General features: G+C 32.8%; 6 protein-coding genes and 1 long non-coding RNA gene across 11 annotated transcripts; 5 read left to right on the forward strand and 2 right to left on the reverse strand.

Annotated features, from left to right (window-relative positions):
• The first annotated feature begins 15,207 nt into the window (after window positions 1-15,207).
• LOC107960798 (protein unc-13 homolog) lies at window positions 15,208-19,976 on the forward strand. Its single transcript, XM_041112841.1, has 5 exons — window positions 15,208-16,084; window positions 16,489-17,355; window positions 17,633-18,088; window positions 18,273-18,462; window positions 18,576-19,976. Exons 1-5 carry the CDS (start codon window positions 15,587-15,589, stop codon window positions 19,508-19,510), a joined length of 2,946 nt encoding a protein of 981 aa, XP_040968775.1. The 5' UTR covers window positions 15,208-15,586; the 3' UTR covers window positions 19,511-19,976.
• A 2,714-nt stretch (window positions 19,977-22,690) lies between these two features.
• On the forward strand, window positions 22,691-28,883 carry LOC107958708 (cell division cycle protein 27 homolog B). Its single transcript, XM_016894545.2, has 16 exons — window positions 22,691-22,892; window positions 23,466-23,538; window positions 23,669-23,778; window positions 23,869-23,915; window positions 24,280-24,377; window positions 24,546-24,856; window positions 25,018-25,173; window positions 25,644-25,860; window positions 26,135-26,361; window positions 26,447-26,512; window positions 26,838-26,957; window positions 27,118-27,194; window positions 27,431-27,550; window positions 27,647-27,866; window positions 27,960-28,241; window positions 28,453-28,883. The coding sequence occupies exons 1-16, from the start codon at window positions 22,788-22,790 to the stop codon at window positions 28,501-28,503; spliced, it is 2,280 nt and encodes a 759-aa protein (XP_016750034.2). The 5' UTR covers window positions 22,691-22,787; the 3' UTR covers window positions 28,504-28,883.
• A 187-nt stretch (window positions 28,884-29,070) lies between these two features.
• On the reverse strand, window positions 29,071-31,859 carry LOC107958709 (tRNA A64-2'-O-ribosylphosphate transferase). 5 transcript variants are annotated; one of them, XM_016894547.2, is made up of 7 exons: window positions 31,413-31,852; window positions 31,164-31,319; window positions 30,397-31,042; window positions 30,034-30,137; window positions 29,840-29,948; window positions 29,685-29,744; window positions 29,071-29,450 (listed from the first exon to the last, which is right to left on the reverse strand). In XM_016894547.2, exons 1-7 carry the CDS (start codon window positions 31,476-31,478, stop codon window positions 29,287-29,289), a joined length of 1,305 nt encoding a protein of 434 aa, XP_016750036.2. In that variant the 5' UTR covers window positions 31,479-31,852; the 3' UTR covers window positions 29,071-29,286. The 5 variants fall into 5 exon arrangements, with proteins under 5 accessions (XP_016750036.2, XP_040968776.1, XP_040968777.1 ...); XM_041112842.1 differs by having other exon boundaries at window positions 29,071-29,480; XM_041112843.1 differs by having other exon boundaries at window positions 29,071-29,480; window positions 31,164-31,324.
• Window positions 31,860-32,978: 1,119 nt separating this feature from the next.
• On the reverse strand, window positions 32,979-38,984 carry LOC107958711 (uncharacterized). The gene is made up of 14 exons (XM_016894548.2): window positions 38,519-38,984; window positions 37,329-37,384; window positions 37,035-37,209; window positions 36,667-36,768; window positions 36,383-36,454; window positions 36,109-36,225; window positions 35,888-35,965; window positions 35,070-35,132; window positions 34,890-34,986; window positions 34,689-34,767; window positions 34,408-34,619; window positions 33,849-33,994; window positions 33,504-33,626; window positions 32,979-33,420 (listed from the first exon to the last, which is right to left on the reverse strand). The coding sequence occupies exons 1-14, from the start codon at window positions 38,603-38,605 to the stop codon at window positions 33,268-33,270; spliced, it is 1,560 nt and encodes a 519-aa protein (XP_016750037.2). The 5' UTR covers window positions 38,606-38,984; the 3' UTR covers window positions 32,979-33,267.
• A 2,482-nt stretch (window positions 38,985-41,466) lies between these two features.
• On the forward strand, window positions 41,467-45,238 carry LOC107958712 (uncharacterized). Its single transcript, XR_001700711.2, has 2 exons — window positions 41,467-42,423; window positions 45,159-45,238. It is a non-coding gene; the product is annotated as an uncharacterized lncRNA (long non-coding RNA).
• A 1,980-nt stretch (window positions 45,239-47,218) lies between these two features.
• LOC107958713 (receptor-like protein kinase 5) lies at window positions 47,219-50,698 on the forward strand. The gene is made up of 2 exons (XM_016894549.2): window positions 47,219-50,018; window positions 50,109-50,698. Exons 1-2 carry the CDS (start codon window positions 47,420-47,422, stop codon window positions 50,525-50,527), a joined length of 3,018 nt encoding a protein of 1,005 aa, XP_016750038.2. The 5' UTR covers window positions 47,219-47,419; the 3' UTR covers window positions 50,528-50,698.
• Window positions 50,699-55,524: 4,826 nt separating this feature from the next.
• Window positions 55,525-57,598, forward strand: LOC107958714 (protein DETOXIFICATION 52). Its single transcript, XM_016894550.2, has one exon. The coding sequence runs from the start codon at window positions 55,811-55,813 to the stop codon at window positions 57,422-57,424; it is 1,614 nt and encodes a 537-aa protein (XP_016750039.2). The 5' UTR covers window positions 55,525-55,810; the 3' UTR covers window positions 57,425-57,598.
• The last annotated feature ends 14,491 nt before the right edge of the window (window positions 57,599-72,089 follow it).

Below are 72,089 nucleotides of genomic sequence, written 5' to 3' on the forward strand. Positions count from 1 at the left end.
AATGTCTAGATTTTTCAATTACATCATTATTTAACTATTAACTTTTATGCTATTTCCAACTTTGCCCCTTGTTCACATTGTTTTCTTGCTTATTTCATACCCAAACCGTCCAGCCATTAACCTTTGGGTCTAATTGCTCCTTAAATCCATCTTTTTAAATACTTAAGCTATTTACTCACAATTTAACAAATTTTACGCTATTTTCAATTTAGTCCTTTTTAATTAATTAGCCATCCAAACATTAAAATTTTCTAACGAAACTTTAATACTAACTCAATGACACTCCATAAATATTTATAAAAATATTTATAGCTCGATTTTCAACTTTGAGGTCTCGATACCTCATTTTTGACCCGTTTGACCTAATAAATTCTTTTAATTCACTAATTTCACCATTTCACAAATTCTTCTAAATTCTTACTTGACTCATAAATATTAAATTACTATCTTGTTCAATCTTATTTGTCGAATTTAGTGATCTCAAATCACCATTTCCGACACCACTGAAAATTAGGCCGTTACATGTCTCATGTCTCTATATATCAATAACTGTCATTTTCATGAATTCCGAGTTCAATTTCATAATTATTTGTTTCGTGTTCAATTTATTCCATATCGGAATTTTATTTATTAAACCATTTGAATTATCAATACATATGGACAGTACATTCAAGATGAACAATTATATAATCACAAATGAATTCATTTATCAACCAAGTTCTATACTCGTATCTTATCAACTCGTACTTACTTGTATCACATAATTCCATGTAACACTTGCCAAACTTTGTCAAATTAGTGAACGTCTTAGGAATTAAGTACTTCGTTTTCTCGATGCCATAGTTCAACTATGGTCTTACACATCTTCACATAATGATGCTATAGCCCGGCTATGGTCTTACACACATTCATATATCGATGCCATAGCCTAGCTATGGTCTTACACGAATCACATATCTCACTGATGCCATATCCCAGATATGGTCTTATACAGTAGCATATATCACACCGATGCCATATCCCAGATATGGTCTTATACGGAAATCACTTGTCACTTGTAGCCGAAGCTACCACTATTCACTGATCAGGTAGCCAGAGCTACCGTTTTTCACTGATCAGGTAGCCGGAGCTACCACTTTTCACTGATCAGGTAGCCAGAACTACCACTTTTCACTGATCAGGTAGCAGAAGCTACCACTTTTCACTGATTAGGTAGCTGAAGCTACCACTTTTCACTTGTCATTTGTCATTGATCAGATAAGTGTAGCCGAAGCTATCACTTATCACTTGTTGTTATGGTCCAACCATGGTCTTTTCCTTCAATTCATCTTGTCACTGAACTGAAATGCTCAATTTGGTCATTTATTCAATTTTCATGCTTTTACATTATTCACGATTTTATCATCAATACATATGAAATAACACATCATGAAATTCATAAAATTAACAAATAATCACTAAAATTTAGCCATATAAACTCACAAGTTCAATTTTTGTATTATAACGATAATCATAATTTCATAATAAATATACCAAATAAAACATTATATCATTTCTAATCCAACACTTATCGATTGTAATCGGGCATGTGATCAATTTATACACGAGTCATTCATATATTTTTGTATATTTTCCTCCTCCTCCTCTCCATCCACATCCTTAGTATAAACAACACACTTGCAGGTAACATTATCCATAATTTTCACTATCTACTTAAGTGAATATTCAAGCTGTCCATCTGTGTCATAGTCACTAAATTATTTTTATCTTGAGCTAAAGAACTCCAAATTAAGATCCATAAATTTTCCCAGAAACTAGACTCATATGTATTCTTACCATAAAAATTTCATAATTTTTAGTTGAGCCAATTAATACAGTTTATTCATTGAAGTCTCCCCTATTCTGCTGTCTGACAGTTCCGACCCTTCTTCACTAAAAATTAATTATCTTCTCGTACAAGATTCGAATGATGTCCTCGTTTGTTTCTCTTAAAAATACTCATTCAAGATTCTAAACATATAAATTTAAGCCTCTAATTATTTTTGTCCAATTTTTTATGATTTTCTAAATTCAGAACAGGGGAACCCGAAATCATTCTGACCTTGTCTCACAAAAGTTATTGTATCTCATGATTTACAATTCTATCGCTTACATAATTTCTTTTATAAGAAACTAGACTAAGCTTTAATTTCATTTTTTATTCATCCTCTAATTCGATTTCTACAATTTTTGGTGATTTTTCAAAGTTAAACTACTGTTGCTGTGCAAAACAGTTTTAGTGCAAAATGTTGATTTCCATTTTACCCCAAATTTCACAATTCATACAATTAAGTCCTTGCTCAATTAACCCTTCAATTAAGATAATTTTCTCAATTAATACTTTTTATAGACATTATAAGTTATTTCATAACTATTGAAATTCAGAATTTCCACATAAAACTCTAACTTCAAACTCTTTTACAATTAGGTCCCAAACATTCACTTTCTATTCAATTCTTTCAATAAAATCAGAATATAAACAATTTAAAGCTCTAATTCCATGCCAAATCATCATATACTTCCAGCACTCATCCATAACAACTTGAAAAATTAGACATGGAATCAAAAACTAATGAAATAGTAAGTTGGACCCAATTGTAAAAGTCCAAAAACATAAAAATTTCAAGGAAAAAGCAAGAACTAAACTTACATGAAGCTAGAGTATGAAAACCAGCTTGAACCCTCCTCCATGGCTATTTTTCAGCTGATGAGTATGAAGAGAAATGAAGAGAATTCTAGATATTCCAATTTAGTCCCATTTTTATTTAGCCAATTTTGTCAATTTTCTAATTTTGCCCTTATTTCACCCATTTCCTGATTTTTCTCAGCTATTGCCGCCCAAAATATCTCCTTTAGGCTTATTTGCACTTTAGGTCCTTCCTCATTTGATAATTGAGCTATTTAATCCTTTTAGCAACTTTTACACCCTTTTCAATTTAGTCATTTTTATTTAATTAACCACTCAAACGTCAAAATTTTCTGACTAAATTTTATTACTACCTCACCAACACTCCATAAATATTTCTAAAAATATTTATGGCACGATTTATGAAGTCGAGGTCTCGATACCTCATTCTCGATTCAATTTACCTAATTAATTCTTTTAAATCACCAAATTCACTAATTCAAAAATGCTTTTATATTCACATTTGTCTTATAGGTATTAATTTATTAAATTTTCAACTCACCCGTCGGATTTAGTGATCTCAAATCTCTATTCCCGATACCACTGAAAATTAGGCTGTTACATGTTCAGCACGTTTAGGTGTAACTGACATATTTACAATCTATAAGAAAAATAAGGATTAGATTGGATCATACACATCACACTATTACATATTTATATGTCATTTATTTCTAGACACTTTACACATCACTTTCATTCTGAGAATCGACTAAACTGAAGCTCTAGTACCAATAAATGTAATACATCTAACTCGCATCTGTTGCTGGAACAAAGTTACGGAGCATTACTGGAGTTTACAGAACATTTAAACATAATTTATGACAATTACTGTTCATTTTCTGAAATTAATTCTAATGTCTCTTAAATGGACCCTCAAGGCACAAAATACACAATAGAATCAAGTCGGGACTAAATTGGAGACTCAGAGAATTTTTCACAAAATTCTAAAATTTTTCTTATGTACAGGGGTCATACGCCCGTGTGGGTAGGCCGTTTGGCTCACACAGCTAAGTGACATAGGTTACACGGCCATGTCCCTAACCCGTGTAACCGTGTAACTCTCTGACTTGTAAAACATCTGAGACACATACCCGTGTCTCTGCCTGTGTGCTCAATTCTAAGCATTCTGTTTCTCGAATTTAAGATGCAGGGGACACACGGCCAAACCACATGCCCATGTGCCAAGTCGTGTGTCCCACACGGTCAAGACACACGCCGGTGTGGACGAAAATAGGCCATTCCAAGGCCACTTTTCTTACCATTTTCAAAATTTACCTGTAGATAACACTTGTACACACCAATATATCTAAACCAATCAACCAATTCAAGTCAATAATTCATATTTTAAACATATTTTAAGCATAATTTATAACCACATTACTCAAATTGCATAAACATACTATATTAATTCTATCCATCGAATACTAAAATGTAACACCCCTTACCCGTATCCAACACCGGAATAGGGTACGAGGCATTACCAAAACACATACACTTGTAAACGTATTTAACCGAGTTATAAAATTTCATCAAAATTAAAACTTTCAAAAATAATTAACATGTTTCTATAACTTTTCACAATATATCCTCAAAATATTATAATCATAATAATTAGGGCCTGCGAGACCCGATACATACTCATGCAATTTAATGCTTCATTTCCATTTCATTCAATTCGCAATTTCTCATGCTCATAATTTAAATCATATCACTAGAAATTTCCATTTAATTCACGTACAATTCAATGACATCAAATTCAAAATTAATACGTATTTACCATTTAACTCAATGTTTATTGATTATACCATTCAATAACACATTTATGAAATTCTCAATTTAGCAATGAAAATATCACTTTAGTTTGAATAACAACATCGTCCTGATATAAATACACTACCACTTATCCATTTACTTTAATTCTTTTGGGCCCATTTGTCACTTACCATCCTTAATCAAATTAAGGAACGGTCACGGAAAATTGAGTACTTCACTTTCACTTTGCCATAGTATAACTATGGTCTTACGTATGATCACTTATCACTTGTCCCTTGATCAGATAAGTGTAGCCACTTATCACTTTGTTTCTTGATCAGATAAGTGTAGCCACTTATCACTTTGTCTCTTGATCAGATAAGTGTAGCTAAAGCTATCACTTATCACTTTGTCTCTTGATCAGATAAGTATAGCCGAAGCTATCACTTATCACTTTTCACTTGTCACTTGATCAGATAAGTGTAGCCGAAGCTATCACTTATCACTTTCCACTTGTCACTTGATCAGATAAGTGTAGCTGAAGCTATCACTTATCACTTTGTCACTTGATCAGATAAGTATAGCCGAAGCTATAACTTATCACTTTATCACTTGATCAGATAAGTATAGCCGAAGCTATTACTTATCACTTTCCACTTGTCACTTGATCAGATAAGTGTAGCTAAAGCTACCACTTATCACTTTATCACTTGATCAGAAGTACTCAAATCCGGCGTTCCGCTCAATTTGATCATTTATTCATATATCAGGCTTACCAACATGTGTTAATTCATAAACCATTCATGGTATTATTTCATGCCAAATCATATACTGAATATACCATACACACATACTATGAAACTTTATTTTCACACATGAGCTTAAACCATGACCAATAATGCACAAAAATAAGCATCATTCATATTTTATCGTTTATGAGTTATAATCAAACATATGACCATTTATACACGAATCATTCATATATTTCCCAATTTTCCTCCTCCTCCTCTCCATTCCACATCCTTAATGTGTATAACACACTTAAACAACATTAACCATAATTTCAATATTCACTAACATGTATATTCAAAGCTGTTTATCCGAGTCAGAGTCACTAAATTATTTTTATCTAGAGCTACAGAGCTCCAAATTAAGATTCGTTAATTTTTCCTGAAACTAGACTCACATATCTTCATACCATAAAATTTTCATAATTTTTGGTTCAGCCAAATAGTACAGTTTATTCTTTAAAGTTTCCCCTGTTTCGCTGTCTGACAGTTCCGACCACTCTTCACTAAAAATTAATTATCTCATTGTACAGAACTCGGATGATGTTTTAGCTTGTTTCTTATAAAAATAGACTCATTAAGGATTCTAACCATATAAACTATAACTCATAATCATTTCTGTACAATTTTTAATGATTTTCCAAAGTCAGAACAGGGGAACCCGAATTCATTCTGACTTGTCTCACAAAATCTATTATATCTCATGATTTACAATTCCATTGCTCACATCATTTCTTTTATAAGAAACTAGACTCAATAAGCTTTAATTTCATATTTTATTCATCCTCTAATTCAATCTCTACAATTTTTTGTGATTTTTCAAAGTTACACTACTGCTGCTGTCCAAAACTGCTTTAGTGCAAAATGTTGATTTCCATTTTGCCCCAAATTTCACAGTTTATACAATTCGGTCCTTTCTCAATTAACCCCTCAATTAATCTAATTTTCTCAATTAGTACTTTACTAGACATTATAAGTTGTTACACAACTATTGAAATTCAGAATTGCCACATATAACTCTATCTTCAAACTCTTTTACTATTAGGTCCCAAACATTCACTTTCTATTCAATTCTTTCAATAAAATCAGCATATGAACAATTTAAAGCTCTAATTTCATGCTAAATCATCATATACTTCCAGCACATATTCATATCAACTTTCAACTTCTTTCATAAAATCAAAAGCTAATGAATTTAACAAGTGGGCCTAGTTGTAAAAGTCATAAAAATACAAAAATTTCAAGAAATAGTCAAGAATTGAACTTACTTGTAATAAAAATATGAAGAACCAGCTTGAAGAAGCCCTTCCATGGTGTTTTAGCTGATGAGAATTCAGAAAAATGAAGAGAAATCTAGATAATTCCACTTGGGTCCTAACTTTATTAAGCAAATTTTGCAATTTTCCAATTTTGCCCTTAATTCTCCTTACTTTCTTGCTGATTTCATGCCTCTGCCGTCCAGCCCAAATAGACCTTGGGTCTATTTGCTTTTAAGCCCTCTTCCTTTTATCATTTAAGCTATTTAATCATTTCCCAAAATTTTGCATTTGTTATAATTTAGTCCTTTTTGTTCAATTAATTATCGGAACTTTAAAATTTCTTAACGAAACTTTAATACTAACTTTTTAACACTCCATAAATATTTATAAAAATATTTATGGCTCAGTTTAAAATCCCCGAGGTCTTGATACCTCATTTCGATTCTAATTATTTTAATATTTATTTCTAGTGCACTATTCACTATTTCAAAAATTTTCCTAACTTCATATTTAACTTATACTTGCTAAATTAATAATATTTTCTACCCATTTGTCGAATTTAGTGATCTCGAATCACCGTTCCGACACCTCTGAAAATTCAAGCCATTACATTTTTTTTTCGTCGGATTTGTGGTCCCGAAACCACTGTTCCGACTAAGCCTAAAATCGGGCTATTACAACTCTCCCCCCCTTTAGGGATTTTCGTCCCCGAAAATCTTACCAGATGGTAGGTTAATGATTTACTTCCACAGTATATTTCAAATTCGCACATGATTTTGGATTTTCATATCTTTTACAGATAATCACATAGATTCATAAGAAAATCAGGATAGCGATATTTTAGCATCTGAAGCTACACAAAGTATCAAAAAATTACAATCCATATAGAATGATATCCATTTTGATAATCTGAGTAGTTTTCAGAACTATCAAATATTTCTCTCTTTTTATATTGTCCTCATTTTCTAATTCATTCACTTTTCCGACCACATTATTATTCTTCCGTACACGAACTTCTGTAACACTACACTCGTAAGCTTATTCAACCAGAATCTCACAAATTTCATTGTAACATTTTACTAATATGGGGGTGAGTGTAGTAAAGCCTCAAATTTATCTTACACATAAATGCGCATAACACATACCATCACAAATAGCCAATTCATTACTAAGTTCACATTCTCAAAGCATTTAATAAACATTTGCTTTTAATCACTTTTGTTCTCAACACAAAATTCTAACTCAAATCACTAATTCACAATCAAAATTTCTATATAGCATCATAATCCAAATATCATAACTCATATGCTTGTATAATTATAACATTCATCAATAAAAAAAATGTTTTATTCTTTGATCCATACTTTTATGAGTTTCAACTCATAATTAATACATTTTCACTCAAACATTTTAGTATTTATTTCTATACTATTAGAATTAACTCAGTTGAAAAACATATCTGTCTCATCAAGATAATTTTCGTCATAGAACAATACTGATAAGGGGGTGTTGGTGAAGTCATAAATCTTTCAACTTGCTCTCATAGATACATATATATATGATTTTGTATTCATCATCAATGTAATACCATCAAAACCACGTAATTCATTCCAAGCAAATTAACACATCTATTTATTACAAATGTTTTCTGTCACTCACAATTTCACACAACGAATTTACTTACTCAAGCTCAATGTTAATATCTAATTAAATTCCAATACTTGGCTTCTATTTTACTTACCGACATTTGCCAAATTAGAGAACGTCTTACGGAATTGAGTACTTCGTTTTCTCGATGCCATAGTCCAACTATGGTCTTACACGTAATCACAAATCACATACCGATGCCATAGCCCAGCTATGGTCTTACACGGAGTCACATATCACTTACCGATGCCATAGCCCAGCTATGGTCTTACACGGAATCACATATCACTTACCGATGCCATAGCCCAGCTATGGTCTTACACGGAATCACATAATCACATGTTCACATGTTGCCATGGTCAAACCATGATCTTTTCCGTCAATTCATCACATATCACTGAACGAAAGTACTCATTCCTGCGTTCTACTCAATTTGACTTCCAATTCAATTTTTCATACTATTATAATATTCATGGTTTAGACATAAAACAAAATATCTTATTATCTTTAATTTAACAATTAAACATAAGATTCTATCATATGAACATACTAATTTCACTTATTCAAGCAGATGTACATACACACGTTCCATCTATTTAAGTAAATTTGCTTATCATATTCACTTAATCAAATATGTTGAGCACATAGCATTATATAATCACCAACATACTTGGATGAGCTTATCACAACATAAACTTCTTTTTTTTTTTTAACTTATAGTGATCTCTTTTCATACATGAACACATCCATATCACAAATTTTTATACTTACCTTTCCAAATTCCAACATAACGTGAGCATTTTTCATTTATCTCAATATCATTTTTAGCATTATCGAAAATAGCTCGATTGAAAATCATCTCTGTCTTAACAAAGCAATTTCGTTAGAGCCCGGAGATATCACATCATCAAGAGTAATAACGTGGCATGTATAGCTAGGCTCACATATGCTACGTTTGGTCCGAGAACTGACTAAACCGTAGCTCTGATACCACTAAATGTAACACCCCTTACCCGTATCCAACACCGGAATAGGGTACGAGGCATTACCAAAACACATACACTTGTAAACGTATTTAACCGAGTTATAAAATTTCATCAAAATTAAAACTTTCAAAAATAATTAACATGTTTCTATAACTTTTCACAATATATCCTCAAAATATTATAATCATAATAATTAGGGCCTGCGAGACCCGATACATACTCATGCAATTTAATGCTTCATTTCCATTTCATTCAATTCGCAATTTCTCATGCTCATAATTTAAATCATATCACTAGAAATTTCCATTTAATTCACGTACAATTCAATGACATCAAATTCAAAATTAATACGTATTTACCATTTAACTCAATGTTTATTGATTATACCATTCAATAACACATTTATGAAATTCTCAATTTAGCAATGAAAATATCACTTTAGTTTGAATAACAACATCGTCCTGATATAAATACACTACCACTTATCCATTTACTTTAATTCTTTTGGGCCCATTTGTCACTTACCATCCTTAATCAAATTAAGGAACGGTCACGGAAAATTGAGTACTTCACTTTCACTTTGCCATAGTATAACTATGGTCTTACGTATGATCACTTATCACTTGTCCCTTGATCAGATAAGTGTAGCCACTTATCACTTTGTTTCTTGATCAGATAAGTGTAGCCACTTATCACTTTGTCTCTTGATCAGATAAGTGTAGCTAAAGCTATCACTTATCACTTTGTCTCTTGATCAGATAAGTATAGCCGAAGCTATCACTTATCACTTTTCACTTGTCACTTGATCAGATAAGTGTAGCCGAAGCTATCACTTATCACTTTCCACTTGTCACTTGATCAGATAAGTGTAGCTGAAGCTATCACTTATCACTTTGTCACTTGATCAGATAAGTATAGCCGAAGCTATAACTTATCACTTTATCACTTGATCAGATAAGTATAGCCGAAGCTATTACTTATCACTTTCCACTTGTCACTTGATCAGATAAGTGTAGCTAAAGCTACCACTTATCACTTTATCACTTGATCAGAAGTACTCAAATCCGGCGTTCCGCTCAATTTGATCATTTATTCATATATCAGGCTTACCAACATGTGTTAATTCATAAACCATTCATGGTATTATTTCATGCCAAATCATATACTGAATATACCATACACACATACTATGAAACTTTATTTTCACACATGAGCTTAAACCATGACCAATAATGCACAAAAATAAGCATCATTCATATTTTATCGTTTATGAGTTATAATCAAACATATGACCATTTATACACGAATCATTCATATATTTCCCAATTTTCCTCCTCCTCCTCTCCATTCCACATCCTTAATGTGTATAACACACTTAAACAACATTAACCATAATTTCAATATTCACTAACATGTATATTCAAAGCTATTTATCTGAGTCAGAGTCACTAAATTATTTTTATCTAGAGCTACAGAGCTCCAAATTAAGATCCGTTAATTTTCCCTGAAACTAGACTCACATATCTTCATACCATAAAATTTTCATAATTTTTGGTTCAGCCAAATAGTACAGTTTATTCTTTAAAGTTTCCCCTGTTTCGCTGTCTGACAGTTTTGACCACTCTTCACTAAAAATTAATTATCTCATTGTACAGAATTCGGATGATGTTTTAGCTTGTTTCTTCTAAAAATAGACTCATTAAGGATTCTAACCATATAAACTATAACTCATAATCATTTCTGTACAATTTTTAATGATTTTCCAAAGTCAGAACAGGGGAACCCGAATTCATTCTGACCTTGTCTCACAAAATCTATTATATCTCATGATTTACAATTCCATTGCTCACATCATTTCTTTTATAAGAAACTAGACTCAATAAGCTTTAATTTCATATTTTATTCATCCTCTAATTCAATCTCTACAATTTTTTGTGATTTTTCAAAGTTACACTACTGCTGCTGTCCAAAACTGCTTTAGTGCAAAATGTTGATTTCCATTTTGCCCCAAATTTCACAGTTTATACAATTCGGTCCTTTCTCAATTAACCCCTCAATTAATCTAATTTTCTCAATTAGTACTTTACTAGACATTATAAGTTGTTACACAACTATTGAAATTCAGAATTGCCACATATAACTCTATCTTCAAACTCTTTTACTATTAGGTCCCAAACATTCACTTTCTATTCAATTCTTTCAATAAAATCAGCATATGAACAATTTAAAGCTCTAATTTCATGCTAAATCATCATATACTTCCAGCACATATTCATATCAACTTTCAACTTCTTTCATAAAATCAAAAGCTAATGAATTTAACAAGTGGGCCTAGTTGTAAAAGTCATAAAAATACAAAAATTTCAAGAAATAGTCAAGAATTGAACTTACTTGTAATAAAAATATGAAGAACCAGCTTGAAGAAGCCCTTCCATGGTGTTTTAGCTGATGAGAATTCAGAAAAATGAAGAGAAATCTAGATAATTCCACTTGGGTCCTAACTTTATTAAGCAAATTTTGCAATTTTCCAATTTTGCCCTTAATTCTCCTTACTTTCTTGCTGATTTCATGCCTCTGCCGTCCAGCCCAAATAGACCTTGGGTCTATTTGCTTTTAAGCCCTCTTCCTTTTATCATTTAAGCTATTTAATCATTTCCCAAAATTTTGCATTTGTTATAATTTAGTCCTTTTTGTTCAATTAATTATCGGAACTTTAAAATTTCTTAACGAAACTTTAATACTAACTTTTTAACACTCCATAAATATTTATAAAAATATTTATGGCTCAGTTTAAAATCCCCGAGGTCTTGATACCTCATTTCGATTCTAATTATTTTAATATTTATTTCTAGTGCACTATTCACTATTTCAAAAATTTTCCTAACTTCATATTTAACTTATACTTGCTAAATTAATAATATTTTCTACCCATTTGTCGAATTTAGTGATCTCGAATCACCGTTCCGACACCTCTGAAAATTCAAGCCATTACATTTTTTTTTCGTCGGATTTGTGGTCCCGAAACCACTGTTCCGACTAAGCCTAAAATCGGGCTATTACATAAAAACTACTACTAAATATATATGCACATGCACATACACATTTATATATATAAGACTTTCACACTCATATCTCAAATATAACTCTTTTAATCCTATACATGCCATATAAACCGTAAGGTACTTTGCAAAATCTACCAGAGAAAATCTGGATAGTGTGGCCTGATGTGTTGATCCGATCCTCCAATCTCACGTTAATCTACAAAGAACAATATACACACGAGTAAGCTTATAGAAGCTTAGTAAGTTCATAGGCTTAGAAAAATAAATCTTACCGATCATACTTTAATAAATCATTTATCTAACATTTCACTAACATTTTCTGTCACTCACAATGACAAATGATGAATTCGCTAATTGAGCTCATTCTCAATGTCTATTAAAGTTCTATCATATTAATTCATGTAACACTTACCAAACCTTGCCAAATTAGAGAACATCTTACGGATTTGAGTACATCGTTTATTGGATATCACAATCCCACATGGTCTTTCACAATTATTGCCATGGCCTTGCTATGGTCTTGCACTCATGATGCCATAACCCAATTATGGTCTTATACATGTACATTTACTGCCGTGGTCCAACCATGGTCTTACATTCACTGTGTCATAGTTCAGTTATAGAATTTTCACTGAAATGCCATAGCGCAGCTTATGGTCTTACATTTTCGCTTTGTCATGGTTATACCATGATTTTATCTGTCAATTCATCACTTGTCACTACACTTGTCATTGAACAATTGTATTGAATCCAATGTTCTACTCAATTTAAACTTTGGTTTCGATTTTCATTTTATCACAATAATCATAATCTCATAACAGAGATATGAAATAATACATTATATAATCTCTAATTTATACATTAGATCATAAAATTCAACCATATGAACTTACTTGGTTAATTTGCAAAAATTGTAAAAATTCTGAGACTATTCTACTACTCTTTTTTTCCTCGTTTATCTTCGATTTCTTGGTCTATGATATAAAATTATTCATTCATTAACACACATATTTCATTCTCATTTCACTTCACAATTTATTACCTTCAATTTTATAAATTACACATTTACCCCAAATTTTACAAATTTTACAATTTAGTCCCTACTTAGTTTGCCCATCAATTAAGCTAATTTTTCTCAATTAACACTTTATATAATTATTTTAAGCTACTATACAGCCTTTGATACATATAATTTCAACACCAAACCCTAATTCATAACTTTTTTCACAATTAGGTCCTAATAATCATTTTCTATTAAAATCACCTAATAAAATCATCATATAATGAAATTAAGCTTCAAATCCATGATAATTCATCATAAAATTCCAGCACTCATTCATAGTAACTTTCAAAATCACTCATGGAATCAAAAACAAATGAATTCATTAGTTGGAACTAATTGTAAGTGTCACAAAAACATAAAAATTTCAAAGAAAAAGTAAGAATTGAACTCACGTGGTGCAAAAATATGAAAAACCATCTTCAAGGTTCTCCTATGGTGTTTTTCTGATGTTTTGAAGGAGAAATTGTCTAGAATTCTCATGAAATTTCAATTTTTAAGTTTAATTTTACAAAATTTCTAATTTTGCCCCTTGTTCACATTGTTCCTTTGCTAATTTTCTTGTCCGTGCCATCCAACCTATTTAACTTTAGGCCAAATTAATCTTTAAATCCTTCCTATTTATTATTTAAACAATTTAATCATTTAAATGAACTTTGCACATTTTACAATTTAGTCCTTTTTAATTAATTAACTATCAAAACGTTAAAATTTCCTAACAAAACTTTAATACTAACTCCATAACAAATATTTATGGCTCGGTTTATAAATTTGAGGTCTCGATACCTCGTTTGTGACCCATTTGCCCAATAATTTCTTTTAGTTCATAGAATTCACTAATTCAAAAATTTTTCTAATGTCATACTTGTCTCATATATATTATTTTAATAAATCATTGAACTTATTTATCGGATTTAGTGATCTCGAATCACTATTTTCGACACCACTGAAAATTAAGTTGTTACACTATTAGACCCTCTATTTTAATTTGATCAATTTTAGACCTTATAATTTTCAAGTTTTGATATTTTAATTATGACCTAAAGATTACAACTAAATATGTTTGGTTAATTTCTTCTATTAGTCTTGAATTATGCATAAAATTATAGATTTAGTTTTTGTTCTCTAATTATACTGTTTTTACTCATTCTATTTTTCGAATTTTGAAATTCCAATTTAATACAAACAATAGTTGAAAAATCTATTTTTTTTAATAATGCATCGAAATAGCAAGTTGACATAGTACACACGAGATAATATGTTTATCTCATCAATTTTTGAAAATGATAGAACTTAATGAATTTAATGACTATCAATTGATCATGAATAAAATTTTGAAATCTAAAAAAATTCAAGAATTAAAAATAATCAAATTAGAATAAATTAATTAATTCCACCACTTACATATAATACATAAACTAATGTAATGTTTGATGCTTTCTGGTGTTATGATTCCAATCGAATTTAATTTATTGGAATGTGATTTTTAGGGAATTTACTCTACAATGTTTGGTATACATAAAATGATATTAATTAAAATTATCACGTTTAATTTACTAAATACTTTCGAAAAAATATAATGATAATTTACAATTTAACCTTTATTAAATAAAAGATCATATTCATATATTTAATTTTTACAATAAAATTTGATCTTAACAAATATTTAAATTAAATATTTAATAATAAAATTTATTTGATAGTTTTAAATTATTTTTAAATTTATAACTAAATGTGAAAATAAAATTATTTCAAATTTATCTTATACATATAAAAATAAGTAATAAAGAAAATTAAGTGGAAGTAAGGAGGCAATTTTCTTTTACATAATTACATTTATTAATAGATAAATATTTACCAAGAAAAAAGAGAGAGAAGGAAATGCCAGCAATTAATTTATCTCCAATTTAAAAAAATTTAAAACTATAACTGTCTCCCGCACGCTCTCCTGACTCGGCTCGGCTGCCATCAGAGAAATACCACTACCATCTTTTCCTTTTCATTTTTTCTTACCATCAAATTCTGCGCTCTGTAATCTCTAAGGAAACAAAATCCAAATCTTTTCATTGTTCAAAACTCAATCCATTTCCTTTTAAAATTATACATTTTCTCTTTGATGATATATTTCCAGAATTTTTATTTTGTTTACTTTAACATCAAGCAAGAATTTTCACTATCCCAACTTTTCTTTTCCTTCAAAAGGAATCTCATAGTAAAAGTAACCTCCCTGTAAAACCTTCATCTTTAAGCTGGTTTTAATTTATTGTCTTTAATAAATATATCTTTTATTGCCCAGAAATCTTTAACATGTCGAGTAGACTAAGGGATAGAACTTCTTGCCAACCCAAGCTACACAACCATCATTACCAAGTAACCACAAAAACGGCCGTGGCGATGCCTAACTACTTCACTGAGACGCGGACCTGTCCACTCGCTGAGTTGGCAACGAATTTATCAGATTCGGAGCTCCGAGAAACGGCTTACGAGATTCTGGTCGGAGCCTGTCGGAGTTCCGGCGTGAAGCCATTGACTTTCATATCGCATTCCGAGAAAAATTTGGGAAGGGCGCCGGCGTTGACGTCGACGGCGTCGTTACAGAGGTCTTTGTCTTCGACGGCGGCGAGTAATGTGAAAAAGGCTTTAGGATTGAAATCGTCTCGGAAGAGGCATGTGAGTGGTGAGTCGGACTCGGAACGAGTCAAAAAAGCGGTTACTATTGGGGAGATGTTGAGGGTTCAGATGAGAGTTTCAGAGCAAATCGATTCCAGGGTTAGAAGAGCTCTCTTGAGAGTTGCTGCTGCTCAGGTTTGTTCCAAAAAAAGAAAAGAATTGTGTGGTTGCCTTTTTTTTTCTTTTAATTTCATTCACAAAAGCAACGGCCTCTTTTTTTTTGTCGTCTTTTGTCTTTATTTTATTTTTAAAGTTAAATGGAAAGGGAAAAAAACAGAACTGTTTAATGCGACAGAAATATTTTGTGTTAAGTTGAATTAATCAGACGCTTTTACTTTTTTTCAAAGTTCAGTTTGATAATTTGTGCTGTAATTATGAGTAGGGTATACAAATGTGATATATAATTCAATTGGTGATTATTGGAATTTGGAAATGTTTATGGAATATGATTTTTGTATGATTATGTTTGCTAGACAAGTTATATATAGTATTGCAATCATTATTTAACTTTTTGTTTTTGGATATGTATGATATATCAGCTTGGAAAACGGATAGAGTCAATAGTGTTGCCAGTTGAGATGTTGCAGCAACTCAAGCCTTCGGATTTTCCGAATCAATGGGAATATGACGCTTGGCAGAGGAGGAATTTGAAGCTTCTTGAAGCTGGACTCCTTTTACATCCTCTCTTGCCCCTAGATAAAACCGATACTGCTGCACAGCAACTGCGACAGATCATTCGTGGGGCCTTGGAGAAACCTTTGGAGACCGGCAAAAACAACGAATCGATGCAAGCTCTTCGGAGCATTGCTTTGTCTCTTGCTTGTAGAACCTTTGATGGGTCTGTTTCTGAGACCAGCCACTGGGCAGATGGATTCCCGTTGAATCTCAGAATATACCGAATGCTTTTAGAGGCTTGTTTTGATGTTAATGATGAAATCTCTGTTATTGAAGAGGTCGATGAGGTTCTGGAACTTGTGAAGAAGACATGGGTAGTCCTTGGAATGAACCAGATGCTGCATGATCTTTGTTTCTTGTGGATATTGTTTAACCGATATGTGGTAACTGGCCAAGTGGAAAGCGATCTGTTGTTTGCTGCTAATAATCTGTTAATGGAAGTTGAAAAGGATGCAAAGGCAATGACAGATCCTGATTATTCAAAGATAATAAGCTCTACTTTGGGCACAATTCTAGGCTGGGCTGAGAAAAGGCTACTTGCCTACCACAATTATTTTCACAGTGATAACACTGAGACAATGGAATGTGTTGTTTCTATGGCGGTTCTATCAGCAAAGATAATGGTAGAAGATATCTCTCACGAGTATCATAGGAAAAGAAAGGAAGTTGACTTGGCTCGTGAGAGAGTTGATAATTACATAAGATCATCATTGCATGTGGCTTTTGTTCAGGCAAGTTTTCAATATTTTAGCATAAAGTCCCTTCATAGAATGAGCAGTACAAGATAAGAAGGCTCCTATAGTTTTACATCATGAGAATAATTCACCGCTTTCTGTATGATTGATAGGTTTTTGTTATTTGCAACTTTTGCAGGCATCTTAATATGAGTACTTTCCTTCTTGCTAAACCAGGATCTTTGTCTCTTTCTGAAATATTTTGACCTAGTTTTCCTGTTATATTTCTGTCTGAAAGATGATCCAAGGTTGTGTGTTGATTCTATTTAAACAGATAATGGAGAAGGTGAAGTCCAGCAAACATTCTTCTAAGAACCAACAAAACCAGTTTCCTTTCCTTTCCATCCTCGCACAGGGTGTCAGTACACTGGCTTTTAGTGAAAAGGCAATTTTTAGTCCTCTATTAAAGAGATGGCATCCTCTTGCAGCTGGTGTAGCTGTGGCCACTCTTCATTCCTGCTATGGAAATGAGCTGAAGCAGTTTGTTTCTGGCATTGGTGATTTGACACCAGATATACTACAAGTGTTGAGAGCTGCTGACAAATTGGAGAAAGATCTGGTGCAAATTGCAGTTGAAAATTCAGTGGATAGTGAAGATGGTGGAAAGTCGATTATAAGGGAGATGCCTCCTTATGAGGCTGAATCCGTGATTTCCAATCTAGTGAAATCATGGATAACGACTAGATTAGACAGACTGAAGGAATGGGTTGACAGGAATCTGCAACGAGAGGTATAAGGCTTTTATTCCTTTCCTATAATACCTTGATGGTGGTTTGGGTGATATGAAATATTTGTGTTTTGTCATTTAAGTGGAACAGGATATTAATCCTTTTCCGTAAGTAGTTTGGATCTAATCTTTGTTGCTAATATGGACCATTCACTTCTATGCATGTCTATTTCTTGTCTCCTTATAGGTATGGGATCCACGAACAAATAAAGAGAATTTTGCTCCCTCTGCTGTTGAAGTTTTACGAATTGTAGATGAAGCATTAGAAGCATTCTTTTTGTTGCCAATATCTATGCATGCTGTATTGCTTCCCGATTTAACCACTGGTATTGACAGATGTATTCTACATTATATATCAAAGGCAAAGTCTGGCTGTGGTACGTATCATGTAGCCTAGGGAAGCCAATGCATATTGCCCTTTCCATTTCTTCTGAAGTAATCAATTTTTGTGTAAAACTAAAAGGAAAATACACTATCTTATTATCTACAGGGTCCCAAAATACTTTTGTTCCCTCAATGCCTGTTTTGACCAGATGTTCAACACGCTCAAAGTTTGTTGGTGTTTTTAAGAGAAAAGAGAAGTTTCAAATAGCACAGGGTAGGAAATCTCAGGTTGGAACAACAAATAGCAATGGCTCCTTGGGGATATCCCATCTGTGCTGTCGTATTAATACTCTGCAGCATTTTCGAATGGAGTTGGTTGTTTTGGCAAAAAGGGCAATTTCCCATGTTAGAAATTCCGAATCAGCTCATATGGACAATATTGCTGATGGGATGGGGAAAGCATTTGAACTTTCAACTACTGCTTGTGTGGAAGGGATAAAACAATTGTGTGAGATAACTGCATATAAGATTGTTTTCCATGATCTAAGTCATGTCCTTTGGGATGGCTTGTATGTTGGGGAAGTTTCGTCCTCTAGGATTGAACCTTTTCTTCAGGAGCTTGAGCAGTATTTGGAGGTTATCTCATTAACCGTGCATTACAGAGTCAGAACACGAGTTATTACTGAAGTAATGAAAGCTTCTTTTGATGGTCTCTTGCTGGTTTTACTCGCTGGAGGCCCCCCTCGTGCTTTCCATTTGCAAGATTATGAAACAATAGCTGATGATTTCAAGTCCTTGTGTGATTTATTTTGGTCCAATGGCGATGGACTTCCAGCTGATTTAATACAGAAGTTTTCGACCACTGTTAATGCCATCCTCCCACTATTTCATACTGATACTGACAGCCTAATTGAACAATTCCAATATATGACCCTAGAGACTTATGGCAGTTCTGCTAAATCCAAGCTTCCGTTGCCACCAACTACCGGCCAATGGAATCCAACAGAGCCTAACACACTCTTGCGTGTTTTGTGTTATCGAAGTGATGAGACTGCAGCTAAGTTCCTTAAGAAAACTTACAACTTGCCCAAGAAACTCTAACAGCTCTTTTACTGGTGAAAAGAAGAGTGAAATGATGCACTTCTTAGGCATACACTGCTTGAGGTAATTGATATAGCTTTCCAAGTTTGTCAAGCCATAGGCATTACATCTCGAGCAAGTTATATCCCTTAAGAAACTCTGACTTCCGTAGTTCTCTTGCTTGGATTCTATTGGTTTAAGACCTTAACCCAGTGTAGGGAGAACTTGTGAAAAGAATATAATTCTGATGCCTGGTAAGGATGAAGATTCTGGGTTTTCCATCATCATCATCATCTGCTTCACATGGAATTGAGATGAAACATTAGAAGGCATTTAGTGGAAAAACAGTGAGTGTGGGGTTCTTGCAGGATATTTGTATAGAAAGGTTTGGAAAATATTGAAAGCTTTATGTTCTGCATCAGTGAGTTGGTATGGAAAATAGTATTGCTTGTCAAATAAAATGACTTTTGCCCCCAATTTACTCGAAGCTAGATTGAATATTCCCTTGTTAAAGTGAGGCAAATCTTTCTGGTTCTATATATTATGGTAATGGCAAAGACATACAAACAAATGTACCACCTCTAAAATCAGTTTTAAAAATATCTCTGTATCTTCTCATTGTTGTTACTATATAGGCGTGTATAGCAACAATTCAAGCTACTATTAGCATATCTTGAATTTGTGTACGGGTGTCCCGTCTTCTTCAAAATGATCAATCGATTTTCGCTTATTGCACACATCTGTCATCATCAGTATCAATTTCAAACGTTGTTTTTACCAATTTTAAGCTAAAAGTTTAAATATATATCATTATGTAATTATTTTGTTCTAAATCCAAGCGATCGCTGGATATATAATTCGGTTTTGCTTTTTTTTTTCTTCTCTTTTTTATTTCAGTAAAAAGTTTTGACTATTCCTTTTTTCATAGGTAGGTTGAAATCTCTTAGCTTTCGCTTCACTATGGTGATTTTAAAGGATCTTTTACTAGATAAGAAAAATATCACATTGACGTATTATGACCATGCAAATCACTCGTGATTTAAATAAGGTTTAGTTCGTTGGAGGACTAATTTTAAATTTCAAAACGTCGTAATTATATTTTTAAATTATTAACATTATATAATTTTAAAGCACTAAAAGTTTATGTAACATTAAGATTTTTAAAACATCTATTTTATAATACTCATTTTTTTTAAAAGTTTTATTTTAAATTATGTTAGATAAGATTTGAAGTTTCATGTGATAGTTAAATTAATTATTTAAATAATAAAAGATTTAATTTATAGAACTTTAATAATTTAGAGATTTAATTAAAATATTTAAAATTTAAGAAATAATTTAAAATATTTAAATTATGTTATTGTTAAATGCGGAGGTGACTGTTAACAACATTTTATTTATTATTATTATTATTTTGTCTTTCCTTCCCTTTTAGTCTAACTTTTTTTTCTTTTCTATTTTTCCTCCATTTCTCTTTTTCTCAAAGGCCAAAACCTTCCTCAACATCTTCTCTTTGCCAAAATAAAAAAAGTTTGAGCATTAAAATACTTTTAATATGGATAATAGAATGATTAATCTTAAACAGAAAGCCATGTTAACAATGCACTGCACCTTAGTGCATCCATACAAATTAAGCATCGCATTTTCAACAGAAAAACTCTATAATGGAACATGACATGAAGATTATCAATAAAAAATAGCTTGCTTTGTACCATATTGTCAATAGTATCAAGAAGGAAAATTGCTTGAATTAATCATATTGTCAACTCGATTGACATTGAACTTCACCTTTGCTCTATTGTATCTGTGTGCTATACCGAGCTGAGCTTTCTCTCAAGACTACCATGTTTAAGGAGAGACATGAAGAGAAACGGAAGCAAATGAGTAAATTACACACTCATAGTCGTCTTCTTTAACGAGAAAAATAAGCGTAAAAAGCATAAAGAAATATGCAAACCTTTAGGTCTTTGACAAGCTTTTCAAAATGCTTCTTTCCTAATCTATTTTCTTTTATCATCATCATCATCTTTTCTTTAAATTACATGTTCTATAACGTATTTGAATACATCATATATGGGCATTGCCATTGCAATATTCCAAATATTTTATAAGCAATAATTCAACGGCCTAAAGCAACACTGGTTATGTTATGTCTGTGTAAGTAAACATCCAGTTTTTATCTCAACCTTATTCAAATTTGGTCTGCCAAATCACAGTTTGCAAGCTAAAGCAAAGGCCATGCCAGTGCCACCCACCGGAAACCCAGACAGCCAAACTAAATAGAATAATAATCTTACTTATATATATATTATATTAGCTTGGTGTTTAAGAGTTTCCTTTTCCTCCCAACAAAACTATTTTCCTTCCAAAATTTCCCTATTTCCATGGAACCAAAACTCACCTTCATTCTCATCTCTTGTCCATGCTTCAGGTTTTCCTTTGAGGATGGTTCAAAGAGTGGTACCCAACAAGCTTGGAATTTGTATCCAAGCTGATCATATTAAACCATCATCTAGTCAGAACCAAGACGGAAAGAACAAAGCAATTGAGTTGAAGAAAGAAAATGAAAAAAAACCAATGAAACATTATATGAAAATGCAATGCTTTGTACCGATACTCTAAGATGTAGTGTTGCTTCCTGTTAAAGATTAATAACCCTATTATCCATGAAATGTATTTTAGTGCTAACTCTTTTTTTTTTTTTGGCAAAGAGAAGCTTATTGGAAGAGTAGAAGGTCTTGAAGAAGGACTTTTGAGAAAAGAGAAATGGAGGGAGAAGAAGAAGAGATAAAGAAAAGAAAGGGAGGAAAAACAGAAATTCCGAACTTCCAAATTGCTTGGTATTTAATATATTTATTTAGTTTGAATATTAATTTGGTATTTAAGTTTAATTTTAATTTAGTATTTGAGTTTAGTATCTAAACTAAATTGTATCATATCATTTAAGGAACATTTAACACGTGTACACTTGTAAAAAAATATAGGTACTTAATTAAAAAAATAAACAGTAAAACTAAATTGAACATTAAAACCAAAGTAAGGTATCAAATGGTATATTAACCTGAAAATGTTGTTACCAACTTTCGAACCGGAATAAGTATGAAATATGAATGTGTAGCAGCCGATAATTCCCCAAAACAATGTCACGTGAGAGCTGAATTTGAAAGAGAAGGAAACACGTGCCACCCTCAATTTTGAAACCTAAAGCAAATAAGACCCCCAAAAACAAAATCAGTACCCCTCTTTCTTTCTTTCTTTCAATATTTCCTTTTGGTTCTATTATTTTTTGTTACCAGCCATGGAAGCGATACTCACAGAACGTATTCAGAACAGTCTCCGCTATTTCATGTTCAAAAACGCTATCTTCCTTTGTGAACGCCTCTGCGCTGAGTTCCCTTCCGAGGTAACTCACTCACTCACCAAAAAAAGTTGATCCTTTTTCCTTTCTTTCTTTTTTTTTTTCAAAATTTTCCTTCGTTGGTAAAAATAAAATTAAAGAAGAAGAAGCTGGAGGAATCTTTTCTGGTCTTTCTAGTAAGAACTTTAACTCGTCCGGGTTTCTAAAATCGGTTGCAAAAAAGGAAAAAAAAACAGAACTGTTTGTTGGATTTTCCAGATCGACCGTGCGCGTTGATTCTATCACTCGTTATTGATTAATATATTTTTAAATTTCCTTCCTTTTCCCCTTTGAATTATAGTGCTTTTAGTTTTTAGTTCACGGTATTAGCTTTAGTCTCTGATTTGGTTTATTTTTCAAATTCTTATTTGACTTCGGAAACCATTCAAAGATGCATTAATTTTGATTTGGGCTTCAATGCTTCTTCTTTGTTTCGGTTGAGAGTATCGATTTTGGGTAGTGGAACTTGATAAATTAATGACATTAACGTTTTAAATTGCATTGATTTCTTATAATTTCAAGTGGGGGTTCTTTTACTGTATTAGCTAACTAAAATATAATCGTTTGGCTTATCTATAGGTGAACTTGCAGCTGCTAGCTGCTTGCTACTTGCAGAACAATCAAGCCTACTCTGCGTATCATATTCTAAAGGGTATGCATATCACCTTGTTATAGATGTTTGAAGTTGTTTTGGTGTATTTAATCCTAGCCTTTTTTCTACATTATCCTGACTTGCTTGTTATCCTGTTGTTAATCAATAAAGTTTTTTTCGCTATGTGAAGGAACAAAAACTGCTCAATCCCGCTACTTGTTTGCAATATCATGCTTTCACATGGATCTACTTAGTGAAGCTGAAACAGCTTTATGTCATTCTAATGAGCCTGGTGGAGAGGTATTGGATGATAGTACGCCTTAGTTTTGCAGCTTTCACATTATTATTGTGATGGCAATATCTAGTTAATTCCTTCTGCTTTTTTTGTAGATCCCAAATGGTGCAGCTGGTCATTATCTTCTTGGCCTTATTTACAGGTTGGCTGAGTTATTTCATCTTTAACTGTGCTATAGCCGAATTTAGGGAGAAAAAAATTGCAATTGTTCTCTGAAATTTGCCTAGAATTTTATCATAGAATGGCTTGATAAAATGGAAAGGATGTGCATGGTTTTGCGTTGAAGGCCATCTCTTCTTTTTTGTTTTTATATATTGTTGCTTAACTCATTTCTCAGTGGATATATAGATACACAATCTTAATTTGATCGTCTGTTATGAAGGAATCTAATCTTCAATGCTTAGACTTGTCCTTTTTTTAATAACTTAAATGGTGGGGATTATCTTTCAATTTTGTAACAGTTTTGATCTCCGAATTTCTTAAATTTGGCATTGTCTCTTTTTCAGGTACACAGATAGAAAGAAAAGTGCCATTCATCATTTTAGGCTGGCTTTATCTATAGATCCTTTACTTTGGGCTGCATATGAGGAGTTGAGCATATTAGGTTTGTCACTTAAAGGGCTCTGCAGATTGTTTTAGATTGGCTTGATTTTTTATTCACTCAATATTTCTCTTTATCTCTCCATGTGATCCTGTTCTAGCATCATTTAGTACTTGGTCTCATATGTTCATTGATATTTAAGTTATGTTCTTTTGTGTTTGATTATTTTAGGTGCTGCTGAAGAAGCAACTGCAGTTTTTGGTGAAGCAGCTGCTCTTTGTATTCAAAAGCAGTACATGCATCATGGGGCAGCTAGCCCAAATTTGCATATTTCCAGTGAGGATTATAATTTGGTTTCGTCGCGGAATTTTGCTTCTGAAGACGTCTATTCTAGGCAATTCAAACACACACAAGGCAATAACTATAGGGATATTCCTGGTAATTATCATGCAGCAGCTGTGTCTAGTGGAGCTGTTGCTCAGCCCCAAAACGGTGGTCCTTCAAATACGTCATTTTATAATACTCCTCCAATGGCTTCGCAGGTAAGATATGAAATGCGACATATTGAGTCACAATTTTATGTGGAGTTCTATGTTTTGATTACTTTGGTACTTAATTTAAGGTGTATGAATTGAGGGTATTTAGTTTGATCTTTTCCTGTCTGATTATGGGCAACCAACCTGAATTCGTCTGTATCTTGTAGTTGTCAACTGTTGCTCCTCCACCTTTGTGTAGAAATGTGCAGCCTAATGGTTCTAACCTCAACACGGGTAATACTGATGGTTCTCCAAGGTCAGTTGTGAACACTACCATTCAAGCACCTCGAAGGAAGTTTGTTGATGAAGGAAAACTACGAAAGGTAAAACTGGTTGTAAAGTTTGTTGGTGAAATTGTAACTCTGTATGCCTTGGTTTTCATAGTTCTTAATCATCATGTATATTGTTCTACCTGCTTTGAATGTTTTTAACCAGAAAGAAGAACTATTTAGGTTTGAGTTATAGAGCACATTCACGCATGCAGTCCGTTCTATATGTAGATCAACAGTATCATGCTAGTTGGCTGTGAAATATGGTTCTCTTCCGGAAGTGGTTGGGTTGGATGGCATTGTTTGTATTTGATTGATACATGGAACCATTCAAAGATGTGTCAGATGTTCTATCTAATTACTTGTGGTAGTATGATACATCAGTGACCTGTTAGTGCAACTGGTATTTTTGTATTATTATCCTAGTGCTTATGTGCTGTATAGTATGAAGCTCCCCCCCCCCCCTTCCTTAAACCAAAAAAAGAAAACACTTGGAGCTGTTCTTTGATCCTTTTTAATGTCAGATTTCTGGGAGGCTATTCTCTGATTCTGGTCCCCGTCGAAGTACAAGACTCGCTGGAGATTCTGGGGCCAACACAAATGCAAATACCACATCTGTAGCTGGAAATGGGACTAATAGTTCTTCTAAGTACCTCGGAAGTTCTAAGTTGAGTTCTGTTGCTCTTCGTACTGTGACGCTTCGTAAGGGACAATCACGGGCAAATGAAAATATTGAAGAAGGTTATAAATCTTATTATTCATCACTAGTTCTCTGATATGTGCACTTTAACTTTTTTTATAAGTTCTTTCATAAATATTTCTGTTTGCTGTTGTTATTTGTTGATTCATGACTGATGGGCACGATGGAATAAAGTTTGTTTCATGTACCATTTTGGAAGCCTAATTGTGACAGTTATTTGATTGAACTGAGTTGAAAGTTTAGTTTCTCTTCTGATTAAGGATTTGTTTCTAACTGCTTTGATGCTTAGAAACTTTGAATTCTGATGTTATTTAGGGATAAGGAATGAGGCATTTGATGATGCTCGTTCAAATATGGCATCAACAACTTCTAGTTCATTTCCTTCTGGTGATGTGAGATCTCTTGACCAAGATGGGGCAACTGTACTGGTTGGTGGGGTTGTTATCAGTGGCTCTAAAGTCATAAGTGGTACTTCAGAAGTATTAGGCCTTTTAAGAACCCTTGGGGAAGGCTACAGACTTTCTTGCTTGTACAGGTGTCAGGTAATTCTATGATTATCTTAAAGAAAAAGTTGAATTCATATCTTTGTGCTATGTTCAATGCTCTTGATAATTCTTCTGCCTACAGGATGCTTTAGATACCTATCTGAGACTTCCACACAGGCATTATAGTACAAGCTGGGTGCTGTCCCAGGTAATACTTCTGGTGCAATACACTGTTTTCTTCCTCTCTTATGTCCAATTGTCTCATACCAGGTTGAACAAGCAGTCTTACTTTGCATATTTTTAATAATGAGGTCATAAAAAGAGTCCAGCATTCTGTATTTTTTTTCATTTATATTTTTCACGTTTTATTACATTTTGGTTTGAAATAATTTTACCAATTTTGGTTGGTTAACTGAAGGACTTAGGGTGTGCTTGAAAGTTGCATGCATGTGTGCGTGTGCGAGTGAGAAAGAATGAGTACCAACTCATCTCATGGTCTACAATTTTCTTTTTCCAAAAATTTTCTAATGCAGATTGGAAAAGCACATTTCGAATTGGTAGATTATTTAGAAGCTGACCGAGCATTCTGTCTTGCCCGTCGGGTGTCTCCTTACAGTTTGGAAGGAATGGATGTTTATTCCACTGTTCTATATGTGAGTTCCCTTGATCCCTTAAAATTTGTATTGCTTGAAATATTGTTGTTTTAAAACTCAGAATGCCCTCTATCTGACTCCGCTCATGAAGGTTTTAGAGGAAGTAAAGTTTTGTCATTCAAACTTTCTTTGCTGATGGCTGTTTTTATTTTTCTTGCAGCATTTAAAGGAAGATATGAAGTTGAGTTACTTAGCCCAAGAACTGATATCAACTGACCGTTTAGCTCCTCAGTCATGGTAGATTTATAGAACTTTTTGTTAAGTAACTTGTAAATCTTACCAATTTCACTATCCTAAGTTTCTCAAAGCTTGTTATTTGCCTGAGATTAAATACTACCTGCCTGCCTTGTTTAATACCTGCTAGGTGTGTGTTTTTTAGCAATTTTTGAGGGTTTAGAGGTTGCTGTTTTGTGAGTTCTTATAAACAGTTGTTATTGTTCTTCTATTGTTTATATTTGTGAATTAAATTGCAGGTGTGCCATGGGAAACTGCTACAGCTTGCAGAAAGACCACGAAACTGCTCTGAAAAATTTCCAACGAGCTGTGCAACTGAATTCAAAATTTGCATATGCACACACCCTTTGTGGTCACGAGTAAGTTTCCATGGTCCATTTTCTTCCATTGTTAAACTTGCTAGTAACAATTTCATTTGTTTGTTGAAAGTTCTACCATCACATTACTATCTTCAGGTATGTTGCCTTAGAGGATTTTGAGAATGGAATCAAGTGCTACCAGAATGCACTTCGTATTGATTCAAGGCATTATAATGCCTGGTATGGTCTAGGAATGATCTATCTTCGCCAAGAGAAGTTTGAGTTTTCAGAGCATCACTTTGGAATGGCTTTCCAAATAAATCCACGTTCTTCTGTTATAATGTCCTATCTTGGAACTGCTCTTCATGCCTTAAAGGTTAGGCTACTTTCCATACTGTTCTGTTATATCTTGACATGAACAATATCACCTTTAGGAGTTCTTTGAACTGTTTTCACAATCATTTTACAGAAAAGTGAGGATGCTATCAAGATAATGGACAGGGCAATACTGGCAGACAGAAAAAACCCTCTTCCCATGTATCAAAAGGCTAATATACTGATGAGCTTAGAGAGATTTGATGATGCTTTAGAGGTGCTGGAGGAACTTAAAGAGTATGCCCCTCGTGAGAGCAGCGTGTATGCTTTGATGGGTAAAATCTATAAGCGGCGTAACATGCACGAAAAGGCCATGCTTCATTTCGGTATTGCTTTGGATTTGAAACCATCTGCAACTGATGTTGCTACAATTAAGGTATTGACTTTTATTTGGTCTTTTCTTTCCTTTATAATACGCTACCGTTACAAATGAGGAACCATAGTGAAAATTTCCACAGTAACGGTTCGAGTCTCTTAAAGCTGTAAACTTGATAGAACTGTATGCATAGTGAAGGGCTAATGTCGGTTCTATTTGGGATATGCCAATTTGTGATTTAGACCTTACCCTCTTTTGACTACCTAAACAGGCTGCCATTGAGAAGTTACATGTACCGGACGAATTAGATGATAACCTGTAAATCCGCTGAGTTTCAAGGAAATCTCCTGTAAAATTTCTGGCTGAAAACGTGTTTTCCAAGAGAGTTTGGCCCTGCTTGTGCTTTCGATCGGTGCTGAATAAAATGGTAAACAATCTTTAAAAGCCAATTTATTTGGCAATCAGACCTGATAGGGCAGATCTTGTGAAAGTGACCCCATTTTTGTGGGTGATTCACATGCTAACCGAGGGCTTGATTAACAAAACTAGTGAAAGCTGCCACACTTTGTATCCCATGGTTAAGAACAGGGGCTTGTACCATTAGTTTAATAGCTTGTACTTGTTTAAACTGTAATTTGCTTAAACAATACATTGAGGCAACATGGCTCATAACTTCGTTTTAATTACAGTCCCATCACCACATTTTCTGCTTTGTCACCTCACTTGAGCCGGTGGATTCAGATTCATAGACAGCATTGTTATTCGATTTGAAGTGGTATTTCATAACTTATGTTGCGTAAGTTCTTTCATTTTTCATTCATTTTCAAGTATTTATACTAATTATATTCTCAAGCAACATAATGTTTGATATCAAATAGACTCAAAATCATAAGAACATAATCAATGGAATTTTATTGCTAAATCTAAAAAATTGGATAAATTATAAATATACATGGAATTTTAAAAATACAAATTAAAACTAAACAGCAGTTTAAAATTCAGTTTTCACTTAAGATTTTCTCTCCTGAACGCTACATTTCAATAATAATTCCGCCAGTCAGCACCATTTCACTGTTAACATGTAAAGAGAGGTGACTAAAATAATTTAAACTTCGGCAACTTCACTATTAAGAAAACTGAAAACTTGCTTGAGATTTCCGCTGGATGGCCGGGCCTTTATTGCAAATTTACAAACATATACAAGTCGTCGCCGCATCTCACATTTTGTGATACCAGTCTCACTGAAGGATTTGCCATCATCAAGAGATCCTAACAGAGGGGTGCAAGAAACTTGAGAAACTATACAAGGAGTCAGCAAAGGAATGATGCTAACAACAAGCCTTGTTGCACGGAAAGTAATTAGTTTTGGTTTCAGGGAGAAGAGATTTCATCAATTAATTTTATCTATTTTCTTAGGCATCAAGCATAAGCAAGCAAAAAGATTGACTGAATCTAATTTGGTAAACATATGGTCATGTGGAAGCTAGTTATAAGATTGCATACCTTCATCATTAAATAATGATATCAAGATAGCCAGACAAACGCATACACTAATATCTTCCCCTGATAACAGATGCAGATTCAATGCTATTAAAAACCTGAAGATGGTTCAGAAGAAAAACAGTAGTTATATTAGGAAAATGGCATGTGACATTTACCGTCGTGACAACATATAAGAAGTGTTCTCCCTTTTGTAAGATTTGATTTTGCAAAGTTAACCGCAGAAGGAAGGTTATTAAACAAAGAAAACCGGTCCATCTTCGAGCTCTGGTCAGTAAAAAAAGGAGGGAAAAAGTAAGCAGGAAATGTACAAAAAATGATAATTAACAAGCTAATGTTCCGGCATACACACCACAATAGGAAGATGCAAATACGCTTCGGCCTCTTGATGATGGACAGAGATTGGCCATTGATCACAATTCAATACACAGTCAATGTTAGATGAACGTTCAGCCGCTGTATCACATGAGCAAAACAAAGTATAAGGCACATGAAATTATCACACAAAGGGCTTACTGCTGTATTGTCACTGAAATATATACTAATACATTCTAACTTGTGTCACGATCAATTTAGTCCTACAGGTTTGATTATGTGGGATTTTATAGCAGATAACATCCATCAGACATGCTCCGAACCTCCAAGGAAAATTAGCAAAAATTTTATAACTAAATTAAATTAGCAATCACGAGCGTAATTTGCTAATACATCATACCGATTTGAGAGGAGCCAAGAGCAAGATTAGTAGATCCTAGCCAAAATATTCCACATTCTTCATCAGAAGGGCTAATCGTAATGTTTGAAAGATCAGGGTCCAAACAAGGTGATCTCTCAGAGATTGAGGGTTTGACAGTGATCTGAGGGGCATCTTGCCCTCTTCGAGCACGATATACTCTGTCCTTCTCAACTATATCAGCAACCTTCTGGTTACATACATCAGGTCCAGTGCTAATAAGATCATAGGCATGATTCCAAAAGAGATTAGGAGACAAGCCCCTAGCCCAACTTTCTTCATCATCCCCAGCTCCAGGTATATAATTCCAACTAAACTCTGAGGTAGTCCTATGTTGAGTTACTCCGCTTGTGGAAGACGCAGAAACAAGAATTATAGGTGTGAAATCCCAAGAATCATAATCCGGTACTTCATTTATCCAGATGACAGTTTTCTGAGAAATCCATAGAGGACGCAAAGGCTTCTTCAAGCACGATGCAAGGATCACAATATCAGCTCCGCTTGTTTCCAGGTCTTTGGTCCATCCTTCTAATCGGTCCTCAATTGCTGCCTTCTCAGTTTCAGAAACCCAAAGGGGAAGATGCAATGAACAATCCCAATCATGAGAGTTACACCCTGTATTTGAATCCTGCAGAGAATAAAGCAAGTTAGAAGACAAGAACAAGAAATTTCTTCCACCAGAAAACTACCAATCATGAAAATTGGGCAAAATTAAGAAACAATGAACAAAGAACATCAGCATTTCTCACCTGCTTCACCAATGAAGCATCAGCATTAGACAACTTGTTTAAAAAATTAAAAATGGAGCGATTCAAAACACAAGTCCAAATAGGTATAGTTTTCGACATACTATCAGGAAACCGTTTCCCCCTCCGTGTCGAATCAACTATAATACACCCTCCCTTCTGTCCTACCAATAAAAAAACCCAAAAAAAAATCATTTCAAATTCTATTTCAAAAAGGGAACCAGAAAAAAGGGAAAAAGAGAGGAAATTTACCAGCGAGAAGGGCGATGTGGAAGTTAAGACGAGAAGTATTGAAAGACCAATTATTGGTATGACCATCGGTGGATTTAAAGTAACAAGTGGAGTGAAATTTGGGATTATCCCAGAGACCGCAACGGAGGTTAGCAACGAGAGGGAGTTGAGGCCATAACTGGGAGATTTCACCCACAAAGATTGAATCCTCGTAAATTGATCTAAGTGCGTTGTAGAGAGTGTTGTCTTTACGTTTTATCGTCCTTGCTGCTCTGTATATGCGTTTTCCATTGTTATGGAGGTTCTGTTTACTTTAGTTTCTTTTTTTTTCCTCGAATGTTTTTGTGTTTGAGGTTTTGGGGCTCTTTAGGGTTTGGGGTTTTCAGAGTTCAGACAGAACAAGATTTCGTTATTACGTTTACATTACATGTGTTTTATTGTACTTTCGGAGATGCAATGCTAGTGGTGAAGTGATGCCACCTGAAAAACTGAATATAATATGAAACGATTTAGGGTTCGTTACAGCAATGGCGAAGCCAAGCCCAAAGGCAAATTAATTTGGACCGCTTTGATTGGGCCGACTGAGAGCAATCACCAAAACTAGCGATAAATTTATAAATGTTAACATTTATAAATATTTAATATACAAAATTTTAAACATCAAATAAGTAAAACAGAACTAGAAATTTTGTAGTTTCAAAAATATGTATTTAGAATACGCATTTAAAAATAATATATAATAAATAATGAATGTAAGATTTGAAATTGATAATAACAATACATATAATTATCAATATATGCAAAAAATGTTGGTGAAATAAATTGTGTAATAAAATTTAAAATGTATAAAAATATTAAAATTAACCTTTGGTTGAAGTGGTAAAAAAAAGATTTTACAACTAGGAATAGCAACTAGGCGAGATGGAGCAAATTTTTGCATCCTAGCCTAGAACTTTACCAATTCACCCTACCCCCAACACAATTCTTAACAAAATAAAAACTTAATATATTTTTTTAAGCAAATAAATTACAATTTTAATTTGTTTTAGTTTTTATTTTGAAGCAAATGTGATTTTTTTTTAATTTTGACTTAAAACTCAATATATTTATTTATTAAAAGAAAAAATTTAATATATATACATATATTAGGGATATTTTGTAAATATCTTGAGTCGGGGTGAATTTATTTCAAACTCAATTCTAACCGACTATTTTTTTCTAATTTCACTTGACCCACTCCAAATCCAATTTTCAAAAAAAAAAATCTAATCCTAATGGGTTTGGTCAAAGCCGTCAAATTCAGATTTTTTTGTCATTCCTATCCAGAGCTTAACATTTGCAATTCTTTTTTTGTATTTTTTTAAATAAGAAAAATACAAAAACACTCTCATAATAATATTAAGTTATTTAAAATACATAATGATTCGTTAATAGAATTGGTGTCAAGTTGAGTTGTGATTCTGACTCAACTATACTACGAATAAATAATAATTAATTAAAATAATGATTTTTTTTTTCGGGGGTGGAGGGGGTGATGCGGCAAACGACCGCGGTATATGACAGGACTGATAAATTAGAAGAGTTAGAGAATGGCAACTCAACAGAGTGGGGATTAGAAGAGAACTGTGTGAATTACAAACACTAATGTTTCTGACATTTGAATATTAACGGTGTATAAAAAAGATTTATAAAATTACAGGATGAAATGAATTCAAATTACAAGGCCAGCCCAGAGATGGGTTGATAAATTACGAAAAAATCGATTGAATTGGAGAACAAAAAATGGGAGAAAAGAAAATACAATCCTAACCACTAAAAGTCAGTCAAATAAGGGAATAACCGAATAATCAAACCTCTGTTACCTATCATTGGAGTCTTAGACATCATATTTTTTTGGTTGATGCCAGTGAGCCAAACTTCTCCCCAACGAGCCTAGGAGCGAGGCTTTGGGAGTGGCTGCTTTCTTTCCATATAAATGCTTCCCTCCAAGGTCTGTGAACTCTGGACCCTTGTCTTTGTTCCTTTCAATCTACAGAGTAGCCAAATACTGCTAAAGCTTTGAACAAGTAAATGAAAAGCTTGTTATGAATAGCTAAGCCACAACTCTCATACCTTGTGTATCTTTCCATTCTTCAAGTTATATCGAATACCAGACCAATTTATAGTTTGAGAGAAATGCGACCAGAATGCAGAGATCGGGTATAGAAAATTATCAACCAGCATTGCAACAAAAATCTGCACAATCACAAAACAATTTGATTTATATTATCACATGCACGTAAGTATCTCTGATATCCAAGGTCTAGCTTAAATAATGACAAAGCAATGTGTTCAAAGTTTTCTTCATCACTCTGAAAATATATACAGTTCTTTTTTTTTTTTGGGGGGGGGAGAGGGAACGGAAGTCTAACAACTCATTGCCATTACAGATATTAATGAGATGATAGAGGTGTTTACCATGCTCCAGTTGTAATAATCAAGTGAGAGCTTAGGTGCCTCTGGAGATAAAATGTTGCATAGTTGAACTTCAATCCTTGTTAAGTTCCACATAGAAAGTAGCTCCGTGAAGGTACATATAGCTAGCCAAATCGCTAGTAACAATCCTGTGCAAACACAGTTCGGTTAGTACCAGGCTCTAAATTCAACTTTAATACCATAGTATACTTCTCTAGCTTCCATTTTGTTAAACTGGATGCTTTACCAAATAAACTGCAACAAAATTTCTATCACGTTATGAGGTTACTGCTAGCATTTCTAGTTGCAGAAGGCTAAAGAGTTATGCAACCCTGATATACAAGTATGTCTAAATTACTAATAGTCCAATACGTAGATGGCCAAGGGGAACTTGTAAATTATCTGAATAAGTCAGTACCGTCTCAGGCAGACAAAAAGTAAACACTTATTATACAAACACTTCCAAAACTATTATTGCCATCCAGGTAAGGACCTGAAGCATTGGATTCATCTGAACTATTAACGCTACAACCTACCTAAAAAGGAAAAAGAGTGTGCTCACCACCAGAAGTACAGGTTGTCTCGCCATATGAATAACCTTTTATATAGATTTGTAGTGCTGCTGCAACATGAACCATAGCCATGAAGTACGGCGCAACAAATCCCCATGACAGAATGAAGTGGGTTAAAAACAGTGCTCTATTCATTAGCCAATTAACCGTGCTTATATATGATTCCAAAACAAATGTTTGCTTCCTCAAGTAATTCCAGTACCTACTCAAGAGGTCAAAGTCAACATGGATATGAATATAATAGAAAAGCTTAATGGTAACAACCACAAACCTTGAGAAAGTAAGATCACTTGCAATAGGATGAGGGAAAACAGCAACTGGAGGAGATGTAATAAGCCTCTTGTGGGCCCCTGAGAAGACACAATACATGAGCAGTGAGAAGGTTGCAAGTCAATGTACAAAGCTGCTATTCTAATATCAACAGAAATATTGAATTTCTTATTGGTAAAAGATTTAGTAGAGGCTATAGTACCAGCTATAGCAGCTAGAGTCATATCATCAGAGTATCCACCATCTCGAAGTCCCGAGACCACACCATAGTTATCATGTCTAAAATCATCAGCATGCATCTGAAAAACAATCTAGAAGAATCAGAAATAATTTTTTCGAATTGGCACAGGAAGCACTGAGAAGGATAGGAAGAGCTACTTGCCATCATGCACCCTCCCCAAAGAAAAAATGTTTTCCCACCAGTAGCAAATCCCATTGAGCATGGCTGTAGAAGAGACATGCAATGAGTACATGAACTAAAGAATACAATAGTCAACTTATTTGAGAAAGATTAAAATAGCACATGCAATATCAACTGCTAGACCATAGTTACGCATAAAAGCAAAAGTTTTTCCACTTATCATTTGTTTGTTTTTTTGCTGTGTGTTTTTTTGGGGGGGGGGGATTTGGCTTCACATCTTGGCCAAATTCACATGATATAAACAGATGAGGCAACACTGCCCCTATGCACCAACCATCTATATGTATAGTGCTCAAGTCTTGTTTGAACTTTGGGCTATGGAGTAAGTTAAACATGAAGCAGATATTCGCCAACTTGCTGCTGCTTTAGGATTTCAGTAAGTGTTTTCCTGTTGATTTGTGTGTGTTTAATCTTTTAGTAGGGGAACAAGGTTGTTTAGCTAGCATAATGCTTGTCTAGTAATCAAAGGTTGCACCATATAACTGCATGATGGCAGATTGGGCAGTAGGACATGAATAAAACAGGGAGTCATAAACAAATGAGATATTAGAGTGCCTGACTGATGCATTGATCAGAATTTATGTAATAATTCAACCATTAGCAAAGGGCTTATGGCAGAGTCCTAATATCTTTTATTTTGGCAGTACTCTTGTTCTGATAACAGGTTTTCCCCTGCTCTCTTAGATTAAAACAATGCCAGTGATCCAAATAATAATAATAATGCAGTCAGGTGTCTGCAAATATCCCAGGAAGAAGACTAAGTATAGATGGCACCATACCATATGGTATTCGTAGATGCAGTAACTCCCTAAAGTTCCAGATGGTAAATCGAGAGGGTATCCAGTTTGAATAAATATCTGCATATATTGCCAATAAAATGAGAACCTCAGAACAAAATCAGTAGTTTACACTCTATGCACCATAACCATAATAAGCACTCATGTAAAGGTTAAAAATCTTATTATTTTGACTGAAGGTACATGGATGAATACAAACATACCTCAGGATTCTTTTCCATTTCAGTAGTGAGGACACCAATTGATCCTGGGTGGAACCTAACATCATCATCCAAAAATAATACGTACTTGGAATCTTTATGCATATTCTCCACCCCAACCTTCACAAAATATACCAAATATGTATATTGCTAAGCATGTATGGAAAACACTTCTATCAGAGGGAACAAGGACTAATGTTAAATAATATTAATTAAAATGTATGAGGCCCGGTCATTTGCAAAATCAGTTTAACAATCTGGAAAAGTTCTTACATACCAGCTGGTTATGTATTTTCTGACTACAGGTTGTTGATAAACCAGCTACAATGACTCTTGCATCCACATCACCCTGGTTAGAGAAACATGCAGTGAAATCAGGAAAGCAAGTGCTGAAGCCACAGTGAAGGAGCTCAAATGAAGCCCTCAAACACTTGCATGAAACAAAGTGGAAGCATTTTTGGAAGTTTTGGAATAAAGGATTATCAGTAATTAACAATCCTATTGGATTTTATTGTCAGATAATATTATCAGAATGTACAATAAAGTAAATTGGTGGTATACCTTAAATTCTGTTATTAACTGAGATACAGCATGGTAAGCGGGGTCTTCAGTACTTTCAACCACAAAAAGGAACTCAATTGGACCACCATAAAGAGATGTGATCTGCCTCCATCAGTATTAAGTAGAAATTTCAGAAAAATACTTATTGCAAATATTAACATTTTAAAATAATCAACTCTGGTTGAGTAATGTTAAAATATAAAATAGAACAGGTGGGATATGCCTAACACTCATTAAAGGAAATTTAATCAAAATTCTATTTTTCTATTGAGCAAATGTGGGAAAGGAAAAGATAAATGCACACTTCTTTAGAAACCCAGAGAAGACACCACAAGAGTTGGTTAGAATTCCTAACATAAAATACTCACCTGACTCTTCCAATTGTGTAGATTATGCTCTCCAAAACCCTTTAAAGGCATCACAACCGAAACCCGTGGTAGATTGACCTGATTAGAGTGCTCAAGTTCATTAATATCATGGCATAGAAAAGCAAAGCTATTGCCGCCTTTTATGCCATCTTCTATTCGATTGATCTCTCTTTTCCTGTGAAGAGCCAAAAAATGCAGGTATATATAAATATACTGAGAGTTCAAGGTAATGCTGACAGCATGGAACAGTCATGTCATCCTGCTGTTTAAATACTCAGCTTTAAAGCCATGTACCTGACATAGGCAGCAAAAGCCCACCCAATAGCAAGAGTCAAGCAGATTACACATCCCTACATTAAATACAAAACATTAAGATTGTTGACCTTTTTTAATTCTAACAGGCAGAGAGTGAGAGAGAAAGGTGATGATTAGTTAATAAAATAATACATTCATAAATAGATCAGTGAAGTAATTCTAAAGTAGTAAAAGAAGGAAGCCATAAGTCAAAAGCAAAAGAATATCAGCTAGTTGAATGGATAACATGTATTGGTCAAACATTGTATAGTTCATCCAAAAATTGTAATTGGTAATGAATGTAAAAATGTAAGCATGTTTCCATAGTTTTTCTTTTGATAATCCATTAGTTTGGAGCTGACTTCATCTGCTTTCCAATGAGGCAACCTTTGTTCAATTAATTGACATACCAGCCTTCCCTCCAACAACTCAAATAAATCAATAAACTAAACAAAAGCTCCCATTATGGAAAAATGGTATTTAGAGAAGGAGCCTTCTGTTCCATTTTATTTTAATACTATAACAAAGATCAACTCAAAGCTTAATATTAAAACCTTACCACCTCGATACCTTCCAATGGACATGAAGCAAAATTAAGGAATTTACATCTACAAACTTCATAACCATTACAACGAAATTGAAGATACATTGCTCACTATCATAATAACAGTCATCTTTGTGACTACATATCAGAACTTTCATCTCCACTACGTAACAGCAGTATTTTTTTTCTTTCTTCCTTTTTCCTTTTCTTTTTGTGTGTGTGTAATTAAGAAAAGGCCTTTTTTGGCTCTAAACTTAGCTATCTAGACCAAATGATAATGAAAAAACTCCATTTCCGCTTAAAAAAAAAAAGTTATAGCTTCTTTAAAGAATAGGTCTTTAAGGTTGCATGGAGAAATTTTTTTTTTAAAATATAATAATAATAAGCTAACTATAAAGGTGACAAAAAGTTAAGAAGTAGTCCGATATCCATTAATTTCTGAGAAAAGACACAAAATAAAGTTTAGAAAAACTGAAACGAGTTCAAGAAAGCCATTCAGCTTATTTCCATACGTTAAATCTCTCCAAACAACGAAAAAGACGAATACATACATTGTTTGGCTCTATTTACAGATAATTATGAACTCCGCGCGGAAGCGGAACACAATAAAGTAAATGGATCTAAACCAGAAAATATTAAAACACACCTGGATTTGAATAAAAACAGCAAGAGGACTACAAAATGCTCTGCTGAGAGATAAGAGAAACGAATCGGCAGAGTGCAATGCTGACATTCTACCGTCTAATTTATTGTGTTCCTCTTCCCTCTCTGCGATCCTCTTCGACGGAAAGGGTTATCTTACTAGCCAAACAGAAAAATCAATCAATTGATCAACCAAACACACACAAACACGAGAAAAAAGAAAATTAAGCCCTAGAATTTAGCAATGGAAGCTTTCGTCTCTTTCTTCTCTCTCCCTCTCTCTCCCTCTCTCTCTCTCCCCGTGTTTGAATGAAGGGCGTGTCCTGGGTTTCTGAGAGAAAGGAAAAGATCAGAAGAAAAGGAAGACGACGACGACGATGATGATGATGAAGGAGAAGTGGCCTGCGTAATTTTTTTAAAAAGAAACTTTTGGAATTCAATTTTAGCTGGGAAAGAAAGAAAGGCAATTGACCACGCACATCTGTACTTTTCTTCCCTTTTTTTAAGGAAAAATTACAAAACAGACCGACAGATTGGAAAAATAAAAACACAAACAAACAAAATTAAAAATAAAATCTAATGAGAAAAAAGAGGGAGAGACCGTTAGATGTGTTTGTTGTGTATATTGGAAGTTTCTGAAAATATTTGTTTTTATGTTTTAATTAGTTGTATATTAAAATAAAATGAAGTTAGAATTATAGATGATACTATTAGGTTAATTTGGTTGTTTTATTCAATAATAAAGATGTGAACAGTAAAAAAAATTGGTAGGTCAAGCTTGGAACAGTAAAGCAGTAGTTTTCCCATAAGTTGAATCAGTAAAAAAGAAAATTAGTTGTTCAAATATTGATTAGTGTAAACTAATTTTTTGGGTTTTTTAAAAATACATTAAATATTAAAAATAATATATATTTTATGAGTAAATTTATAACATAATCAAAATTTACATTACTCAGTCCAATAATCTAATTCTTAAATACATCAACCGATTTGTCCCAAAGAAAAATACATCAACCGACACTAAACGCGGGAATGAATTCCCATCATTTTTCAAAAGTTATTGTAGTTATAGTATTTGATTATGTTTAAATTTAGTTTTTCTCGATGTTAGGTATTATGGCAAAAAAGGATAAAATTAATGGTGGAGAGTTTGACTATTGTTTTGAGTATGAAACAGTTTTGAAATTTATAGTCTACATCAATCTTTAATAAATTATATATAAATGTTTATAAGTTTATTAAAAAAAAAAGAGTTACGTTTCATAACTGTTCATATTTTTAGGGATTTGTTTTTTATCTTAGCCAACTATATTTTTTAGATTAGTTTCTATGATTTTTTTTCCAACTCCTTTATTGTTTTCTCCTTTGCAATAAATATTTTATTATTTCTTTTAGAATAGTTTCAATCTCATTCATTCTAATATTTTTAATTTTTCTAATTGTTTGTTTGTTTAATTTTAAAATTCAGATATCAAATAATTTTAACAATTTGAAATCAATCTATTTATTGCCTCATTGAGAAATCAATGTTTAGAGTTCCTCAGTTAAATTGAAAAAAAAAACATAACTACCTAATAATTTGAATAATTTTTTTAAATAATTTAATAATTATTTTATAACTATTTAAAATTAAATTAATTTTTCTAATAATTCAAATATTTATTTATATAGTAAAGTATTTTGTGTTTGCTTTCCAAAAAAGTGAGGTTGAACAACGGTGCGCATAACTTTTATCCAACATTGCGATGCCAGCTTTGTTGTTTGAAAGATCCATGGTATTTCAACTTTTCCCTTTTTGTGCGCCACTGCTTTCGTATATTTTAATGCAAAACAATTGTCCATCCCCGATTACCTCAATCATGATCCACATGTTTTTAGATTGCAGAGACTATTTGTACTTACCAATGAGGTGAGTATTTAATTAGATCGAGTTGAGTCGAGTTAAGTCGAATTAAATTAAAAAGTTTTGTGTTAAGTCGAGTCAAGTTAATTAATTTTATTATTTATACTTAACATTATATTTACATTAATCGATTATTTAATTAGTAAACGAAGTATAAAATTATTTAACTACATAAACAATATAATAATTTTACCTTTTAACTTAATGAGTAAACATTTATCAAAACAACGTAGTATTGCCTTTTAACTTAATGGTTTTGACTTTTAATTTTAAAAAAGGTAAACATTTATCAAAATTGCGTAGTTTTGTCTTTTTTTATTCAGATTTTCAGATAACTTGAATTGTGTAATTCATATTCGAGTTAAACTGAAAAATTTAATTTTTTATTCGAGTTTATTCAAATAACTCGAACTATTTAATTCAAAATTTAAAAATTTTATGGAATTTTTCGAATCAAATCGGATTTTATTTACCCCTACCGACTAGTATCAAACAATTTCAAGTGTTAAAAAAATGATATTTTCTTAAATTTATATAATTTATAATTGTGGTTAATTAACTGTTTTTTAACAATTTTATTATAAATTTAAATTTTATCTTTTTTATATAATATTTAAAACTATTTATATATTTTTCCCAATTAATAAATAAAAGGACAATATAATTCAGTGCATTTAAATCTATATCCTTCTACATTAACAATAATGCATATATTTTTATAATTTAAAAGAATTAAAACCTAACCATTGTACAAATTCTGCAAGACACAAACTTTAATTTATATTATCTGTACTAAAATCATACGAAAATTCAAGCAATTCAGCAAATTGAGAAAATGCCTAAAATGGTCCACACACAGTGACCACCGAAATTCCGAGGAAATTCATTTTTCATATTCTGTACTTTATCCTATCATTATTAAAATTAAAAAATATATATTTTTAAATATATTTAAATTTAATAAATTAATAATTCATATTATAAATTTAAAAATATATATGTGTAAATTATTTTCATATAATTACATCCAACCTATCATATCGAGTCTTGTTATAAACAGAACCTTCTTGGGTTGTTAGGCTGTGAATGAAAAGTCCAGATGCGCAAAACTGCCACCGTTACGGCAACTGAGATTTTTTTTCTTTCCTAGGGCAGTTTAAAATTATTAATTCCAAAATAAGGGCGTTTTTACTTTATTTCTCAAAGCAAAATATCCTAATCACTCTTTTCTTTGGAAATTTTTTTGAACTTTTTTTTTTGGTTAAAATTTTAAGCTACTTTTTAATCATAATTTTATTTGAAATAATAAGTGAAATGCAGAAAAAATATTTTAAAATTCAAGTAGAGCAACATAGTATAGTCTCCTCTTTCAATTTTCAATACTCTGTTTGGTATGTCTCGCTTTCGATTGAATTTTAATTTGAATTTTTTCCTTTTTATGAAATAGGGTTCAACAGTTTCACTGTATGTCCTCATCTTTTCACTAATGAAACTCTAATTTAACTAAAAAAGAAGTTCAACAGTTTCAACTTTGCCTGAAATTTCTCCAAAGTGTATGGGGCAAGGGGGTTTCTCTAGGGATTTGGTAGAGACAGACGAAGTTGCCGTCCGCCATTTAGATCCCCTCTTTACCCTTATTGGGAAATTTAATCACATGGGATTCAGTGGGGAAGGCATAGCGTCAGCCATGGTCGGATTAGTAAAAGGAATTATTTAAGCCGACAAAGTAGGGCACAATGTGGCCGGGTTTTTGGATGCGATATCGACGGGGCAGCTGAGCTCAAAATCGTTGGATTTGTAAGGGAACCGGATTTTAATGATGGATTTCGAACCAGGCTTTTCGTCAACCATTTTGTTAAGGATTTGGGGATTTGTTTAAAGGAATGTCAGATCATGGGACTTGCTTTGTAGTTCAACAGCTTTATTTGTTGCTTATGGCTCATTGAGGAAGGAATATGAGAACTCAAGCTCTGATTTTGCCTCTGTACAGGCTCACCTTAGAACCGGTAAACTGCTAAATACTTATATGTTTGATAAATTTCTAGTACTCTATAAAAGTCAATATGCAATTTCATGGTAAATTAAAATATGCAGTCTCATTGTTTGTTGCACTTCATAAAATATTCAGTTTGGTTGACATGATTTTGATGGCCTATTAGTTATTGTCTTCCATAAACTAACTTGCAACCTTGTGTATTTTTCTGCTACCATTAATGAAAGCTATGGTGCACGCAATGCATTTGAATGGCGTTAGAAACTTATATGTGCTCCGTTCATTCATCATAAATGACTTGAATAGTATCTTCTGCTAGGTAGAATGTGAATGATGAATGTTCTTCATGCTATTAGACTCTATTTGTTCTCAACCTGAAATACTTGTATGAATAGCTAAGAACATCCATATTTTGAGTGGAACTAGCATTTATGTTTGCCTCACTAGGCTTCATTTTGTTCCCAAGCAAGAGAAAAAACAATGTTTAGGAGTTGGGGAATAAGAGAGCAAGACTCATACAGGCAGGGCAATGTTATTGAACATGTTACATGATAGAAAACTTTTTTATTCCCCATCAATCTATTAGCATCTAATTAAATATAGTAGAAAGATTAAGTGTGCAGCAGCCTAGCTGTAACAGCCTGAAAATCAGTGGTTTTGGAATTTCATTTTCAATGATCGAGTCGAGGTTAGTATAAAGTTTAGTTAAAGTTTGGTCCATTTATTTTGTCAATTGGATAGTTAATTAAGGTATAAAGACTAAATTGTAAAAGTGATAAAAGTTAACCACTATGGATTTTTAATTAATCGAATAACCAATCGAGCAATTGAACCTTTCTTAAACCACCAAATGGTGGTAGATGACAACTTTCACCCATCAAAATATGTTAATCATCATTAGCCTAAGTTAATTAAGGTTAATTAAGTTAATTATGATTTATTATATATTAATCTAAGTATAAATAAGAAAAGAAAATAAAATAAAGACATTTTTATTCATCTTCTTCTCCAACCTCACGAACTAAGAAAGAAAAATAGGGGTTTCATGCTTTCAACATTAGGCCTTCATATTTGGTAAGATTTCAAATCATTTTCTTGTAATTTTTATGTAATTAGGCCTTGAGAGCTTAATTTAACTAGCCCGTGTACCAATTTGTAAAATTGTTAAAGTTTTTAAAAGTTGTCATTATTAAATCGTGAAGCTTTTGGTATTAAATTGTTAGATTTTAAACTTAGAAATGAAAAAAATTGACTAATTTGTAAATTTTAATGGTTAGTTTTTTAATGTAGGAACTAAGTGTAAATATTTCAAAATTGATATTAATTTTTTGTAAATATAGATAATAGAGGGCTGTAGAAGGCTGAAATTGAGATCAGTTTCGAAATCGAAGCTCAAATTTAAAAGTTATAACAACTTCGATTTTAGGGACTAAATTGAATAAAATGAAAAAGTTTAAGGAACATTTGAAAATTGAATTTAAGGAACATTTGAAAATTGAAATTGAACTGTGATATGCATAAAATAGAACGTTAAAAATATTTGGAATTGATAAATTGAAATGAATTATCATATAAATTGAAAATTGAACCAACCGGAAGATATTTGATGAAAGAGAAAAATTGTAGATTAGTGTCTAACATTTTGTTATTGTTATTTTTTCCAGATAAGTTCATATGATGTGATTATATATAATAATTTAAATATGTTTGAATTATGAATTTGTTTGTGTGCATTGTAATTTTGAATTGATTACGATTTAATACAAAAAGGTGAGACATTGTCTAAATTGTAAAGAAATGATACTACGTGTTATATGTGTCTGAATGGATACAAAATGTTCTATGATGGAAGAATACGTATATGATGGCACTACAGTGATTTGAATGTTACGAATATAGTATTAATGTCCGCGTAAATTTAGTAAACGATTAGGATACGGTTGACATGCCAATATGGTTATTTGTGTGCGTGTACGGGTTTAGCACTTCGGTGTTCTCTGTTCAACACTTAAGTGCTCTCTGATCAGCATTTCAATACTTTCTGCTTAGCATTTTAGTGCTCTATGTTTAGCACTACGGTGCTTTCTGGTGTGATGTAGTTACCCGTGAATTAAATGTTACAAGTTTAATGTTCAAAATGGAAATTTAATGTTTTGATATCGTAAATGGAATTGAATTGTGAATTGTACTAAATTGAATAGCATATTGATGTTGAACTGCTATATGACTCGATTACGTGACGACTCAACTTATCGTTGTGAAATGCTATGTCAAAAAAATTGTAACAAGTTAATTAGATGGTTATGTTTGATTAAAAATCAAAGTATGTTATTCGTTTTAATACCTATAAATTTATTAAGCATTCGAAATGCTTACCTAATTGATTTTCCCTTTTTTGTAAATTGCTGGTTTGCGGAACTCGTCGATCAGATCAACTCGAAGCTTACACTTCACTTTGGCTAGATAGTTGTTTAAACTTGATTAATGCTTGATTTTGGAAAACTAATGTTCATATATGCAATAGTAAAGGTTTTAAAGATCTAAATGTGGCATTTGAAAGCCAATTTTGTTGATGAAGTGGTATGATTAATGATGATATTGAAAGACTATATGGCATGGTTAATTTGATTGAACTTGATCTAGTTGAATTGTTTGTTTTGGTGTCAAATTGTGGATTTGTTGAATTGAATGTATAAATTTGGAAAAATGTCATATATTTGACATGTGATTGAACTTTATTTTATGCAGGTTGAAGGTGCACAAAGGCACCAAATTGTATGAAATGGTTTGGTTGATTGAAATAGGTACCAAAAGGTCTATTTTGTGCTGAAAACAAAGTCCATGTCAAAACGTTAAGTGATGATCGTCGCAATGAAGATTTGGGATTTGGACCACGGCGTGACAAGGAACCCTGTCGTAATAATGAGGCAAACTAGACAGTCACATTGCGACGAGTAACTTCACATCGCGATGTCGTATTGAAATTTTGAAAATGTTGCAGTTTGGTCCTAATACGGTTCTGGGTTAACTTTAGAGCATTTGTAAGCTCAAATAAGACCCTGAGAAAATTTGTATAATGAACTTATGATCTGTAATGATTGTGTTTGCATTTTTTTATATTTTAATGTGAATTTTAATTGTCTGTAGTTGTTCCGGTAACAACTGTAACATCGTGTAATTTGGACTCGACGATTGGATCGGACGAAGAGTGTTACACTAGCAGAGGACTATTCAACTGAAATTGTGGTGATTATTCAATTATTTATTGATTGCATTATCTTGAGTGAAGATTTAAACAAAACACAAGACCATTCCACTAAGAATGGTGGCCTAGAAAGTGTTCAATAAATTAATTAGGAGTGGAATGTTAAATTAAACTTGGTAGCAGCCTACCCTAGCAGGTCCATAGACCATAGAGGCCATGAAAATGTTCTTTGACTGAGCTTTGAAACCAGCTCCAGAGTCTGTTCTCCATTGATATGATGTCAAACTCTGCAATTTAAAAAAAATCCGATCGATCCTACGTTTATGATGTACTGATCTGCTCGGAATGGAGACTACTTTTTTTAATGAAAATAAAGTCTTCTCGTCAAAGTCTTCGGCAATAATTTGTGTTGATCCTCATCCAAAAAGTAATATTCTTTTCTTTTTTTTTTGGGGGGGGGGGTCCTTTCTCTCTTTTCTGTCCACTCCCGTCCCCAAGGCTAGCATCAGTGTTTTCCCTACCTCTTTAAAGAAATATTTAGTCATGACTTTTGACTCTTCCCTTTAACTACCACTATACCATTTTCCAACTGATGTGGCACTTTGAACATTTGCATAAGAAAAGTAAGAACACTAATATAAAAGACTAAAAATGGATAGGATAGGAATGTTTTGGAGATAGAACTATTATGCTACTAGTCATTAACCTACAATAATAATCATATATCTATGTACATTATTACACCATTGATGGGATTTTTCCTTCCAAAATTTTTAATCTACCTTTTAGCTCTCCCCATCTTTATTATGCATATATAGTTATATCAAATATACATACCCTCAAAAGTTTTTTTTTATCTAAAACACGTCATCGGGGTATTCATCCCAAACAAACTTAAAAAAAAGTAACTTGCTCTACCTTTCTTTTGTGAAAAAGAAAATTTTGGATAATTGATAGAAATGGTGGTTGTTTTCGTGGAAACAAACAAACGTATTGGAAGGGTCAGATGGTAATAGAAAAGTGATGCCTTTGTCCGTTTTTCTACATGTTTTTTTCCACGACTTGCACGTGGGGTTGAGGCTAGAATTGCTTATGAGTTAACTTAAGCTTGATATTAACATATTTTATACTTATTTAAGCTTAGTTTGGCTCAAAATGTGAGTCTAAATTTTTCTCAAACTCATCCATATTTGTAAAAGAGTAACCCAAACTCATTTTAGGTTTGCCCATATTATTTTTTAAAAAAATATTTATTTTATATTATTTTAATATTTATATAATCATCTTAACCTTATTTTAATATTTATATTAGAGTAGTATTATATATTTAGTGTAGATTTATTTTATTAATAGGCCGAGCCAAGCTCAGGCCTTAAATGTTCAAGTCTGAACCCAACCTATATTTTAAACAGGCATAAATTTTTTTGCCTTAATCCATTTTTCAGGTCTAATATTTTTATCTAAACTCTCCCAAATTTCGAACAGACCTTTAAGTTTAGTCGAGTAACTCAACCTATGAACAAGTCTAGTTGAGAATTGTATCTTTAACGAAAAACACATTATTTTTATTGAAGTGATATAATTGAGTCTAAGATATCATTTTTCTAAAAGAAAAGTTGGCCATAATGCTTAACCCCTTTGATCACTCCAATGAGTATATAAATATTCATTCCCTGAATATTTGGAAGCATAGACCTTAAAGATTCATTCTTACATGTATCATTATTACTACCCATATTTCACTTAACCTTTGACAACATAGTCCTTACAGTGTGGGTCTCATTCACACTTCCCAAAGTTCCAAATGTCAAAGCCAACAGCCGGTTTCCTCAAAATTCATTTCAATGCCCTCGTCCTTATTCTCCTTTTCTGCCATGCAAGTTCCCAGCTGCATGCTGCTCAAGAACAAGCTATCTTAATCCAACTAAAGCAATATTGGCAAAACCCATCGTCCATCAGCCACTGGACCCTCTCAGCAAACTCCACTAACCATTGCAGCTGGCCTGAAATCACTTGCATTAACAACTCAGTCACTGAGTTAGGCCTTCCCAACAAGACCATCAACGGTGCAATCCCGTCTCTCATTTGTGGCCTTCAGAACCTTGCATCCCTTGATCTCAATTATAACTACATCATAGGTGAATTTCCAAAAACTCTCTACAACTGTTCCAAACTTGAGTATTTGGACCTCTCTCAAAACTATTTCGTTGGCCCCATTCCTCATGACATCAACACACTAGGCCGGCTCCAGTACTTGAATCTTATGGTAAATAATTTTTCAGGCGAAGTTCCTGCCGCCATTGGATCGTTGCAAGAGCTAAGGACCCTTCTGCTTGTTAAGAACCAGTTCAGTGGTCCTCTCCCGCTAGAAATTAGCAACTTATCCAAGCTTGAAATTTTGGAATTAGCAGATAATTCAGAATTCATGCCGTCTAAGTTTCCTTCAAGTTTCACTAACTTGACGATGCTGAAGACTTTATGGATGTCTGGAACAAATTTAATTGGTGAAATCCCTGAGATAATTGGAGATATGAAAGCTCTCGAGGTATTGGATTTATCTAAAAATGCACTAACGGGAGAAATCCCAAAAGCATTGTTCTTGTTGAAGAATTTGAAGGCGGTATACCTTTTCAACAATACGCTATTCGGAGAGATTCCTCAAGTGATTCGAGCTTCCAATCTGACAGTAATTGATCTTTCTCAAAACAGCCTGACTGGAAGAATACCGAGTGATGTCGGGAAGCTAGAAAAGTTATCCATTTTAGTTCTGTTTTACAATCAACTTTCAGGCGAAATTCCTGAAGGCCTCGGCCAAATCTCCACGTTAACAGACGTTAGATTGTTTGGCAATAGATTGTCAGGCACTCTACCTCAAGATCTCGGCCGATACTCGATGCTTGAGAGATTTGAGGTTTGTTCTAACAGGCTGACAGGGCTGTTGCCTAAGCATTTATGCGATGGAGGTAAGTTGCTGGGAGTTGTAGCTTTTGACAACAATCTTACGGGACAATTGCCAACCTCACTCGGTAACTGTGATAGCTTAGTAATGGTTGATGTCCGCCGGAATGGTCTTACTGGGAGCATTCCCAGTGGCCTATGGACATCGTTGAACTTATCAAAGTTAATGATAAGTGACAACATGTTCACTGGTGAGCTTCCCCGAAAAGTGTCGGATAATCTCTCCAGACTCGAGATGAGTAACAACCGGTTTTTTGGAGAAATACCTGTTGATGTGAAGCTGTGGAGGAACCTTTCCGTATTTAATGCCAGTAACAACTTCTTCAGTGGTACAATTCCTGGAGAATTAACTGCCCTTTCATCTGTACAAGTTCTTTTGCTTGACCGAAACCAACTTCATGGTTCCCTTCCATCTGATATAATCTCATGGAACTCACTCGCTACTCTAAACCTTAGCCAAAACCAACTTTCGGGACAAATTCCAGAGGCCATTGGTTTTCTACCGAGCCTAAACTTATTGGATCTGTCTAAAAACCAATTTTCAGGCCAAATTCCTCCTCAACTTGGTCAACTAAAGTCTAGTTTCATTAACCTTTCTTCCAATCATCTCGTGGGGAACATCCCAAAAGAGTTCGAAAATGGTGCGTACTCCAACAGCTTCCTAAACAATCCTGGTCTCTGTGCAGGTACTGCAAATGTAAACCTCCGCATTTGTGGTTCACAAAAAAACCCGAACTTGAGTTATCCTCGAATTCTTATTTGGATTTCGAGTACAGCAGTTCTTGTACTGTGTTTGTCAGTTTCATTCTTCCTCTCTAAATTCTGTTGGAAGAGAAATCGCGTCTTGGATCCGAAATGGGAGCTCACCGCATTCCAAATGGTGACTTTCACGATAAAAAGCATTTTGTCAGGATTGGAAGGCCAAAAAAACAAGATTGGAGATGGGGGATCAGGAGAAGTATACCGTGTTGATATAACTGGCAATGGTGATTTCGTTGCCGTTAAGAAGATTCGGAATAAGATAAAGCTTGAGAGGGAATTGGAGAAGGAATTTCAAGCTGAAGTTATGACACTGAGCAGAATTAAGCATTTGAACATAGTGAAACTGATGTGTTGCATGTCAAGTAAGGACTCGAAACTTCTTGTTTACGAGTACATGGAGAACGGGAGCCTTGACCTATGGTTGAATAAGCACCGAACATCGGGTATCATCTTGGATTGGCCTAAGCGATTCCGAATCGCGATCGGGGCTGCCCAAGGACTCTGCTATATGCACCACGATTGCTCCCCACCCATTATTCATCGAGATGTGAAGTCAAGCAACATCCTGTTAGATTCTGAATTCAATGCCAAAGTTGCTGATTTTGGTCTAGCTAAGATATTGATCAAAGGAAAACCAACAACAATGTCTGCGGTGGCTGGTTCGATTGGCTACATTGCTCCTGGTGAGTTTTAGCCTTCAATATTGCATCCAATTCCACTAGCTTGATTTCTAGTTAAATATACATTATCATTTATTTCGACTTGAACTGTAGAATATGCTCATACACGGAGAATCAACGAGAAGGTCGATGTTTATAGCTTCGGAGTCATCCTTTTGGAGCTGACAACAGGACGAAAACCGGATCACGGGGATGAAAACAGATCACTTGCAGAATGGGCTCAACGTTACTATGAACAAGGCAACTCGATAGTTGATGCATTAGCTGAAGATATCAAAAAAGCTTGTCACTTGAACCAAATGTGCAATGTCTTCAAACTCGGTCTCTGTTGTACAAGAACATTGCCTCCGTTAAGACCTTCCATGAGAGATGTTCTGCAAATTTTAGTCCAAAGCGCTCATCCTCTTGATTATCAAAGTAAGAGCGCTGAAAAGGAGTTTGATAAGGCTGTTTTGCTTCAAAAGTTGAAAGATGGACCGACCTTCTGTCCCAATAATGTTTACTCAGTATGACTTTATCAATTGGCATTATTATTATTGCAACAATCAAGAATTTAAATATACTTAAAGTCATATTTTTTTAAATTTAAAGATTTCTAGAAATATAAATAATAGCAGTAGGAATTGTATAAAACTTGTCTGATTTGTATTAATAGTTATAAGGACTTCAACTATTTTAAATTAACTTGGTCTTGGTATGTGTATAATTGAGTTGAAGAAAATATTTCATCTAAATTTGCTAATAGTTATAGAATATTAACTATTTTAGATGAACACTGGTCCCAATATCAGCCTTAGCCTTAGCCTTAGCCTTAGCCATTTCACTATTTGTTACCAAGAAAAACAGACACCTCGTTTTCCCGACTTGCTCTAGTATGGCAATTAATTGAATAGAACTTTCTTGACCATAAACCAAAGACCCACTTTTTTGGGGCGACAACAACCATACATTAGTCCACTCCGAATAAGAATAAATAACCACACGGACTGTGTCTTTTTTGGACTCTTCCTTTTTCTTTTCCTTTTTATATCACTTCTTTTGGATAGATTAAAATCTGTGAAGTTAAACTTGTAACATTTAACTTATTAAATCACGTACTCATCCTCTAATTTTATAAAAAAATTCATTTTAGTCCTTTATTTTTTTTTAAAATTTTTAAATTTATATTTCTTGTCAAATCACCTCAAAATAGATAGAAAAATTAATATTTTCTAACCGCACTTGAATAACATGCTAACATTTAATTTAATTTTTTATTTTTTAAATATTCAAAAAATAATAATAAATATTTTTAAAAATTAAAAATCATTAAAATATAAGAATTATTTTTTTATATTTTAAAATTTTAAAAAATTAATTAAATGTTGGTATGTCATCCATATGGCAATCCACGTGTATGACATTTTAATAAAGTTAGCAAACATTTACTTTTCTATCCATTTTAGAGTAATTTGATAAAAAATATAAATTCAAATACTAAAAGAGACCAAAAAATAAATAAAAAATTAAAATAACTTTTTTTTGTAAAATATATTTTTATTGACCAATCAAAATTTCTTCCCAAGATCTATAATTGTCTCAAAAGGTCCAATAATGATAAAGTACCAAAAACATCATTATGCGAATATCATATATACAACTTTAAATGATATTTTTACATGAAACTATGTAGTGAAACAGGTCAATATAATATATGGTTTAATAATGCTGAATTCATTGTGCATCTGAAATTTAATTCTTTTTATTTTTAATTTTAAAATTCTAATTTCTCTAATCTTTTGAGGAAGTCCAATTGAATTCTGTTAAATTGATTTGGGTAGCATTCATAAAATAAATAAATAAAAATTACTGATGTGATTAATATTACAGACATTGAAAATTAAATAATTAAATAAAAATATTGAATCTAAATTAAATTTTTTATTCTAAATAAGAGGTTGGAAGGTTAAGCGAAAATCAATTTAGAACTCATGTGATGGCTTGACGAGTCAAAGATGTTCACCGTCTATTGTGTGGTTTAGGTTAGAGTCACGCTGGTCGCGTTGGTTATTCGGGCTTTGCCCTGTTATTTTAACTCACCAAAAAAACATAATCTCTTTTAGTAAAATACTTAAATAGTGAAGATTATTATGCTACACTGAAAAATATATATTACATGGTATAGCGTGTTTAAAAGTAATTATTATTTTTTTCCTCTTAAATTTAGTAAAACGGGAGAAATTACGTCCAATGTCATTAAATTATTAGTAAGTTTATATTTTCATCATTTAACTTTAAAAAGTTACAAAATAACCACTAAACTATTCTAAAGTTTTCATTTAAGTTACTAGGTTGATGAATGTATTTTTTTTTAAATTCAACTAGCGAGCTCCAATCGACAATTCGACAATCAATATAGTAGATTAATAGTCATTGATAAGTAGAAGATCAATACAGTAGATTAATACTCATTGATAAGTAGAAGAACATACCTTAGATCTAAATCAATTTGACGGTCATTGCCGAAAATCAAAAAAGAAATTTGTTTGGATCTTAATTCGTATATTTGTAGCATTCAAAACTATTTCATGAAAAAAAATAAAATGTAGAAGAGAGGGGAAGGAGAATTTTCAATTGGCACAGGTAGTACAAACAAAAAAGGCCATACAATAAATATTTTAATAATCTAGTAACTTGAATAAAAAGATTCTAATAATTTAATGATTATTTTATGATTTTTTTAAAGTTAAGGAACCAAAAAGAAAAAAGTTTAGTGGCCTTAACGGTTAATCCTAAAAAGAATATAACAATCTCCAATCTCATAATATAATAGCCCATTAGCCCTGGAAAGATGCCCTTCCCGGCCCACTTGTTAACAACTGCATGGATAGAAGTTAAATGCCGATCTTGCCTACCTCTCGATGCCCCATCATTACCCTAATCTTCTTCTTTCTTTTTTTCCCAAGGAGCCCTTAATTCAATGATTGCAAAATACTACGTTTCGTGTTAACTGATGATCAATGATTTAGTGTATTTATTATTGAAAGAAATAAAACTGAATCTGCCAAACAAATACATAATTTGTGGATATAAACAGGGTTCAAGTTATTTGTTCCCGTGATTAGAATTCACTATTTCAAAAGTTTCACATGCATATTAGGGGGTCTTTTAAATCTAATTATAAAATATACACTAAAAGTCAATTTGCTTGAATGTTTGATATTTATGGTGGCACCATTTGTTTAATAATATGCTAGTCTCATGGTATACAATGATATAATAGGTGAAAGAAATAAAAATATTAATTTTTTTATATAAAAACATCTTTTTATTTTATTTATAAGTTAAATTAATTTACTTATATAGCCCTTATAATATATGATTTTTTGTGTTAAAATTATATTCATTTGGTAATTTGTTAATTGAAGTTGGTGTCTGGCAACATTGCTTGAATTGGATAGATTGAACCGGATATTAATTCAAAGAAAATTATTAGATTGGTTGATTTGAAAATCGCTATAAATTAGTTGAATTATTTTCTAATAATTTATTTAATTACAACGGACTAATTGATTTTATTGATAAATTAATGTCTTGAAGTCTGATTTTATAAACCTTATTATTCGATTGATTACATATTTAAATAATAGTATTGAGGTAGGAATGGTGTTAGCTTTTAACTCAAGTGGAGAAGATGGTCCAAAAGAAAGAGCATCAAGAGTTGGGAGAAAAAGACTAAAAACGTTAATACGGAGAAGGGGAGCAGGGAGCCCACAAAAACGGCACGGCAACAGCACAACACAGCACATAGACGCTAGCTCCCGTAATAGAAACACAAACAGTGGTGCAGGGGGTCGACAGCGAGTGTCAGATTCAGACTGAGGGTGGAGGCTCCAAAATTTTGTGGGTCATATTCACTACAAAGCTTGGCTGGCTGGCTCCGTTCCCCTGTTTTTCGCTAGACAAAACGACAACAACACTCATTTATAAGCCCAACTCAACATAGACAAAGAAAGAGAGAGAATGTGAAAACACAAATTTAAGGAAGTAAAATTTATTTGTAAAAAAAATTGAAAAATAAAAGATATGTCTCCTTTCTACCATCTGTTTGGTAAAATCCCAACGATGTCGATGATTGCCTCTGTACTTTACCTATCTATCCACCCCATTTGCCTTTTTTTATCTTACATGTGAAATGAAAACCCTGTTATTACCGCCACCCATGATTATAACCCCTATCCCTTACATTAATTAAAAACGTGACTCACAGTAAAGTTTAGGTTAGGTTACCCCCAACTTCCCCCACACATGATAATTACATCTTTTAAATTTCTGGGTCTGCTTTTTGGCAGTAAAAAACCGAGATTAGTTTAGGGATAAGTCTTTAGGTGAGCATAGAAGGGGGAACGGCTTTGATGCATGCATGCATGCACGCGAGCTGGGTCCAAATTTTTGGCAGATAGATTACAGTAGTCCAATAATAATAATAAAAAGGATAAATGAAAATGCCAACTCTAAGCAATTAATTAACAGAGCCTGAGACTGAGACTGAGAGAGCCTTTTCCCACGGCTCTGTTTTAGTTTCAGTTTTCGTCTTGGTCTTCCATTTTGTTCGTCGTCTCTCGTAGCTTAGCCTGCTCAGTCTGTCTCTGTTCCACGGCCCCTTTTAAGGACTCTGCCAGAAACCCAGCATTGCCAAGTCTCTAACTGCACGTGTGTCCTGTCACGTGTCATTACCTTCTCTGTTGTTTTTTGTACTCCTCTTCTTTTTCCCATTGTTTTATTTACTCACCTTCTGTTGTTTTTGTTTTCCTTGCTTTAATTTTTATCTTTTTTAAATTAAATTCAAGTTGTAAATGCAAGCGTACCGCACTGTAAATGACTCTGGGATGCGTTTAAATTCGTGGATCAAAGTAATTAATACTCTAATTAATTTGATTCTAGTTTTCTTCTTGGTAACATATGGATATAAATGCTACATGGGAAATACAAATATTTAGTATAGGTATTTTGACTGTTAACAGGGAGTTGAATTAACATGCAAGGGTAAATACTAAGAAGACGAGAACAGCGTAATTCTAAAAAATTTTACGTACACATTATCTTTACCATGTTACCGGAAGTGAAACAGAGCAGATCGGAGAACTGCCGACGGCTGGAGGATGACGCCATTCATACGAACAACAATAAAACCAGAACAACAAACTCTCGTAAAAACGCCATTTACTTCTTGGAAATTGAGCCAATCTGACAACTTCTGACGTATTTTTTAAAAACTTACCATGAATAAAAATTTAGAACTGTTTAACCATTAAAAATTCAACTAAAAACGTTCTTTATTGGAAATGAGATTAATAAATATATATTTTTAATTATTAGCAACTTATTTATGTACCATAACATTGGAATTTAATCTGTTGGATTATACCATGATTTACAAAGAAAAATAAAAATAAACAAATTTAAAATTGAAGTGATTTATTGTATTTTATTACAAGTGAGTGAGTGAGTGACAACCCTCGAGGACAAAAAAGAGAAAAGAAAATAGAAAGAAAACACGACCTCAGCTCATCTATTAATATACCTAGCTATCTCAGTTGAAAATCAAACCATTCTATTCTATCTTCCTATCTTTGAAGCGAAGCTTAGTATCCATACAAAGTTAAGAGAAAGCGAAAGGAAAAGTAGAGAGAGATAGAGAGCTTCTACGAGAGTGTCTTTAGTGAGTTAAAGCGAAAAACAACAAACAGGAGTTGCTTCATCTTTGATTCCCCTTTCTTCCTCTTCTTGCTTATCTCATTGGCGCCGTCGTCGTCATGTGTAATCAAACCACCACCGCTACCCTCCCAAACGTATCATCTACTTCATCAACCGATAAATCATCTCAAGCCCACCTTTATTTCAATGTTCTACCACTCTCCAACTCCATAAAAGATACTGAAAAGCAACAACTGCAACAACATCAAGGAAATGGATATGTATACCCTTCAGTCTCAGAGATCAGTGCAGAAGTTAAATCACTTTTCAATCTGGCTTTCCCCATAGCTCTAACCGGTCTCATTCTCTATTCTCGCTCCATCATTTCCATGTTCTTCCTTGGCCATCTCGGAGATATCCAACTTGCTGCTGGCTCTTTAGCTATAGCTTTTGCAAACATCACGGGCTACTCGGTTCTTTCTGGACTTGCTTTAGGTATGGAACCACTCTGTTCCCAAGCCTTTGGTTCTCAAAGACCTAAACTTTTATCTTTAACCCTTCACCGCTACGTTACTTTCCTCTTATGCACTTCCATAATAATATCCTTTCTTTGGACAAACATGTTCAACATTTTGGTTTATTTTCACCAAGATCCTGATATCACCCACATCGGCCAGAGATACTTGCTTTTTTCCCTCCCCGACCTTTTCACCAACTCTTTCATTCACCCAATTCGCATTTACCTTCGTGCTCAAGGTATCACTTTCCCCCTTACTTTAGCAACCCTCATCGCCACCGTCTTCCATTTACCCATCAACTTGTTACTCGTTTCCCGCTTCAACTTCGGTGTCGCCGGTGTTGCTGCCTCCGCTTCCATCTCTAACCTGTTCGTTCTCATCTGCTTGGTTGTTTACATTTGGGCTTCGGGCCTCCACGAGCCCACATGGGAGAAGCCGAGTTTGGAGTGTTTAACAGGCTGGAAGCAGCTGCTCAAGCTAGCCGCGCCGAGCTGCGTCTCGGTGTGTTTGGAGTGGTGGTGGTATGAGATTATGATCATTTTGTGTGGGCTTTTGGGGAACCCAAAGGCACCGGTCGCTTCAATGGGGATATTGATCCAAACGACATCGTTGATATACGTTTTCCCATCTTCACTGGGTTTCGCGGTTTCGACCCGTGTTGGTAACGAACTAGGTGCGAACCGTCCTTACAAAGCGAGATTATCAGCTGTGGTGGCGATGCTTGTATCCGCCATGATGGGCCTATCAGCTTCTACATTTGCATCGGGGATGCGGGATAAGTGGGCCCATATGTTCACCTCTGATTCCGAGATCCTACGACTCACATCCATCGCCCTTCCCATCCTAGGGCTATGCGAGCTTGGGAATTGCCCGCAAACGGTAGGATGTGGGGTCCTAAGAGGGAGTGCCCGTCCTTCCACCGCAGCCAATGTGAACCTGGGTGCATTCTATCTGGTGGGTATGCCAGTGGCAATTGGGCTCGGATTCTATCTCGGAGTCGGGTTCCCTGGGCTTTGGTTAGGCCTATTTTCGGCGCAAGTGTGTTGTGCTTTGCTAATGTTGTTTGTGGTGGGATCCACTGACTGGGACCTTCAAGCTAGGAGGGCCCAGATGCTGACGTGTGTAGATACCAGGCTGCCTGATAATTGTGATGATAATAATAAGGGCGACGAACATCAGCCGTTGATATGCATTATGGTGACTTCGGCTGCTTAAATAACCCAAGTTTAATTAGTAATAATATTAGAGTCTAATATGTAACCTTTTCTTCTTCTTTTTTTCCTTTTTCACTTTCTCATTTGTTTATTTTGCGAATTATTTTATATATATTTTTGTGAGGAGGTGGAACAACTTAATTGAGTTAAAAAGTTCTTTTTTCCTAAAAAAAAAAGGATACAGTATTTTGTGTGGCTTACATTTCCCAAGGATTTTCTCCTCTTAATATTTCAAAAATGAAAAATAATTAGAAGCAATACATATTACAAATTATTTTAAAGATAACATATACTAAAAAATTCATTTGTCTATTTTAATATGCTTGCCTTCGTGACGTAAAACCAATGTGAAGCAAAAGGATTGTAAATTTATCATAGGATAAGACAATTAAATCTAAATTTAGGGTAGATGTTGAATTAAGCAAACTAAAGACTACAAAATGAAATTTTTGTTTCGAATGACACGTACTGTAGAGACCAGAAAATGCTTTAGTTGGTGTCTCTTATTTGAGATAGTGTATAGATATTTTGAAAGTGTGGAAGGGTTAAAAACCAAACAACTCGTGAGCTGAATGAATATACATTGTAAATGTCTCAAAGATTGAGACAAAGATAGGGGTTTGGGCTTGGTGAGCCTCATGTAAGAGCAGACGACAGAATCATCCCAACAAACGACACATGGCAAGGTTTTTTTTGTTAGGATGAATGCATGGATTACAACCCCCCAAATAAATAAAGCATGCCAAAACAAAGAAAGGGTTAAAATTCAGTTTGGGTTTTTATTCCAGAAACCCTATGCTAACATCATTTGTTTTGTCCATTATCTTAGCAGCCAATACCATCTGTTTCATCATGCATTTAATTTGGAGGCTTTCCAAACCAAACCACCGTGCTGTGCTGGCTGCCGGTGATGGACCGTCAATGAAAAAAATCGAATTTATTGGTGTTAATGTGCAAATTTATGCACTATCAAATATGATTTCTTTTTGTCAGAGGAATTGAGTATGTGTTGTAGTTTTATATTTGGCCTCGTCAATTTCGATCTTTAACTTTTTGGTGGGCAAGACCGTTGGGTGAAAGAGAAATGGCATTTATTTCAAAAAGGTGAGGTTACTGTATATATAATGTCTCGTCAATGTAATATGTTTGTCATTTGAAAGATACAATCTTTTGACATTTTTAGTTCGATATACTTTTAACCACTTTAATATATTTTAATCACTGAATTTTAAATAATTATGATAGGATTTGTTATATACCTAATCATGGATTCACTAAAGTTGACAATGATAGACATTTATTTGTTTAACTAATTTGAATGATATTGGGTTTAATTTAGTGTTATATAATAATTTTGTTTTGTTTAAGAGCTAAAGCTATTAAAAAGAAAATAAAACAAAAATAATTTAACTATTAAAAGAAAAAGTAAAGAGTTAGCTATACAATTCAATCTAAATTTTTTTTGTTTGAAATAATAATATAATACAACACCTTAATTTATAATTATATTATTAATAACTTAATGCTTAAAATATAATAAAATTTAAATTAAATAAACTTAGAATTTATTCGAAAATATTTAAGTTACTCACCGACATAAAAAGGTAATTTATAATTTAGTAACATATCAAAAACAAATTATTATGATTTAGTAATCATTATCAACAAATCAAGTTCATGTCAAAAGCAGATTTGAGATTAAAGGGTCAACTTGCAATGCAACTTTATTGAATTTTTATTAGAAAAGGGAAAAAGCAAAATTATATTACTATTAAATTTAATATTTGGGGAACAAAGAAATGACTACAACAATTTAGAAAGAGTGTTCCTTTTTCCCTCAGAAAAGAAGCACCAAATTCCAATGAAAAACAAAAGAGAGGGTTGTCTGGTAGTTGGAAGTGGGCTAAAATCAAAGCTGCTGTTTTTAATTTCTGGATGCAGAGATTGCACGAGGGGGTATCAGTTCTTAATATTTCACATCAATCACCCCATTTATTTTGTTTTTGACAAATTTAACTATTAATATTTCTATATTGTTATTAATTTAATTTTTAGTTAAATTTAGAATCTATTTTTAAAATAATTAAATTTAAATTTTTTAATAAAAATTAAACTATTAATTTTGTAATACATATTAATTACAATGTTAAAATTTTAAATATAATAATTCGCATAATAATTTATATGTACTTTATTTACCTTTTTTTTTGTTTTTTATAATTTTTGACGATGTTATATAATATTTTGGCATAACATAAAAATAAGGTCAAGTGGTCAATTGACTAAAAAAAATTTAGAGAACAAATAATTTATAAAAAAGAATAATCTATGTGGTGAATTAACTAAATGACCTCATAATTTAAAATATTCATTAAAATTAAAAAAAAATTAAAATTTTCTTTTAACATTAATTTTTTTCTTTAATTTTCTCTTATTCTCTCGCATACACTTTTCATCATTTTTACAAAATAAGAAATTAACATTTTAATAATTTCATGTGAGCTTCTCTAGTTTGATAATGACCTTTTTCCTTGAGTTTTGTTAATTAATCTTTAAAAATTAAGATTGTAGCTTTAATTGTGATAGGTTAAGATTTTTATACAAAATTACGTTTTTTATTGATAAAATGATTTTGAGATATTAATTTTATATGTGATTATTAATATCTTGTTTGAATAATATTTTTTTAGACAACATTAATTCAAATCCTTAATTGTTTGTCCTCATAATTTTGTATTTCTTGAATATATATACATATATTAAAAATTAATATTTTTATTTCAAATTTATTGTTCCCAATGAAATTATTGTTATCTTGTGTTTTACATATTACATTCTCATAGTACAAAAAACACTTAAATAACTTTTATTTTTGTAAAAAGAATTATATTTTATCCCTTAATCACATTTTTGTTTTCAATTCAATGCATAAAAAATCCAATAATTTTAGATAATGTAAAAGATTATAGTCAAGTTTTGACGGAAAATAAATATACCGATAGCCAAAAGTAATTAAATTAATGGTTTTTCTTTCAATTAAAACATTTAGTTTGTATAAATTGCTATTGATTTAACATTAATTATATGGTTCCCTTTATGCAATTTTTATGTGATTAAACCTTAGGTTTATTTAATTACTATTTTAATAGTTTTGTAATAATATTTGTATATTTCACCATATTATATATTGATTTATCTAAGTATTATGCATTAATTTATATAATTTTTTTTAAAAATTTAACTCCATAATAAAAATTCTTTAACTTTACCCTTATATATAAGATAAAAAAGTTTCATATTAGTGTGAAGTATACGTAAATTATCACATAGGTTGGTACGTCAATATTGTTAAAAGATTTATGGTTTAGTCAGAAGTTTGATTACAAAAACTATTTAACTCTTTTTTAAGTTAAATTTAAAATAAAAAATATAAATATAAATTGAGAAAAAATATAAATATTAAGAACTAAATTTAATATTATACTTTTTATTTCATTCTTTGCTGTTGCCATTAGGATGAGGAGCAGAAAGCTCATCCCCCCCCCCCCCGGGCCCTGTCTTTTCATCTCTTCTACATGTGAAAGCAAAAAGATGTTTTATATGGATATATTTGATATCCATTTGTTTGGATATAATTAACCCCAAAGGAAGGGGCAAGGTTAGGGCAGTACAATGTTTGTGTTTTCTTTGATATGGGGGTCCATCCCCATCAAATCCACTATCATTAATTCAAATTCCTCAGCGCCATGCATGTTTTAATGGGATATTGATTTCCACTACTTAGCTTCCTATTTGTGGTGGAAAATGTATGGGATAAAAGTTGAACCTTAAATTATAGGTAATTTTAAAATTATTTCATAATTTGATTAAGTAAGAGAAACCTTTAAATTTTATCTAATCCAAAATTGTACATTTATTAAAAACAACAATGGACGATAATTCATTTACAATGCTACTAAACATTTTATTAATGAGAATATGTAATGGTTGGTTTAAGTATAGATATATTGTATTTATATTCTAATACGTGTTAGATAAATATATTGAGTACAAGTATGTAAAAGAAATTTTGAAAAGCACAGATAACATACATATGGTATAATGTTTAAAACATGGATGTTGTATAATGTTTATATATATTAAAAAGAATAATAACAAAGACCAAAAAATAGATGTGAAGGACATTTTTGCAGAAAGTTCAAAATGGATCAATTATTGTAACTTTCTCAAAAATAAAACCTCAATTTCTAAGCATGTTCTACTCTTAATCTTTTAAAGTTATTATTTCTTTGACTGTCATTTAAGAAATACAATATCTCCCTTCAAAATCGAATACTACCATTTGTGTACTGGATATGCCATTTTTACTTTGTTCAGTCTATATATAGAGAGAGTGAGGTGAGAGATAGAGTATGCTTAATTAGCTGGCCCAACCAAATATCCTTAACATAAACCACGACCTTCCAGTCCAAATCAACAAGCTAGCTGCTGCCTTTTGCACCAGATATATGACCATAATTCCTGCAGCTGAATATCCTTAAATTTGTTTCAATATAAAATATAATGAACATGAAGAATAGGTTTATTTATGGTCCTATATAGCTCCACAGACTCTAGTTTTATCATCAGGCTTATGCTTTCAAACTTCATTATGGTTTAAGATCTGTAACAAAATTGCTGCTGTAGTCCTAATGACTGATAAGAAATTGGCATTTGAGGAGATCCTGTCTGGGAAAGTGAACTTTTTCAGGGATTAGAATCTTGGTTGGTGCAAAAGCATTTAAAAAAAAGATGATATTATTACATGCCATTTGCCTGCAGGGAGGGAGGGAGTGTTCAACAAGCCGAAATGAAAAGGATGTGTCATCTCCATAAAGTAAAAAAGATTTTTTTTCTCTCAATTTCAGTGTCTCGCCTTTCTCAAAGTCACCCCCCCCCACTGTCTGTTCTCTTTTTTTTTAGCATATGTTAAGAAATATGTACCTTCTACTTCAACTCTTGCTTGTTCTCGTACACCACTCATTTAAGAAGCACTTTCAAAGGACTACTCGGTACAACACGTATTTTATAAGGAAAAAATGTACTACTACTATTTTATAGAACCATTCATAACAGTGACATATTTAGCTTGTATGCAACCATTGGCAAATGAATTAAATCATGTTTTCCTAGTTGAACAAAAGTAGCTAGATATAGATAGCTAAGCTTCTCTTGGTTTTAGATCAACAAGCAACAGTTGGCGTAGGTAGATATTTACATATATAGCAGTCCAGTCAAGTCCCACCATTGATGGCCTATATATCAGTTATATTAAGAGAGAAAAAAAAAGGGGGTGAGGGGGGGGTCATGGTTGCCATTCCTTTTCTAGTAGTAAAATAAAAGATCAAGTGTTCGAAAGAGGGACAACATGATTCTAGACCATCATGCTTCTCACATGGCTACTCTTTTTGGCAACCACTCCATTTTCCATTTTTCCTTCAATATCATACATCTCTCTCTTTGTCCCCTGGCCTTATCTAAATCTCTCTCTCTCTCTCTCTCTCTCTCTCTCTCTCATGCCATACTCTTCCAAGGGCTCCAAAGGCCCCTCCACTATCACCCCCTCCCAACCAAACCCATCATGGCTGTCTCTCCATATGTATGAACCTTTATTTTTGTACCTGCTATATTTAGGACAAACTTGAAACGAGAGCATTGCAGCGCTAAGCTATATTAGGGCAAAAGCGGGTTAGGAGGTTGGCCTTTTGTCCTCCTTGTAAGCAACAACTGGCAACACAACACACAAGAAAAAAAGAAAAAGAACACATATGAATATTCTTCCTCAGCAGCAGCATTTGGCTTTGCATTTAGTAGGGTTTGGTTTTCCATGATTTGTTCAACTATAATGTTATATTTATTCCACAACTTGCCATGAAATGTCCCCTTCACCATCAGTCTAAACCTCCTTCTCACATGATACATTATATGTACTCCAACTTTTCTAGTATTATCACTATTGCTTTCAAGTTTTCTAGAGCATAGTCGGCATGTCAGGCTTCCATTACAAGTTGGGTCCACTTTAAAATGGGATGACTATAAATATATATATATATATATCAGCTGGTATACGTTCATCAAACAGAAGCATGCAAACATGTGCCAATGTTGTGTGTTTATCATGGTATTTATTTTGGGTGCAACTTGGATTTAGAATAAAGAATATATTGTTAAATCAAAAAAGGTGATAAAGCTAGGGGATATGTAGAGCATGTATGATATATGCTCTTTAGTTAGGTCGAATTAATGGAAGGTATGTATTGGAATCTTGTTGCTGATCTTGTGGGCGACACAACAATCAGTGTTTGAGGGATGATATATATATATTAGGGACCAGTTTAGTTTAGGGTGTCCCTGAAAGCAATAGAACTCAGGGTCTTTTGTATAACTTTGGACCTGAGTAATATTATTTTTAAGATATTTAGGACTCATTCTACACTATTGGTATCATCCTAAAAACCATTAAAGAGTCTCACGTTTAGAGACAACAATTTTATTTTACTCTCATCCTTGTCTAATATCTCCTACAATTCAATTTAGCTTTAATGACTGATTAAAATTTTGAAGAAGAAAAGCATTGAAACTTGTAATTAATTGCTTTTCAGAATTTTTTCAAACTGTTAAGCTTCATTTTTTGTGGGTCGGGATTTTATTCTATACTTTTTTGGAAATTAAAATAAAATTTCAGCATTACATTTGCTTATATTTTTACAGTTTTAACTTTTTGAGAGTTAAGCTATAATTTTACCATATATTAATTTATAAATTTATAAAATTTATGAGATTTTTTTTTTTTAATTTAGGAGTGCCAGGGCCCTTGCGTAGCCCTCTCCCTTCACCCGAAGTTTCATTGTTTTATCAAATTACCTGAGAATAAATAGAGCCGTTGAATCTAGTTATCGGAAAACAACCATTAAAAATAAAAAAGAGAAATTAACAACAATACTATTCTGGTCCAAAGTTATAGAAAGACCCAAATTTTTAAAAATCGAAGTTACAAAGACGCAAATACCAAAATTTGCAAAAATGGGTTAAAGTTGATGGCCTTATAGTCGACCAAAATGACCCAACTTGGACTGCAAAGTCTGCTCCCACATCGAGCCATGGACAAACTGTTTAAGCTTGAATTCTAGGCTAAGCCCATTTTCCAGTTTATTTCTCCCAAAAAGATGGCATCTGCCATTGATTGAGCCCATCATTTATTAAAGACAAAATAATCAAATATCACTTTCATCAAGCATTTTATGGATTGTTAAAAGTTCTGAGAACTTATGGATTCTTTTCATTTCTTGCCTAATAACAAAAGAAATTAAAGATTATGCCAGAAGTGTCATACTTTTGCAAATATGTCATAATTTATATTTGAAAGCCACTTTTACTGATAAACTTGTATCTAAGTATTGATTTCGAGATTTATTGGGTTTTAAACTAAAATAATTGAAGTTGAATTTTTTCTCAAATCCCGCAATTTCTAATCTATTTGGTGGTGTCTGAAATCTTTTCACAACATGGACCTGTGAAAATTATTTGATTATAATTACAATTTCATAAAGAGAAATAATATTTATATTTTTATACATTTTCATTAATTTTGAAATGACAGAGAGCAGTGGTTTAAAAAGTACATAAACAGTAGAATGAACTTTATTATACCATCTTTAAGCTACTGGGGTCACAGTCTGGTGCAGACCACTTTGAAAAAGGCTCTGCCACTGCCATTAAACTAAGATTATGGGAAGGGTGATTTAATTTAATAAAAGATATTTTATTTCCATTTTTCTGAATTTACAACCAAAATTTATTTCACCAATTTGTAAATAAAATTAAAAAAGCTGGGTGAAATTTTTATATTTTAAGCTTCAAAAATGGAAATTGTAGAATTCCATTCTGATATGTTTTTTTTCCTGCTTTCGGCAGCAATACGGAGAGAGAGGGAGAGTTGATAATCTCGAAACCCGAAATAAATAAATAAATAAATAAGAAAGGAAAGGATGAGGGAAAGGACAGAAGTGAGGAGATAGTGGAAGTAACAGGGAGAATAAAGAAGTAAATATAGAAAGATGTGCGCTTGATTACATTACATGACCGGTGGGTGAGCGTGAGAGAGAATGAGAGATGTACTTTAAGGGGATACAGTGACATATCATTTGTGGAGTGTTCAGAAAAGGGAAGGGAGGGGAGCTGTACGACCGGCCATAGGCAGGTATAGCTATGGCTATACAGACATATAGATGGTAAGCATTTTTGAGAGGGGTGATTGAGCCACAGCTGGGAAATTCTTCTTCTATACTTTCTTTTTTAAGGGTGAGAGAGATATCATTCTTTTTCAAGCTGCTGAGCTTGACTCAGACCTGAGCCTCGGCCTGATGTTTCCTTTTCTTTCTGAACAACACACCATCGTCATACTGCAATATCAAAAAGAAGCAAAGTAATGTACATTGTGCTGTGACTCTGAGGCTGTGACCAAGAGAAACTCAGAATCGGGATCTAGTAAAACAATACACCTTATAACCACAATGTATGACCCTATCTTCTTCGGTTTATTATATGATCCAAATCTTGATATTTACTTAAAAATAAATAAAACAAATTTATAATAAAGTCTCATTCTTTTCATTTTATCATTTTTTATTTTATTATTTTATTCATTCAAAAAATAGTATAAATAAATAGTAATTCTATTTTGCATTACCAACAAAATTAATGTTACTATATTTCAATAACAATATATATAAAGCTTCCTTTATTCTTTCATTTCATTTAGGAAAGCTCTAACATTTTAAATATTTATCATATATTTACAGCGGGCCCGCAAATATGTTGTAAATCTTAAGATTTACCAATTTAATATAAATATTAAAATTCAATGCAGCCCAAACTTGAGATATTTATATAAATTTAAAACAATAACTATTTTTTATATGATTTTATCGATTTATTGTTATATTTATAGCTGTTTACATTTATTCAAATTTTATTTTATATCTAAAATGACCAGAGATCTCAACAGCGGGTGATTATTTTATTACATATATGTCCTTTTGATCGTTACTGCAATTACTCCTTTTTAAATTTCTGATTAATCTTAATTAAGTAATATTTTTAATAAAAATAATAATATAATACTTTTTTTTTAAGACGCTCTGAATCTTTCAGCGGCATGCTTTTGTCATCTAATGCTGTTTCTCACGAGCCCATCAGTCTTTTTTTTTTTTTATTCCCCTTTAATACCTTATTTTGAATTTGAAACATCAAACACATTTCGTCGTCATTTCAAAGCGGTTAAAATTTAATATTATTTCATTTTATATGTATAAATTGTGAATCTAGTCCTGATATTTTTTTTTTCAAATTTTACTTGTGATCCAATGGATAATTATTAATTCTTTTAAAGTTAAATTTTGGTATTTCCATATAGGTAAATTTGAAGTATATGCCAGTTTTGAAAAAATAATTACGTTTTAGGTCAATTTTTGCGATATTTAGAAAAATAAGTAAATGGTGATTTACATGACAGAAATTTTTTTTAAAAATCATCCGTGTCGTCGGGTCGAATGAGTACAACAACTTAATGGGTGCCAGTTGCGAGGAGGATTTCTTTGTAGTCGGGGCTTCAATTCCTCATCTTCTTTATCTTTACCTCGACCTCCATCTTCATCTTCTCCTCATTTCTTCGTGCTTGATTACCATGCTGTCCTAGGTTGTCATTGTATATCACCCGTTCAAGTAATAAGTGGTTGCAAAGATAACCCACATTCGTAGAACAATGACGTAGAGGTGTTTGTGACACTACCGGTGGATAAGTGTATGGTGTCATATAACCCAATTGCGGATAAAATGTTGGAATTTTTAGATATAGAGGATACACCGATGTTGTTGGTGGCATTGGCACTTCAAATGGTGCTGAGGATGGAGGTGATGCAAAAAATACACCTATAGAAGATGTTGACACATGGTACGGTGGTGTATAATTTGGTGTTTGTGTACAAAAAACGGGGTTAGTGAAAGCACAAAAATAATATAAACCATACTGACCGGAAGGTGGTTCAACCATCGATGCCATGTGTGGAGTTGGAGCTGATGATGGCTCCATAGAGGCACGTACTCCCGACCTAGGACTCATATGAGGTCGTCTTGGCCTCCTATGACAATGTTGTCTAATCGTTTCCTCTTCTGGCAGTAGATATGGCTTACTATGATGTCTAAACCATGTCATGTAATTCAAAAAAGGTCGCCAATTTCAGTGCGAGAATTTGTTTGCGCATAGGTATGAAATCATATATATGCTCCCAAATGTAGATATATTTGTTGTGGCATTTCACTCAATCTTCTTCAGTTCTATCCCAAAAAGTCAACCTTATGAAATTCTTCGATATCCTGGGTAACGACAGAATACTTTGCCTAAATCTGAACTGGTGCATCACTCAATCGAATTCATAAATCTCCACCATCACGAAAACTATCAATGGCACCTTGATATGCCAAATATTGCGATTGGTCAAAAATTTGGTTAGGATGTATTCTTAAATTCTCGGATTAGTGTATGATATCCATTCAATCTATAGTACAAAATTATAAATTTTATTATCATTATATAATTAAAAATTCAAAAACTAACATCGACTTCCGATCTTTGATCTAATAGTAGTCAAATATCTTCGAGCTCGTCCACTATACCCACATGACTCACATCATTATTCCACCTATTTAAATAACATGTTATTTCAAAAATAAAATAATGAAAAAAATATTATGATAGCTATATTATCAAATGAATTTTACTTTATTACGAGTGGGAAATAATAAGGGGCGTTTACTCGAGGATGTAAAAATGGTAGTCGGTACCATGCCCATGATTGCAAAAGGAGTATGCAACCACCAATTTTAATTTTGTGGTTGCATCACTTGGCACATCTCTCGACACAATGTGGTCAACACAGCTAATCCTCAACTAAGTCGCCCCGCTTCTTTCAAGTCAACAAGTTGTAACAGCCGCCTTAAATGTACAAGATTTCAAGATTTATCGAGCATTAGAAGATTCTCGGTTAACCTCAGGACGACTACTAGGACATATTATTCTCTTTCAACGGCACTCGCGGAATTGTCGATTTAATTGAAATTGTCTTCTTACTATTTCATCTCTATCCAGGTTCCAAAAAACTTGTCTGGTACATTGCCTAATAGTTGCTCGCAAATTGCACTCCAATTGCCAACGACCACGATCCCCATAACGATTGGCCCATCCACTAATAAACCGAGTTGTAAAACTATGCCCTCAAGTGCTATTGTACAATCACCGCACGAAATATAGAATGTCTGTGTCTCGAGTCTCCATCTTTCTACCAAAGCACTGATAAGTGTGAGATCCAATTTAGTCTCCTGAGCACACGAGACATGTGTAAGAATCCAGCCTCTTGCATTTGTTGTTCAATAACATGTGGTGCCCTTGTAGTTAAATTGTGTATGTACATTTTTAAAACCCGATCTTCAGCCTGATTATATAAAACATTAAAAAAATATAAAATTAATAATGTTAACAAATTAATAATGAATCTAATTAAAATTTAAAAAATTAATAATATTTTTCTTACCATTTACAGTTGGACAGAATGTGTTTGTCATCGAAACGAATAAGCGAAATTATCATTATAAAAATCAATTAAAAATGAAGAAATTACAAAATATAAAATTAAAACAATAGGATTTTGAGAGAAATTGAAAACTAGAAAGTCGAGAGAATTTAGAGAATGAATGAATTGAGAGAATTAGGATAATGAGATTTGAATGCAAAAGGAGGAAACTGGTTTGGGTTTATATAGCAAATAAATTAGCCATTGGAAAACTTTTTGCTGTTAGACTTTTTTACCATTGGAAAAAGTTACCCTTAAACGAAAGCTCTTCCAGCAGTATGTGTAACACCCCCTAACCCCAAACCGTTACCGGAACGAGGTTATGAGGCATTACCGGACATATCAGACAACTTACGAATAATTTACAATTAATATAACTTTCATAGTATAATATAATAATTAAGTCCCTATCTTGAACTCTCGAAGTTCAAACACGTATTAAAAGTAGAACGAGACTTGTTCGAGTATTCCAAATTTTTTATAAAAATTTCGGCAGCATTTCTGCTTATTTTTACCTAAACCTCCTGCAAATTCAAACCAAAACAACCAACACAAATATTTCACATTCATATACTAATATTTATATTATTAACAAAATTTTAATTTAATAACTATTATAGCATCATTCAAAATTGATTAAAAACTTCATTCATTTAACAACTTGATGTTCATATATCAAAATATCATGTACTTTCCTTACCATATCATTTAACCATCTAAATTTTATAATTCATCCTTCACTGCCCAAAGTAATATACATATTCAAGTGACTAAATAACACCTATGTACATGCCATCTTTACCCAAAAGAAAAATATACATCACCAAGTTTGTGTTGGAGTCGGGATTGTTCTGGATGCTGAGCCGGGACACTTGACTTCTACTAACCTGCGCACGGAAATAACCGTACGCTGAGTATGGATATATTCAGTGGTATTACAATAATCCAAGACTATTTAACATTAATAAATTACAAACATCAATTATTTACCCTATTAACAAATAATCTCATTTTCAAAATTTCATTTCAATTATTTACCCTATTAACAAATAATCTCATTTTCAAATTTTCATTTCAATTATTTACCCTATTAACAAAGCTCGGACTATGACAGATACGCGGATTTCCACCCAAACACACCAGAATATCCAACCCAAACACACCCGGAATATTGTAAATCCTCCATAACACACCGGTATAATATATCCTCCCAAACACACCAATAAAGCATTAAATGCTTATTCGGATAAACCGAAGTATATAATAATAGAAACATCTTCTCGGCCGAACTACAATCTCTTCATCACATCACAAATCCAATGGCATGCCATTTGTATCGAATCTAGTCCGACGAGTTAATAGGGTATTATTTTACTTTTTCTAATTTCAATTTCACGTACTTACCTCAAGTCTTATTTACCATACATAACAATTAAAATTTCAGCAATCAATAATAATTAAAATTCGAATTATAGTAATACAACCGTAATTCTCCCGTTTTAGTCCTCGATGACTTTCTCCTTTCCTTTCGATGTTGATGCTTCAGGTTCTTTGTTGGCTACGAAAATAATAATTTATAATCATCAATACAACATGATTCAATTTAATTCATGAGCCTAAACATGCAAATTTAACCATTTTTAATGTATATATATAATTTCACCATTAAGCTGTCTACTTGAGTCATTGTTACTAAATTATTTATATCTTGAGCTACGAAACTCCAAATTAATATCCATAAATTTTCCTTAAAACTAGACTCATATATCTTCTAACATAAAATTTCCAGAATTTTTGGTCTAGCCATTTAGTACAGTTTATTCGTTAAATACTCCCATGTTATTTCATTTGACAGTTCTGACCTCTCTCTACTAAAAATAAATTATCTCATTGTACAGAACTCGAATAAGGTTCTTGTTTATTTATTTTGAAACTAGATTCATTAAGGAGTTCACATATATAAATTACACTCCATAATAATTTTTTTACAATTTTTAATGATTTTCCAAAGTTGAAACAGGGCATCTCGAAATCACCCCGAACCAGTATTACAAAATTTCAAATATCTCTTGATTCATTAATTAATTGCTTACACTGTTTCTACTATAAGAAACTAGACTCAATAAGATTTAATTCCATATTTTGTTCATCCTCTAGTTCAATTTATAAAATTTTTAGTGAATTTTCAAAGTCAGACCATTGCTACTTCCCAAAACTGTTTTGATGTAAAATGTTAATAACCAAATTTATAACACCAATTCACACCTTATTCCTATTCAAATTTCATTTAAACTCAAATTTAACTATTAAATTTTCAACATATTTTCTTAATTCCGAATTTTCCTCAATTTAGTCCCTAAAACACAAAACTTATAGCTTACTTTGCAATTCAATCCTTATATCTATTCTAACTTGAATTTCATTCAATTAAACCCCTATTTCATCATTTTATTCAACATGAACTTTGTTTAAAAACCTAAGAACTTCTAAACTAACAACTTAATTTCATCAAAAACTTGTTTTAAGACTTCTAAAATATCAAAATTATGAGAAATGGACTTGATTGAGCTTACCAATTAACTCCAAGCTTCATAACCCCTATTTCCCCTTTTCTTTCTTCTTTCTCCCCTGTTTCTTCTCTGTTTTCGTTTTCATTTCCTTTTCTTTTAACTTATTTGTTTCTTTTATATATATAATAATATAATATAATATAATATAATATACTTAATTATTAAATAAATATATATATTTTTAATCAATAAAATCTTTGATATTTTCCACGTTAAACCGTCTCAGCTATAGGAAATGGTTTAATTTCCTCTTAAGTCCTTCTAATTTTTCTTTAATCTATAATTAAACTTTTACCCTTATTCAATTTAATCTTTTTTTACTAATTACTCTAAATTAAGCTAAATTTACTTAATTAAAACCTAATTAAACACACTACTAGACTCATAAATATTTTTAATAATTATTTTCGAACTTATTTCACTAAGACGG

Source organism: Gossypium hirsutum, chromosome A05 (assembly GCF_007990345.1).
Source record: "Gossypium hirsutum isolate 1008001.06 chromosome A05, Gossypium_hirsutum_v2.1, whole genome shotgun sequence".
In the NCBI taxonomy this organism is placed as follows: Eukaryota; Viridiplantae; Streptophyta; class Magnoliopsida; order Malvales; family Malvaceae; genus Gossypium; species Gossypium hirsutum.

Coding starts and splice junctions, on each gene's coding strand:
- LOC107960798 (XM_041112841.1), top strand. CDS start 15,587: ATGTCGAGTAGACTAAGGGATAGAACTTCTTGCCAACCCAAGCTACAC. Junction 18,089..18,272: donor ACAGGAATCTGCAACGAGAG/GTATAAGGCTTT, acceptor GTCTCCTTATAG/GTATGGGATCCACGAACAAA. Junction 18,463..18,575: donor AAAGGCAAAGTCTGGCTGTG/GTACGTATCATG, acceptor TATTATCTACAG/GGTCCCAAAATACTTTTGTT.
- LOC107958708 (XM_016894545.2), top strand. CDS start 22,788: ATGGAAGCGATACTCACAGAACGTATTCAGAACAGTCTCCGCTATTTC. Junction 23,916..24,279: donor CTTCTTGGCCTTATTTACAG/GTTGGCTGAGTT, acceptor TCTCTTTTTCAG/GTACACAGATAGAAAGAAAA. Junction 27,551..27,646: donor CACACCCTTTGTGGTCACGA/GTAAGTTTCCAT, acceptor TACTATCTTCAG/GTATGTTGCCTTAGAGGATT.
- LOC107958709 (XM_041112842.1), bottom strand. CDS start 31,478: ATGGTCATACCAATAATTGGTCTTTCAATACTTCTCGTCTTAACTTCC. Junction 31,320..31,412: donor CCACATCGCCCTTCTCGCTG/GTAAATTTCCTC, acceptor TTGGTAGGACAG/AAGGGAGGGTGTATTATAGT. Junction 30,138..30,396: donor TCTTGGCTCCTCTCAAATCG/GTATGATGTATT, acceptor CATGTGATACAG/CGGCTGAACGTTCATCTAAC.
- LOC107958711 (XM_016894548.2), bottom strand. CDS start 38,605: ATGTCAGCATTGCACTCTGCCGATTCGTTTCTCTTATCTCTCAGCAGA. Junction 37,210..37,328: donor GCTTTTGCTGCCTATGTCAG/GTACATGGCTTT, acceptor GGCTCTTCACAG/GAAAAGAGAGATCAATCGAA. Junction 33,627..33,848: donor ATTATTACAACTGGAGCATG/GTAAACACCTCT, acceptor GTGATTGTGCAG/ATTTTTGTTGCAATGCTGGT.
- LOC107958713 (XM_016894549.2), top strand. CDS start 47,420: ATGTCAAAGCCAACAGCCGGTTTCCTCAAAATTCATTTCAATGCCCTC. Junction 50,019..50,108: donor GATTGGCTACATTGCTCCTG/GTGAGTTTTAGC, acceptor CTTGAACTGTAG/AATATGCTCATACACGGAGA.
- LOC107958714 (XM_016894550.2), top strand. CDS start 55,811: ATGTGTAATCAAACCACCACCGCTACCCTCCCAAACGTATCATCTACT.